The sequence below is a fragment of the Ipomoea nil genome, unplaced genomic scaffold (genome assembly GCF_001879475.1).
Source record: "Ipomoea nil cultivar Tokyo-kokei standard unplaced genomic scaffold, Asagao_1.1 scaffold0813, whole genome shotgun sequence".
NCBI lineage: Eukaryota > Viridiplantae > Streptophyta > Magnoliopsida > Solanales > Convolvulaceae > Ipomoea > Ipomoea nil.
Genome location: NW_017617241.1, coordinates 1,778,290 through 1,850,378, shown reverse-complemented (window position 1 = coordinate 1,850,378; position 72,089 = coordinate 1,778,290). Strand labels below are relative to the sequence as shown.

General features: G+C 42.6%; 3 protein-coding genes, 1 long non-coding RNA gene and 2 pseudogenes across 6 annotated transcripts in view; all 6 read right to left on the bottom strand.

The window, feature by feature from the left end:
* Window positions 1-1,353, bottom strand: part of LOC109178345 (alkane hydroxylase MAH1-like) — a 2,008-nt gene extending 655 nt beyond the window's left edge. The window contains exons 1-2 of one of the 2 annotated variants that reach the window (XM_019327988.1): window positions 370-1,353; window positions 1-333 (exon numbers count right to left, since the gene is read on the bottom strand). The exon at window positions 1-333 is cut by the window's left edge and continues 655 nt beyond it. In XM_019327988.1, the coding sequence (XP_019183533.1) occupies window positions 1-333; window positions 370-1,184 (1,148 nt within the window). In that variant the 5' untranslated portion in view covers window positions 1,185-1,353. The other variant, XM_019327987.1, reaches the window with a different exon arrangement.
* A 21,033-nt stretch (window positions 1,354-22,386) lies between these two features.
* Window positions 22,387-37,683, bottom strand: LOC109178346 (annotated as a pseudogene). Its single transcript, XR_002053698.1, has 3 exons — window positions 37,672-37,683; window positions 23,840-24,331; window positions 22,387-23,747 (listed from the first exon to the last, which is right to left on the bottom strand). The product of XR_002053698.1 is annotated as an alkane hydroxylase MAH1-like (transcript).
* An 8,430-nt stretch (window positions 37,684-46,113) lies between these two features.
* On the bottom strand, window positions 46,114-48,095 carry LOC109178304 (alkane hydroxylase MAH1-like). Its single transcript, XM_019327928.1, has 2 exons — window positions 47,572-48,095; window positions 46,114-47,479 (listed from the first exon to the last, which is right to left on the bottom strand). The coding sequence occupies exons 1-2, from the start codon at window positions 48,043-48,045 to the stop codon at window positions 46,376-46,378; spliced, it is 1,578 nt and encodes a 525-aa protein (XP_019183473.1). The 5' UTR covers window positions 48,046-48,095; the 3' UTR covers window positions 46,114-46,375.
* A 12,203-nt stretch (window positions 48,096-60,298) lies between these two features.
* LOC109178307 lies at window positions 60,299-61,226 on the bottom strand. Its single transcript, XR_002053696.1, has 2 exons — window positions 61,136-61,226; window positions 60,299-60,990 (listed from the first exon to the last, which is right to left on the bottom strand). It is a non-coding gene; the product is annotated as an uncharacterized LOC109178307 (long non-coding RNA).
* Window positions 61,227-63,067: 1,841 nt separating this feature from the next.
* LOC109178305 (alkane hydroxylase MAH1-like) lies at window positions 63,068-64,959 on the bottom strand. Its single transcript, XM_019327929.1, has one exon. The coding sequence runs from the start codon at window positions 64,835-64,837 to the stop codon at window positions 63,266-63,268; it is 1,572 nt and encodes a 523-aa protein (XP_019183474.1). The 5' UTR covers window positions 64,838-64,959; the 3' UTR covers window positions 63,068-63,265.
* LOC109178303 lies at window positions 63,068-70,824 on the bottom strand (annotated as a pseudogene).
* Between the last annotated feature and the right edge of the window lie 1,265 nt (window positions 70,825-72,089).

Below are 72,089 nucleotides of genomic sequence, written 5' to 3'. Positions count from 1 at the left end.
CACAGTGCACCGTGCAGATACACTAATTTCTGGCATTCTTCTACCTTCAAAAACAACAACTTTTTATCTTGTTTCTGCAGAAGATGAAGATTCAATTTGTTTTCAATCTCATCTCGGATGTTTGCCTGAGCCAAGGGATTTTGGGCGAGCAGGAAGAAAAGCCAAGTGAGAGTTGAGCTGGTTGTATCTCTCCCTGCAAACATTAAACTTAAGAAAGTGTCCCTCAGAAACTTCACTAGTGAAGAACCAGTACTAGTAGTGAGTTGCTCCTGCTGCTTGTATGCTTGTACGTAAGCGGTGAACAAGCTAAAGTCTTCCGAGTTGTCATTATTAATATTTGTGCTCGCCATCATCATCATCATCAGCTCCTCTTGGCGGAGGCGTTGTTTATTAATGCAGGAGTATATATATTGATCAAAAGCCCGGCACGCCTGAATAAGCTTCTTCTCTTTGCCAATCCCCAGCCATTTCTGTAACCTCCAGCAGCTCTCCGGAAGTATATGCCTGTACAGAAGGGCGTCCACCATAGGATTGAAGGCCTTCTCGCATGGAATATATGGCAAGCCAAGGGAGAGGCTTCCAGGGTCATGGTGGAGGACGAGCTTAGAGATGGTGTCAAAGGTGAAGCGCTGGAAAACGTCTTGCAAATCAAACTGGGCTTCCTGTTCCGCAAAAGAATCCAGAAGCGGCAACAACCCATTCTGAACCTTGTGCCACACATTAGTCTCTAGCAAGGTGTGGAAGTGGGCATGATTGAAGAAGGAGAGGGTGGTTTTACGGTGAAACTCCCACAACTGGGAATCCACATTGAAAATGCCGTCCCCCAAAACATCAAATATTTGTCGAAACTGAGGGCCTTTTGGATAGTTGGAGAAGTTCCGGCTGAGGATGTGGTGGATGTTAGCAGGGTCGCAGGTAATAAGCATGTCCAAGTTACCCAACACAGGTCCTTTAAACTCAAATGTCCCTCCGCTCTCTTTCAGAATATCAGTGACAAATTGGTGCAGTCGGTGAGCGTTGTATAGAAGCCCGGGCAACATTCCCACTACTGCCCACTTCCTTGGAATCGCCGACCGGCTGCTGCTTTCCATCTTCATCTTCATATAACAAAAACAACCCAAGAAGCTAAATATCATAAATAATAATAATAATAATAATAATGCGGCACTTGCCATCGTGATCATATCGGAGATTGAGTAAAACAGCTATATGGAATTATAATACTGCATATATGCAATTTGTTTAACTTGCTGGATCAGCTGGTTTATATCGGCCTGTTGATGATAAGTAGGCCAGCTAGTTAGGCTGGATAGGATGGGATCGAGTTGATTAATAATTATATTAAAGACGTACAAGGAACGGAACAGCTAGCTTGTCATCCTGACTTGACATCCCGTGACTTAATGAATTGTTTTCGCTGTGGAGCCGACCCAGGCAGTCCGTGTCAAGTGGTGAGAGGAACCAACCTTGATCCAGGCTCAACTGCACATAATAAAACTCAGTACACACACATTTATGTCATGCGCGCATTATTATTATTTCCTGTTGGATTTTATTTTGGTTTCATTCATGCATGCTGATGGATACCCGACTTAAGAATCCGGTTGGACCACCTAAACCCCTCCATAAACTCTAATGGCATGTTTGTTTCATAGAATAGGTCAGGAATTGAGTGGCATTCCTTGGTATATAAAATACTCATACATACATGGTTATATGGATCCCAACTTGTTTCTCCCATGTGGAATAGTGGCAGCAAAAGAGAGACAGCCAAAGGGTTTGAACTGACCATAATCAACCTCCTTTCCAAAGAGTCTTTGAAAAGGAGTCCATCCATCAAGAACATCAGTTGGTAACCTGTTGATCACAAAGGAAGAATGCAAAATACAATGGCCCCAAAAATCATCAGACACTCCAGATTGGAACTTTAGAGATCTGGCCATACTTAGAATGTGTTGATGCTTTCTCTCTGCCACCCCATTCTGCTGGGGTGTATAGGCACAAGTCCTTTGATGTATTATCCCTTTCTCATTAAAGAAGGAAGCCATCATAAGTTCCCCTCCATTATCTGATCTAACCATCTTAATTCTTGTAGCAAACTGAGTATAGACAAGATTGTAAAAATTCTGAAATATGCCTTTTGCTTCTAATTTGTGTCTCATTAGGTGCAGCCATGTGAACCTACTGATAAGTGCATTTATGTCAATATTTTTACCCCTTGTATAGACATATTTTGTGTGACAAACACTTTGATTTTATGCAAAGAAGTGTCTTAATTCCTTTGTTTATATCTTTTGATGCATAGTGTAGAGTGCAGGCAATTGTGTGCTTTTGAGGTATTTTGGATGAATTTGGAGTCAATGAGAGCCAACTATGAAGCTATGGAGATGGATGCAAAACTTCCAAAGGAGTCTAGGGTGGTTCTTTCAATGGTCTTGGTCATGTGGGCAAACCAAAGCAAAAGAGAAGCAAGCGACCATGCAATTGCAATTCCCGACCTGCACGTTGACGTCATGGTTTTTGGACCATATCTCAAGCTAAAAACATCCAAATTACATGATTCTTGTCACATTGCAAAGAAGACTCAAAGGACTACAACTCATATTCAGATATCAAAGCCTAAAAAGGAAGCCACAGTGGTCAAAATCATCCTTGAAGTTGAAGTTCCGAACTTACAGATTTCACCCGAAACTGACCACTGTTTGGTAATTTGATCATATCTCGGCCTAGGATTGTCCAAATTAAGTGATTCTTGCACCATTTGAAAGAAGACTCGAAGATCTACAACTTTCATGAAGACACCGAAGCCTAATTCTGAAGAAAAAAGGGTCAAAATTAGCCTGCAAGTCGAAGTTCTGTTGCAGATCAGCGCTCGACGCGTCGAGAATTACTCTCGACGCGTCGAATCCTGGCAGAATGTTTCTGTAATTTCTCCACGCGTCGAGAATTACTCTCGACGCGTCGAATCCTGGCAGAATGTTTCTGTAATTTCTCCACGCGTCGAGAATTACGCTCCACGCGTCGAGCAGCCCATCTCTGTTTCTTTTGACTGCGTTATAACTCATTTTTTGGAGAGAGGAGTGAGGTTAGAACCCTAGATAGCAAGAACTCGTTTTCCTTTCATTTCCTTAGCTTAGATTAGTCTAGTATTTCATCTCTAACTCTTCTACAAAGCTTGTAATCATGGATTGGAGTGAGATTCAACCACAAAATCTTCATCTTCAATAGAGAAGCTTCTTACTCTTCTTCTTAAGCTTTTGTGCAATGTTTATGATATTTTCTTGTACTTTGTTGTTATTTATGCTTATGAAGTGTGAGTAGTTCGTTTTTGGGCTTGGATTAGGGTGATATTGCCAACCTAGATGCTAAATAGGTGATTATTGCATAAGGGGGAAGAACCCTAACCTAGAGTTCATTTGTTTGAGTTGGTTTTATGTTGAATCTTGCTAATATTTGGTACGTAACTCTTATTAGCTTGCTTTTGGATAGTTCTTCTCCACAATGAAGGTTGGGTGAAGAACTTAAGCCTCTCCTTTCTCAAACCCCATTTTCTTTCTATGAAAATAGGGAAGAATTGGGGGCCTAAATGCTTATGTGCTTTAAGAGCTAGGAATTGATACACCATGAAAGTGGGGCAATCCTTGCTCTAATCCTTGTTCTTTAGCTTATGAAAATGGCTTTAAGCTAGGATTTTCTTGTGCATTGCCTTAATGTTCATTTGGTTGATGTTCTTCCCCTAATCCTTAAGTTGTTAAAGCATCTAGAAGGCAACATCCCCTAATTTGAGCCCATCTTTTATCATTGTGATTACTTGTGTTTAAATTGCATTGTCTTAACTAGATTTTTAGCCTTTAATTGTTGACATTACCCAACCATGAATTTGAATTTGCTTGGATTCTTGTGGGTTCCAATACTTTGGTGCCTAGAATTTTAGTTGTCACGCAAGTACGTGCCATAGTCCCAATCCCTTGCGGAACGATAATTTACACCCGTTTACTCACCATCTCTTTCCCGTACATCAACTTTTTGGCGCCGTTGCCGGGGATTGGTTTATTTGGTTGTATTGTGTGATTGCTTTGTCTTTCTAGCATTAGAGTTAGTGAACTCTAAGGAGATCAAGTTTTTATTTTCCTTTGTTCGTTTGTTTTAAATTGTGACTAAGTGCTTCCAAAGTTGTCTTTGCTTGAGTTTGGTTGTAGGTACTCCTCTTGGTGCATGCAAACTAGGTCTAAAGGAAGCCAAGACCTTCACCCTTTCAATCAAGAACTCTCTAGGGAGCTAAGGAGACAAAGAAGAGACTTGCTCGGTTGGTTGAAGGAGTTTGGATCATTGGAGATAAACATGGAAACGGGTGACACTAGCAATCCCGGTCAAATCTCTCCCAATGATACAAGCACCCAACATAGCCCGAGACAAGGGGAATTCAATGAAGCTCATGTTAATGTCTCTCAAGTGCCAATTGCTCCCGTTCAAATACCGGCACAAAACTTCATGGCAAATCCTAATGTCAATCCTTATGTTGGAGGAGGAATGGGGTTTCCACAAGCTCAATACCCATTTTATCCTAACATGAATCAAGGGGGCATTCCTCAAGGGTATGGGCAACCTCAACAACAACAAGGCCAAGGGGTTGGTATGCAAAATCTTCTTCATCAAATGAACCCCAACTTTGCCAATCCTATGTTCAACATGCCTCAAAACTTTCCACAAGGAGTTCCTCCTATTTTCTATCAAGGTGTTCCACAAAGGCAACCCATGGCGGCCCATCTAGCTCCGGAGTTTGAAGAAGAGGATTGCATTGTTTACCCGGGGGTGGATGCCAACAATTTTGAACTCAAGACTTCTCTTATCCAAATGGTTCAAGCCAATCAATTTGGAGGTTCAAGGGTTGAGGATCCTAAGGCTCATGTTGTTCACTTTGATCGGATTTGCCAAACAATCAAGATGAATGGGATTCCTAGTGATGCAATCAAGTTGAGGCTATTCCCTTTTTCATTGAGAGACCAAGCATTGAGTTGGCTCAATTCCTTTCCGGCCAACCACTTTACAACTTGGGAACAACTTTACAAGGCCTTCATGCAAGAGTATTGCCCTCCTTCCAAGGCTGCCAAATTGAAGAAGCAAATTCAAAATTTCCAACAATTTGGAAATGAGAATTTGTATGAAGCTTGGAAAAGATTTAAGGAGTTGAGAAGACAATGTCCAAAGAATTTGCTAACTCCGGGGGATTTCATCTCATCCTTTTATGAGGGATTGTTGGATAGCTCAAAAACCATTCTTGACACATCTTCATTTGGAGGCATTTTTATTGATATGGGTCCGGAGTATGGTGAACAATTGATTGAGAGGATCACTTCCAACACGGCATATTGGTATAATGAAAGAAGTGACCCACCCAAGAAAGAAAAAAATGCCGGGATGTTTGAGGTTGAAGAAAAGATGGCCATGCAAGCTCAATTGGATTCAATTCAACACATGCTCAAGAATATGATGCAAGCTCCAAAGCAAGATGTGCAAGCGGTGACTCAAACTCCTCCTCAAGCATCCTACATGTCTACTCCTTATTCCTTGCCACAAGCTACTTACATTTCTCCCGGTTCTCAAAGCATGGCAATGGTAGCTTGTTGTGCTATATGTGGTGGAGCTCATGCTTCTCAAGCTTGTCTATTGTTAGACCCTAGTGGCCAAGGATCTTTATCAAGCATGGAGCAAGTGGATATGATTGGGTATTCTAGACCCCAAAACCAAGGGCAAGGATATGGAAATTATGGCCAACAAGGAAGGAATCAATTTGGGTCTTCTTGGAATAACCAAGGTGCGCAAGGAAGAAATCCACCTCCGGGTTTTCAAGGAAATCAAGGAAATAGAGGTGGAAATCAATTGAATCAACAATGGAGAGGAAATCAAGGATATGGAAATAATCAAAATCAACAAGGATCCTCTCAACCTTCTCAAGATGTGGACATGAAGACATTAGTGAACATGATGATGTCTCAAATGTCTCAAATTAGCAAGTTGCAATCTCAAGTGGAGAATCTACAAACCCAAAATCAAGGAGGAGGCACTCAAGGATCTACACAAGCCTCATCTTCTAGTGGTAGACTTCCGGCTAACACCGAAAATCCTAGAAATCATGTCAACGCCATCACCACTAGAAGTGGAAAATCTTTGAAAGATCCACCCTTTCCTTCTAATGATCTTACAATTGAAGAAGATGTTGAGAAAGATGAAGATGAGGAAAGGCCAAATGAAGAGGGAATTGAAAAAATTCTTGAAAGTGAAAATGATGATGAAGCTCTATTTCAAAGAAACAAGTCAAAAGGGAAGGAGCCAATTCAAGAAGGAAACAACTCAAGTAAGAAGAATGTGAACAAGGGCAAGCAAATAGATGACTCGGTGATTCCTTGCAACTTGTTGCCATTTCCACAAAGGTTGTGGAAAACAAAAGAAACCGAGAGAGAAAACAAGTTTAAAACAATGCTTGATAAGTTGGAGATTTCTATGCCCTTTGTGGAAGCCATTACTCAAATACCTTCATACAAAAAATTCTTGAAGGATATTTTGAGTAACAAGAAGAGATTGGAGAAGAGTGCGGTGGTGGACCTTAGTGAGGGAGCTTTGACATGTGCCGTTCTCCAAAAGAATTTGCCTCCTAAGTTGAAAGATCCGGGAAGCTTTTCTATCCCTTGCATTGTTGGAGGGTTTGTGGTGAGCCGTGCTTTATGTGATCTTGGGGCTAGTGTAAGCCTTATGCCCTACTCTCTATGCAAGAGGCTCAATCTTGGAGAGCCCAAGCCCACTACCATGACACTCCAAATGGCGGATCGTTCCATCAAGCGCCCGGTGGGAGTACTTGAAGATATCCCGGTCATGATTGATCAATACTACATTCCGGGAGATTTCGTGATTCTTGACATAGAGGAGGATACCAAGGTTCCAATAATCCTTGGTAGGCCATTTCTAGCCACCGCCGGGGCAATCATAGATGTCAAAAGAGGGAAGCTTGTGATGGAGGTAGCCGACCATAAAATTGAGTTTGACATCTTCAAGATGGCCAAACACCAACCTTCTTACATCGATGAGTGCAACATGGTGGAAGCCATAGAAGAATGTGTTGGAGAGGTGCTTGGGATTGGGGGAGATAACCAAGGAGGCTCTCTTGTGGGAAATTTCTTTGAAAAGTTGGGAGAGTGTACCCAAATCAAGGTGGACCTTGGCATGCAAGAGTGGAGAAGCAACTTTGAAAACATGACGGGAGCTCTTGCCATTCTTGAATCCCTTGGAGAGGAGCATGCCCCAAAGGTAGAATTAAAACCTTTACCTCCAAATCTCCGGTATGCTTTTCTTGGCTCTAACTCTACTTACCCGGTGATTATTAATTCTTCTTTGCACAATGATGAAATTGATAAATTGCTTAATGTGCTTAGAAAACATAGGAGGGTAATTGGGTACACAATTGGGGATTTGATTGGCATTGATCCTAAGTATTGCATGCATAGAATCTATTTAGAGGACAATGCCAAGCCCATTGTGGAGCCCCTTAGGAGATTGAATCCTAACTTGAAAGATGTGGTAAAGAAAGAGATTTTAAAGTTGCTTGAGGCCGACATTATATACCCTATTTCGGATAGCAAGTGGGTTAGTCCCATACATGTTGTTCCGAAAAAGGGCGGTATAACGGTCATTGAAAATGAGAATAATGAGTTGATTCCTACTAGACTTGTTACCGGGCACCGAATGTGCATTGATTATAGAAAATTGAACAAGTCTACTAGGAAGGATCACTACCCCCTCCCATTTATTGACCAATTGCTTGAAAGAATGTCCAAAAACGAATATTTTTGCTTCTTAGATGGATTTTCAGGATATTTTCAGATTTCTATCCACCCCGAGGATCAAGAGATGACCACGTTCACATGCCAATATGGCACCTTTGCCTTTAAAAGGATGTCATTTGGTTTGTGTAACGCGCCGGCCACTTTCCAAAGATGCATGATGGCTATTTTCTCCGAGTTGGTGGAGGAGATCATGGAGGTGTTCATGGATGACTTCTCCGTTTATGGGAAGTCATTTGATGAATGTTTAATCAATCTTGACAAAGTTTTGTGTAGGTGCCAAGAGGTGAATCTCGTGCTAAATTGGGAGAAGTGCCATTTCATGGCAACCGAAGGAATAGTTCTTGGGCACAAGGTCTCGGCAAGAGGAATTGAGGTGGACCCGGCAAAGATAGAAGTCATATTAAAATTGCCACCGCCGGCCACCGTTAAGGGAGTGAGGAGTTTTCTTGGGCATGCCGGGTTCTATAGAAGATTCATAAAAGACTTTTCCAAGCTTGCAAAGCCCCTTACTCATTTGCTTGCCAAAGATGTGAATTTTGACTTTGATGAGTCTTGCCTTGTAGCGTTTGACAAGTTGAAGGAGGCTCTATGCCATGCTCCCATCATTCAACCCCCCGATTGGAGTTTACCGTTTGAGTTAATGTGTGATGCAAGTGACTATGCGGTTGGGGCGGTGTTGTGCCAAAAGAGGAACCGAAGCTACCATGTGATCCACTATGCAAGCCATACGCTTGATGAAGCCCAAGTGAATTATGCAACAACCGAGAAGGAGCTTCTAGCGGTGGTGTTTGCCATGGACAAATTTCGATCTTATCTCATGGGAAGCAAGGTGATAGTTCACACCGATCATGCGGCTTTGAAGTACTTGTTCCAAAAGAAAGATGCCAAGCCAAGGTTGATCCGTTGGGTTCTTCTTCTTCAAGAGTTTGATTTGGAAATAAGAGACAAAAAAGGCTCCGAGAATGTTGTGGCAGACCACCTTTCAAGACTTGAAGGGCACAAGGAAAATGAGTTGCCCATTGATGACTCATTCAAGGGAGAAACACTTTTCATTTTGAGTGAATTAGGAAGAAATTATGTGCCTTGGTTCGCGGACATTGTGAATTACCTTGTGAGCGGGTACATCCCAAAGGATTTCAATTTCAACAAGAAAAAGAGATTTTTGCATGATGTGAGAGATTACTTTTGGGATGAGCCCCTATTGTTTAAGAGATGTGCCGATGGAATTGTGAGAAGGTGCATACCGGAGGAGGAATTTCTAAGTGTTTTGAGCCATTGCCACTCTTCACCATATGGAGGACACATGAGTGCCGACCGCACGGCTCTAAAAGTGCTACAATCCGGTTTATTTTGGCCTACTTTGTTTGCTACCGCTAGAGAATTTGTGCGTAAGTGTGACAATTGCCAAAGGACCGGCAACATTGGAAGAAGACATGAGATGCCTCAAAAGGGTATACTTGAAGTGGAGTTGTTTGATGTGTGGGGGATGGACTTCATGGGTCCGTTTCCTCCTTCTTTTGGGAATGAGTATATCCTTGTAGCGGTGGATTATGTGTCCAAGTGGGTAGAAGCAATTGCAACTCCGAGGAATGACTCAAAGACCGTGCTCAAGTTTGTCAAGAAGAATATATTCTCCCGGTTTGGCATGCCAAGAGCTTTCATAACCGACAATGGCACACATTTTTGCAACAAGCTTTTGGAGAAACTTCTTCTCAAATATGGTATTCATCACCGGCTCTCTACGCCCTACCATTCACAAACTTGTGGGCAAGTAGAGTTGGCCAATAGGGAAATCAAATCTATTCTTGAAAAGGTGGTGAGTCCAACAAGAAAGGATTGGTCTTTGAAGCTAGATGATGCACTATGGGCCCTAAGGACCGCATTCAAGACTCCTATTGGTGTTTCCCCGTTTAAACTTGTGTTCGGGAAGTCATGTCATTTGCCGGTTGAGTATGAACACAAGGCATATTGGGCAGTTTCAAGGTTGAATTTGGATGAGAACTCGGCAAGAGAGAAGAGGTTGTTACACTTGAATGAGCTTGAGGAGTTCCGGATGGATGCCTATGAGAATGCAAGGATCTACAAGGAAAGGACCAAGTATTTTCATGATAAGAGAATTTTGAGGAGGAACTTTGAACCGGGTGACCAAGTGCTACTATATAATTCAAGACTCAAGTTGTTTCCCGGTAAACTCAAGTCGAGGTGGTCGGGCCCTTTCCGGGTAGTGGAACATTACCCATCGGGCGCCGTTTCAATTGTGGCTAAGTCGGGAGATCCTTTTATGGTGAATGGGCAAAGGTTGAAGCTCTTCAATGAGCCGGAATTCAAAGAAAAGGAGGCTAATGTGGTTTGGGATCTCTTCTATCCCTCATATACTTGAACACCAAAGGTCAAGTCGAGCTAGCGACGTTAAACGTAGCGCTTCATGGGAGGCACCCCATGTTATCTTTCATTTTATAACACTTTACTTTCTTCTCTATTTTTCTTTACACTTTTATTTTTGATATATCATGCTCTCACTTGTGCTTATTGTGCTACCATTTCTCCCTTGTGCTTTATTTTCTTTTACATCGAGGACGATGTAATTTCTAAGTGTGGGGGGTGGACAAAATATTGGAGGGAAAATTTTGAAATTTTGAAACTTTTTGAAACCTTGCTTGGATGAGTCATTGTGCATAATGTTGGGTAAATTTCTCATCTTTGCTTGAAGTTGTGATCACTCCCTCTTTGTTGGTTTGTGGTTTGATTTGGTGGTGCTTGTTGCGATGCAATTTGTGATTGATGATTTGAGGTATAACACATGATTGATCTATTCTCTTGCCAATTGCCTTGTTAACCACTTAATAAATGAATAAATTTTTGATCTTGTGTGTTATGCTTTGCTAGTGAAGGCTTATGTGAGATTCCGGTCATGGTTGTTTTGCTAGAACTTGCCTCATTACTCTCCAAGTGAAGTCTAAGATTTGCATGTTTAGAAATGATTTAGGCCATTTTTGTTTAGCCTGAGCCTTTCAAGCCTACCCTTTACACATGTGTTTACCACTAGTTGTCCCCGTTGAGCCTTTTGTGTTTGTTTAATAAGTGCTAAGCACTTGTCCCTTCATTGTGATTGTTTTTCCTTGTGTTAACCCTCATCATTTAACCCTTAACCCCTAGCCAAAATATTTCCCTCCACCCTTGAGAGAATAGAGCATTTATTCTTTTTCTTTGAAGAGATCTTTATTGGAGCTTGTTTTGTTAGCAATCCTCTTGATAATTTTGTCTAAGTGTGGGGGTATTGGTTCATGGAACAAGTTTGTTTATTGTTTTGCAATGAAAGGAAAGAAAAGAAAAAAAAAATAATGATGAGAATATTGAAAAAAAAAAAGTCATGAAAAAAGAGATGAAATGAGAAAAATGAAAAGAAAAGGAAGAAGAATAAAAGTTTGAAGCTTGATTCTAGTTTGTTTTGAAAGTTGTACTCAACCCCCACTACTTTAGAGTGTTGCTTTATGTTCCATTGTAAATTGCTCCTTAGTTTATAAATGTCATATCTCTTCTAGCCTCAATTGTGAATAAATGTGAAGTTCTCTCCTTTGTTTATTTCCATACCCCTTCTTTGTTAACCATTCACCCTTAGCCCCATTACAAGCCTAATAAAGACCTATTTGATCTTAGCATGCAATCTTGGAGTTGAACTAGTGGGAGTATGAAGGGCAAGCCTATGGAATCTCATTCAAAGCCAAGTTTTGCATAATCTCAACTTAGTATTGTGCACACTTGATCCTCACACACTTTAATAATTTTGGTGCTTGGTTATTGGCTTGAGAATGGAACTTGTGTGGGATGCTAAAATGATTCTTGAAAGAAGTTGTGTTGTAGCAAGTCGGTTTGTGGATTGATAAGTTGTTCAAGTTGGGAGTGTGATCAATTTCATTGCTTGGATGGTAATTTGTCTTGACTTTGCTTGAGGACAAGCAAATGTTTAAGTGTGGGGGAGTTGATAAGTGCATTTATGTCAATATTTTTACCCCTTGTATAGACATATTTTGTGTGACAAACACTTTGATTTTATGCAAAGAAGTGTCTTAATTCCTTTGTTTATATCTTTTGATGCATAGTGTAGAGTGCAGGCAATTGTGTGCTTTTGAGGTATTTTGGATGAATTTGGAGTCAATGAGAGCCAACTATGAAGCTATGGAGATGGATGCAAAACTTCCAAAGGAGTCTAGGGTGGTTCTTTCAATGGTCTTGGTCATGTGGGCAAACCAAAGCAAAAGAGAAGCAAGCGACCATGCAATTGCAATTCCCGACCTGCACGTTGACGTCATGGTTTTTGGACCATATCTCAAGCTAAAAACATCCAAATTACATGATTCTTGTCACATTGCAAAGAAGACTCAAAGGACTACAACTCATATTCAGATATCAAAGCCTAAAAAGGAAGCCACAGTGGTCAAAATCATCCTTGAAGTTGAAGTTCCAAACTTACAGATTTCACCCGAAACTGACCACTGTTTGGTAATTTGATCATATCTCGGCCTAGGATTGTCCAAATTAAGTGATTCTTGCACCATTTGAAAGAAGACTCGAAGATCTACAACTTTCATGAAGACACCGAAGCCTAATTCTGAAGAAAAAAGGGTCAAAATTAGCCTGCAAGTCGAAGTTCTGTTGCAGATCAGCGCTCGACGCGTCGAGAATTACTCTCGACGCGTCGAATCCTGGCAGAATGTTTCTGTAATTTCTCCACGCGTCGAGAATTACTCTCGACGCGTCGAATCCTGGCAGAATGTTTCTGTAATTTCTCCACGCGTCGAGAATTACGCTCCACGCGTCGAGCAGCCCATCTCTGTTTCTTTTGACTGCGTTATAACTCATTTTTTGGAGAGAGGAGTGAGGTTAGAACCCTAGATAGCAAGAACTCGTTTTCCTTTCATTTCCTTAGCTTAGATTAGTCTAGTATTTCATCTCTAACTCTTCTACAAAGCTTGTAATCATGGATTGGAGTGAGATTCAACCACAAAATCTTCATCTTCAATAGAGAAGCTTCTTACTCTTCTTCTTAAGCTTTTGTGCAATGTTTATGATATTTTCTTGTACTTTGTTGTTATTTATGCTTATGAAGTGTGAGTAGTTCGTTTTTGGGCTTGGATTAGGGTGATATTGCCAACCTAGATGCTAAATAGGTGATTATTGCATAAGGGGGAAGAACCCTAACCTAGAGTTCATTTGTTTGAGTTGGTTTTATGTTGAATCTTGCTAATATTTGGTACGTAACTCTTATTAGCTTGCTTTTGGATAGTTCTTCTCCACAATGAAGGTTGGGTGAAGAACTTAAGCCTCTCCTTTCTCAAACCCCATTTTCTTTCTATGAAAATAGGGAAGAATTGGGGGCCTAAATGCTTATGTGCTTTAAGAGCTAGGAATTGATACACCATGAAAGTGGGGCAATCCTTGCTCTAATCCTTGTTCTTTAGCTTATGAAAATGGCTTTAAGCTAGGATTTTCTTGTGCATTGCCTTAATGTTCATTTGGTTGATGTTCTTCCCCTAATCCTTAAGTTGTTAAAGCATCTAGAAGGCAACATCCCCTAATTTGAGCCCATCTTTTATCATTGTGATTACTTGTGTTTAAATTGCATTGTCTTAACTAGATTTTTAGCCTTTAATTGTTGACATTACCCAACCATGAATTTGAATTTGCTTGGATTCTTGTGGGTTCCAATACTTTGGTGCCTAGAATTTTAGTTGTCACGCAAGTACGTGCCATAGTCCCAATCCCTTGCGGAACGATAATTTACACCCGTTTACTCACCATCTCTTTCCCGTACATCACCTACTGCAATCATCCACTATGGTTAAAAAATACTGTTCTCCCTTGAAGGATGGCACAACAAATGGACCCCAAACATCCAAATGCAACAAGTCAAAACAACATTCAGCTCTATTAATGCTAACAGGGAAGACAGATCTCTTGTGTTTAGCATAGTGGCAGGTATCACAAACAAAGTCAAGGGATTTAGAGGAGGGATCAAACTTTATTCCTTTTAACAACTGCACTTTATTAATTGGAAAGTGTCCTAACCTATCATGCCACAATTGTAAAGATAGGCTATTACAAGAAGTATTAGAATACTTGTTCTCAGTACATGGCTGCTTCTTCAAAGGAGGATCAGAAACCAGGTACAATCCACCCCTTTCTTTAGCAAAACCATCCATTCTCCCATGATGTCCCTGAATGGTGCAAGAATTAGATTTCATAATGATCTCATATCCTGATTGTCTTATCAACTTACTTGCAGATATAATGTTGAAAGTGAATGAGGGAATATAAAGGACATTTTCCAGTAATATATCCTTATGCAGTCTGACTTGTCCTACATGTGAGACACTCAAGGCCTCCCCATTTGGTAACCTGACATATATTCCATGGACAGTATTGCAGACTTCAAAATATTCTAATGAGCAAGTGATGTGATCAGTGGCACCTGAATCTAAAATCCATATATTGGAAGAAGTTAAAACACTGCTAACATGGAGATTAGTAATACACTTGCCTTCATTATGCTCCATGGAATTTCTGAATTCTGGCCTTAATCCAGAATTGTTAACTGTCAAAGCAGCATTAGTTGAGGGTTGATTTGGGCTCCCTTGATTCTGATTCTGTAAGAGAGACAACAGCCTTTGAAACTGGTCATTGGTGAGACCTATATCACCTACCTGGTTCACAGAAGTATTGTGAACCTGCTGAGTGTTTTGGGACACATTCTGAAATTGTTTGTTTTTGGATTTGTATCCTGCCACCCAACCAGGAGGGAATCCATGCTTCTTATAGCATCTCTCAATAGTATGTCCACTCTTCCCACAAAAAGTGCATTTAGGAACACTTTTTCCAGATCCATTCCCACTGTTGAACTTCTTACTGTTTAGAGCAGAAACAGCTACCACAGATTGGTCTTCAACACACTGATCCAGACTATTTTGAATGGCATTAGCTTGGACCAGATCACCATTCCTTTGATTGAGAGAATTTCTGAGTTTTCTCTCCATCTTAAGAGTCATATTTAGAACCTTTTCCATGGATGGAATAGGTTCCATAACCAGGATGCCTGATTTTATGCTATCATATTCTTCACTTAGTCCTTCCAGGAACCTTATTATTTGATCTTCCTCTTTCTGCTTCTGAATTTTCTTAATTATAGTACATGAACATTTAGGTGTGCATTCACAAGCAGGGATAGGTCTCATCGCATTCATCTGAACCCATAAAGCATTGCTCTTAGTAAAATACTCATTGATTGAGAGATTACCTTGTGAGCTTTTGAAGATCTCATTCTGTAACTCTGCAATCCTGTGTGAGTCAACTTGAGAATACCTCTTCCTGAGAGTATTCCAGATGTCCGATGCTTCTTCCAAGTACAATACTCCCTCCGCAATGGTGGAACTCAGAGATTTAAAAATCCATGAACACACTATATTGTTGCATCTTCTCCAAATAGTGTATCTCGGATCATTTTCCTCTGGCTTCAGGATAGATCCATCTACGAAACCAAACTTATTCTTGACCTCAAGAGCAATCTTCATAGATCTGCTCCATGAGGCATAATTGACTTCGGATAGTGGTGGTGAGACCAAAATTAAGTTCGGATTTTCTGTGATGTGCAGGTACCAAGGATCATCAAACTCATCTGCTGCACGCTGGACAGGTAGGTTCGGATTCACATTCGTCTGCATCGGATTCTGATTAGAAGAAGCTCCGGCTGTATTTTCGTTGCTGTTTTGGTTGTCCGTCATCACTACTGCGGCGTAACTCCGGTGCTCTGATACCATGTTGGATTAACTTGGATCATGATTGAAGAAGAGAAGGAAGGAATCCATTATTGAGATGAAGAAGAAGAAGATACAGTGCAGATTACTAAGCTAGCTAGAAGACTTATATGAAGAACAAAAGAAGATGGCAGTTATAACTGCCATCATGAGGAAAAGACAAAAAAAACCCCTAAGAAGACTGTTGAGGAGCTGAGCTGGCTTTTGTGTTGATTCATACACCCCATCCACTTCATCACTGACCATATGGATTATAAACATTCCATCAATATATACATATACATATATATATATATATATATATATATATATATATATATATATATATATATATATATACACACACACACACACACACTTTTATATATTTTTTATTTTATCTCTAATTAAATTTATTTCCTATTTCACTACCACCAATATCACCGCCACTGCCACCACCACCACCGCCATCATTGCTACCGCCACTACCACCATATATTTTTATAAGGGTATTATGTCTTTTAAAACATATTTCATTTCTATTTCTTAAACCAACCAAACACGGTAATATAATTCCTAAAGTCTATTCCTTCCGCGAACCAAACAATAGAATACAATTCCAATTATATTCCTTGCCTATTTCATTCATTAGCATTCCTGTTACCTCAAAATTCATTTCGTAAACTTACAACACGTTTGGTTCACGGAATGAATTTTGAGGTAATAGGAATGCTATTCCATAAGGAATGGAATAGGCAAGGAATAAAATAAGAATTGTATTCTATTGGGGCGGCGGTGGTGGTGAGGGCGGCGGCGGCGGCGGTGATGGTGGTGGTGGCGGCGACGGTGGTGAAATATGATAAATTTATATATAGGATAAAAAAATTAGGTTAAAGAAAGGGGTAAAAAAGAAAATAGAATCTAAAAGCTATTCCTGAGCGTTCAGTAATAGGCTAATACCAAGGGGGCCCTAGTAATAGCTATTACCATATTTGAGGTAATAGGCTATTACCAGGAATATTATTCTTGGTGATTGTAGCAAAAATAAGATGTGAGCTCGGGTGTGTTATGTCGTCCTAAGAGAATTGGGGGATATGGCACGCAATACGCAATCACAAGAAACTAGGCACTAGCACTAGGCAATCAACAAGAAGCTAAGCAAACTATAAGTTTAAGGAAATGATAAGACTAACACATATACACAAAGATAAACACAAAATAAAGAAATAGGACTCAAACTAGGGAGCATTATCATCTAGATGCTTTAACAACGTAAGGGATTAGGGAGAACAAGTAACCAAGGAATCAAGCGGGAATGCACGTAGGTATCCTAGTCTACGAACCATTCTCGTGATTAATAAACAAGGATTAGAACAAGGAATTGCCCCACTTTCGTGGTGAATCAATTCCAAGTCCATCAAGCACACAAAGCATCTAAAACCTCCAATTTCCCCTATTTTCGTAGGAAGAAATCGGGTCTATGCAAGGGGTGGCTTGGATTCATCACCAAACTCTCGTTGCGGCAAGGAATCCTCCAAAAACAAGCTAATGAATGTGTACATCAAACATTAACAAGATATAAATACAAAACCTTCACAAACACATGAACCCTAGATTGGAGTTCTTCCCCTTTTTTGCAATAATCACAAATCAAGCATCAAGATAGAAAATACAACCTTAACTCAAGTCCATAAACTAACTACTCATGATTAAATAGCATAAAGAACACAAGAACACAAGCATTAAACATAAATCTTGCAAAAGAAATAGATAAAAGGGATAAGAAGCTTCTCTATTGAAAATGGATGGTGGAATCTTGATATGTTGGAACCCAAGCATCAAATCCAAGATTACAAGCTTCAAAAGTGTTAAGAAACATAAATCTAAGCCTATTCTAACATAAAAATATGAAGGAGAATGAAAGAGAGTGTCTAGGGTTCTAACAAGAGTCAAAACCAAGTAGAAATGACCAAAATTCGTGCATATATAAAACAGAGCGCAGGTGACACGGCCAGGGACATGGCCATGTCACGTCCCTGGCCGTGTCCAAAAACAGCAGTGAACACTAGAATTGCACAGAAAATACACGGCCATAGACACGTCCGTGTACTTGGCCGTATCTTTTGGCCTTCAAAACATCAGAATTTGGAATTATAATCCTTATGAAAGTTGTAGCCCTTCGAGTCTTCTTTCTATTGGTGCAAGAATCACTTCGTTTGGACATTTCTAAGCCGAGATATGGTCCAAAAACCAAACAGTGGTCAGTTTTGAATTGTAAGTTTGGAACTTCAACTTCAATGATGATTTTGACCCCTGTGGCTTCCTTTTTAGGCTTTGATGATTTTATAAGAATTGTAGCCCTTTGAGTCTTCTTTCCAATTGAACAAGAATCACTTAATTTGGATACTTCTAGAGCGAGATGTGGCCCGAAAACAGAACAGTGGACAATCCATGCGAGAATTTCAGCTTGTTGACACTTGTTCCACTTTTGCCTTGGTTTAATTTGTCCATATGATCAACACCATTGAAAACATCATGCTTTGGCTCCTTTGGAACTGTTATATCCATCTATCTCTTTAGCTTCACATTGGCTCCCCTTGACTCCAAATGCATCCAACATGATCTAAAATCCTTCATTTCTACTCAAAGATAATGAATTGTGCATAATGGATCAAATGAGCAAAATAAAGATCATTTTGAACAACAATGTGACACTTCATAAGCAAAACAATGCTAAATATGGGGTAGACATGGGGTATAAATATGAACAATTATGCATTTATCACCTTGTAATGGAAATGGTTACCAAACAAAGGAATATGCCTATTACTGGGAATGCTATGCCATTCTCGGCCTATTCCATGAACCAAACGGGCCATTAATATGTTGTAAATAAATACTGTACTCCTTTATCACCCTATTAATTACCCATAATAAATCTCATAAAAACCTATTAACCACCAAGTTATTACCTCTTTAACTATCCATCAATTGCCTATATAATTCCTTATCTTTTATTCCCATAACCTCCCACCCCATTACAACCCATAAACACCCTAGTTACTACCCATTAAAACCTATTAAAACCCCATGAACCTACACCACTCACTCTCATCATGCTATAAAATCAGATTCAAGAACAAGAAGGGGCTGCTAGTTCATCATTACGTGAAGGCTCATTTTTTACAAGAGAGTCCATTTTTTCCATTCTTACACAAGAAAGCTTCATCCATGCATGCACAATGTAACATGTACCAAATATCTTACAAAAATAGTGAAATCTTTAATGTGACACTGCCCAAAAAAGCTTGTGATTTTTCCTTTCAATTTCCAAGTTAAAATTATTATGTCCATTTTTATTTCTACTTATTTTCTTTCATATTTTTCGGTGATTCGCCAACTTTTACCGTTGTGTTGGACCCACTAAGCTTTCCAAAAGTCTAGAAATTAAACCAACACATGCATATGAGACATCATATTCCCATCTCATCGTAGTTGACTGAAACTGAAATTTTTGTCGGATTATTAATTTGGCCTAGCCTCCATGCAGGACAAGTGCCTAATGAACCATCGCCATTCGCATCTGATCTGATAAATGTCGGCATCAAAAGTGTGTATGTATGTATTTGCTCCATGACCATTACATGCCAACGATTTGTCAAAAAAAAAACCACTAAATTCTATTTCTTGTAACTTGTAAGTTAATAGTATGTATAGACTTTCAAGTCATGCTTAGCTTGAATGATGATTGAATCACTGGGAGAAACTGAATGGGAATCCACCACTTGAAACTCATAATGGTGTAAGATGATTGAAGCAATCATTTTCATCTGAACCAAACCCATTTGCCCCATATTGAATCTTCCTTTGCTTGAAATCCACCTCTCTGGCTTGAACTCCATGCAATCTTTGCCCCATATTGAATCCATCCTTCCTGATGAATAGAATGAGAGTATCATTCTGGTGTTGGCTTCACTAGATGTCCACTAGGGAGGACGTCCATCCCTGCCGACACCTTATGCTCAATGGCCACAGGTGGGAACAGTCTCAGGATTCACACAGTGCACCGTGCAGATACAATAAGCTAAGCATGTCCAAGTTACCCGACATAAGAATCCGATTAGACCACCTAAACCCTTCCATAAATTTTAAGGGTGTGTTTGGTTGATGGGTTTTACTCATAGGAATGAGTATGAAAGTGATTGTTATTCTTTGGTTGATAGGTTTTTAGAACATTAATATCGGTTTCCGAATACTCCATTAATTTAAAACCTACATCCAAATAAAATAAGAATTTCATTCTCTTATTCATTCTCAAGCTCTACTATTAGTAACCATTCTCATTCACCCTCTAACACAAACATGTTAAATACTTTCACCAAAATTCATTACCATTACCAAGTATTTGATATCCATTCCGATTCCATGTGCGAACCAAACACACCCTAAATAAATACTCCTTTATCACCTATATTAATTACACCCTAATAAAGCTCATAAAAAAACCTATTAACCACCAAATTATTACCTCTTAAATATCCATCAATTGCCTATATAATTCCTTATCTTTTATTCCCATAACCTTCCACCCCATTACAACCCATAAACACCCTATTTTCTACCCATTAAAACCTATTAAAACCTCATGAACCTACACCACTCATTCTCATCATGCTATAAAATCAGATTCAAGAACAAGCAAGAAGGGGCAGCTAGTTCATCATCACTTGAAGGCTCATTTTTAACAAGAGAGACTCCATTATTTCCATTCTTACACAAGAAAGCTTCATCCATGCACAATGTAACATACTAACATGTATCAAATATCCTACAAAAATAGTGAAATCTTTGGTCTCGTACTGTCCAAAAATGTCGGTAATTTTTTCCTTTCGATTTCCGTTAAAATTATTGTGTTCATTCTTATTTCTATTTATTTTTTTCTATATTTTTCAGTTGTGTTGGACCCTCTCAATTTTTATTTTTTTTTAAAAGTCTAGAAACCAACACATGCATATGAGACATCATATTCCCATCTCATCGTAATTGACTGAAACTGAAATATTTGTCGGATTATTAATTTGGCCTAGCCGGCCTGTATGCAGGACAAGTGCCTACTGAACCATCGCCATTCGCATCTGATCAATGTCGGCATGAAAAGTATGTATATATTATTTGCTCCATGATCATTACATGCCAACAATTTGTCAAAAAAAAAAAAACAAAAAAAAAAAACCACCAAATTCTACTTCTTGTAAAAGTAAGTATGTACCACCTAAAAACATCCCATTATACTGTTGTTTTTATTCTCTCTTAGAGCATCTATAATAGTGGAAATATTTTGTGGTTTTTGAGAAGTTTTTGTAAGTATGATTAGGAAAGAGAATAGGGAAGAGGAGAGAAAAAAAGAAAGAAAAAAAATAAAGCAAACCTGATTTTTTCAAAAAAAAGAAAATAATATTAAATGTACTGTCACGCATGCGGTCTGACGCATCACAGGTCGTGTGCACTGCACGTGCTCGTGCGGCCATAGTCTATCCGTGAAACATGACTTTTTGTTTCTGAAGCGATTATTATTTGAAAAACCGTGGCTTGTAAAGGCTTCCTAATCTTCACTCTTTCCACTTCTCTTCCCTCTACATCACCACACACTATTCTAAAAACTCCAAAAAACGCTATGATAATGATGCTCTTACATACAACAATCAATTTAGCAATAATACAATATATATGACCCTAAAGTCCTCCACCTCTATCATCACTTGTTAATCATTTAAGAATATATCAATAGGGAGTTGCTTTTTCATGGATCCGGGCCACTGCACCCCCCATGCAATGGGTCAAGAGAGGTAGTCAGGCAACATGTTGGGTGGGGCTAGACTGACAACAAAAGGATGAGGTATCCAAAGGGGCAATTTATATCGTGCACCAGGGCGCGCATTACATTGTACCCCTGATGCAAAACGATGTCGTTTCACCTATAATTGTACAAACAAACACACATGACTATATAAAAAAAATACACATAATTGTATAAACAAATACACATAATCACGTCACTCTTTACCGTGCCTCCAAAACGACGTCGTTTTGGAAAGAGCGGGACACACAGTGCTAATCAGAAAATTGTAAATATTTTTTATCGTTTCCTTTCTTTGGCCAATAATCACATATGTATAAACACTTCATAGGGTCACATTATATTGAAGGATGACAAAGTTGTTGAACGAGAGAACACACGTAAAGAAGGTGCACGGCAGAGCAGTGAATAGTAGCCTAGTCTATTAGTTAGAGTTAGCTTTAATCATTTGAACAGCTGTACATGCAGTTTGTTAGAATGTAACTAGCTAGATGCATAACATATTAGTTACTTGTATATATACATGCATTGCAGTTCTTTTCAGTTAGATGAATACTTTTCTTCTTATCTCTATTATGCCTTCATGACTGTGCATGGTTGTGGCTGAGATTATGAAACATTATAAGGGCTTCGACTTATACATTCAGGCAATAAAAATTATTCTTGCAGTGTTTTCGCATTAATTACGTTAGTGTTTTCTTGCGTACTAATTAGTAATTACCCAGTAGTCATGAAATTAAACTTACAATTTCCAAGTTTTCATCATACTCCTGAAAGCCTTTAAGTGATGACCCAAACTTTAGCTTTTCTGTTGAGCAATATAATAACCAAGACAAATTAAATTACAATTTTTATTAATAATTTTAATTATAAATTAAATTTTTAAAAAAAATTAATAGTAAGCTAAAAATGGAATTGGCAGATGTCATATATCGTTACTGGAAAGATAATGTCAAACAGATGATACATACACTATATAAATGTATCATCAAATTAAAAAATTACATATTACAAACAGACAAACACAAGTCTTATGAATTGAAGTACCATTGAATGCATTCAGTATTGTACCTTTGGTAAATTTAAGCTAGCTTACTGCATGGGATAGAAGCTTAATTAGCTCGTATAGAACAGTACAGTGCCATACAAATGCAGTATGTATGTATTACATACTACGTTTGGTAAATTTGACTTTCAAGCCATGCTTAGCTTGAATGATGATTGAATCGCTGGGAGAAACTGAATGGGAATCCACCACTTGAAACTCATAATGATGGAGGATGATCGCAGCAATCATTTTCATCTGAACAAAAGACATTTCTTTACTAAACAAGTCCTGGTCCGGCGTTGAATGCCGGAAACTTGTAAGAGGGTTCATGCTTGATTCTTCCGTTGCCTGAAATCCACCTCTCAGGCTTGAACTCCATGCAATCTTCACCCCCATATTGAATCCATTCTTCCTGATGAATAAAATAAGAGTATGATTCTGGTGTTGGGCTTGACCAGATGTCCACTAGGGAGGACGTCCCATCGCCGTCGACACCTTGTGCTGAATGGCCAGCGGCGGGAATAATCTGAGGGTCTCACACAGAGCAGCGTGTAGATACACTAACTTGTGGCATTCTTCCAGCTTGAAAAACCGCTTGATTTCTTGTTTTAGATTCCAATTTGTTTTCAATCTCGTCTCGGGCGTTTGCCTGAACCAATGGGTTTGGGCAAGCAGGTAGAAAAACCAAGTGAGAGTTGAGCTGGTTGTATCTCTCCCTGCAAACATTAACTCAAGAAAGTGTCCCTCAGAAACTTAGTAGTAGTAGTAGTAGTGAGCAACGCCGCCTGTGGTTGCTCCTGCTGCTTGTATGCTTGTACGTAAGCGGTGAACAAGCTTACGTCGTCGTCGGATCATTATTATTATTCTTAATATTTGTGGTGATCATCATGAGCTCTAGGCGTTTGATGGCGGAGTATATGAATCCATCGAAAGCGCGGCATGCCTGAATAAGCTTCTTCTCTTTGCCAATCCCCAGCCATTTTGTAACTTCCAGCAGCTTTCTGGAAATATATGCCTGTAAAGAAGGGCGTCCACCGCATGATTGAAGGCCTTCTCGCAGGGAACATAAGGCAATCCAAGGCAGAGACTTTGAGGTCATGGTGTAAGACGAGCTTAGAGATGGTGTCAAAGGTGAAGCGCTGGAAAACTTCTTGCAAATCAAACTCCGCTCCCTCTTCTGCGAACCAATCAAGAACTGGAAACAAACCTTTCTCTACCTGTTACATTACGTTGAGGATATATATATAAGATAAACATATATAATAAAACCTACATAGATAGATGGTCTTATGTATGTATATATATATACCTTGTGCCACACATTTGTCTCTAACAAGGTGTAGAATTGGGCATGATTGAAGAAGGAGAGGGTGGTTTTACGGTGAAGCTCCCACAACTGGGAATCTACGTTGAAAATCCCGTCTCCCAAAATATCAAATATTTTTCGAAAATGTGGTCCTTTGGGATAGTTGGAGAAGTTTTTGCTGAGGATATGGTGGATGTTAGCAGGGTCGCTGGTAGCCAGCATGCTCAAGTTAGCAAAGGCAGCTGGACCTTTAAACTCAAATGTCCCTCCGCTGTGTTTCAGAACATCAGTCGCGAATTCGTGGACTCGGTGAGCATTCTTAAGAAGCGCCGGCATCATTCCAACTAGTGGCCAGTTCCTAGGAACAACCTTATCATCGGAGGACCGGCACCTCAATTTCAGAATCATATAACAACCCAAGCTAAGTACGATAATAAAAATGAATGCAACCGCTGTGCTGCAGATTGCCATCATCATATCTATCTATCTTTCTATCTCAGAATAATAATATTATAATGCAGCACTCCAGGTACAAACAATTAGAGTATTTATATATATATATTTGCTGTGTATAATGTATTATGTATAGTACGTACTACGTAGTAGTAGTATGTAGAGATTGATACGGAGTAGTGGAGTACTATACAACATACAATGTTTATATCCTGACCCATCTCGATCATGATTGTCTGAAGCTACTGCTACTGGCAATTTTGTCGGATGCGTGGCTGCAAAACCATTGGCATGTGCAATCATGTTGGCATGGATCAGATCACATCGTCTTTTTTCTTTTAAAAAATAAATTACTATACCGCAAGAACTAACTTATGAATGAAAGTTTAACCCCAATTTAAGTATCACTTTACAATATCTTGTGAAGTTAAAGTGGAATCGTATCACCTACTACTATTCCAAATACATAGGACTATTGATTTGTGCACGTGAATATAACGAACGGTCATACATTTGTGTTGTTTTGCAAAATTGAATTTAGTTTTTCAACTTCAATATAGCACTAAAAGCGCTGCCTCAACTAACTCGTTCAAAAATAAAAACTAGTATGAGATCTAGAAGAATCTGGGTATCATAATAGTCCCGATTCATGACCGAATCGAAATTATGCAAACTGGAAACTGGGAGCGCATTACTGTCTAACAGTGATTGATACTGACATGAACACAGCTTGTTTGATTGCAATTGTTAACTGCCCATTTCCATTACTGGAAATTATGGAATTTCCGACCACCTGAAAATAATCTTAAATCAAGTAGAAAGTCTTGTTCCGATCACTTTTGGTATTCGAAAAAACCTCTGTTGCTATTTCCGATCGCTTTTTACTTTCGATTTGATATAAGATCACTTTCAGGTGGTCGGAAATTCCATAATTTCCAACAGTGTTCCCCTTAAACGTTTTGAATTGAATAATTCATAATGTATTGTTTTTTTTGTGACCAATTGACTTTTGATACATATATTTGTGGAGTTGCGGACTTCATGTTGAAACATTAGAAGATACAGAGTTTTGTATGTGTGTTATAAAACGTTTTGAACTATGTGGGCGAGCTTCTTAAAAATAATAATAATAATAATTACAACCACAACAGTGACATTAATAAATATCAACAACAAGTACATCGAACATGAAATTAGGAGGAACGTAACAGTCCTTCATTCCATACGATTGGCAAAGAAAATGGCTTTCGTTTCCTTTTGAAGTTATTTTCCATCTTTATTTGCTTAATACATTGATGAATTGTGTTGTTGATGAATGTTCTTGTGCTTTGTTCTTATATTAGAGTGAGTAGTAGAGTAGTTTGGGGGTTGGATAATACCGGTGTTTATTATATATGTTTGATGCCTATTTGAACCCAACCTATGATTATTGTTATTGCACTGTGAGATGTTTTGTGTGTTAGTGTTGACATGTTTGTGCACAACCTTGTTAATATTGGTCTAATATGGAATTTTGGCAACCGGATGAGCAATGAGTCAACGGGTTATCACACCCCTAGACTCAACTCGTCTCTCAACCGTCATTATTCTTTGGAGACCACATTTCACGACCTTCAGGCTCACTTAAGAAAGTAGAGAATGTTGAAGACCTAAGACTAATGGTGCTTATTGAAGGGGATTGGTTGTGTCACGATGGTGAACAACTCCAATATGCCGATTTGGCCTAACATTGGATCACGAGTGTTGCGTGTTAGTCAACTAATTTATAGATGGTAGTAATATTGATACTGCTAATTATACGTAAGCAATATGAAATAACTCGAGACCAAGTAAAGCAAGTAAATGTCTTTATTGATCACAGTAAAGGCCCTAAGTACAATCTACTTGGTTGCTCTGAGTACCGACTGACTGCGGTCGGGATTCTCTAACAACAACCTATCGATCGTCCAAAAGTCCCCTACACTGTAGCTACTGTGGGTATTTATAGCCGCTATGCCGGGGACAGGATTCCAACCGTTCGGCATGCCCTCCACGTAGCCACCACGTGTCATCCTCCCGGGTGCCCTGTCTGTCGTCGTAGAGAGTCGCCACGTGTCTTTCGTCAGCTCTCTTGCCAAAGGGCTACCGCTCGGCGGTCGACACCGTCGCTCGGGCAACTCCCGGTCGGCTCCCGACCGGGTTCTTCACAAGGAGCCCGACCTGCTACCTGCAAAGACAAAGAGAAAAAGACAAAGGCTTCTCAGTCGTGGTGAAGCTATGTCGGTCGGGATATTCCCTACCAAGAGCCCCCAGCCCGGGCCTTTTTGATCGTCCGGGAAAAAAAAAATGGGCCGGGATGAAGAAGCCCAACCGTCGGCCGCTAAACCGACCGGCCAGCTGTCATTCCCTTCTCCGCCACGTGTCGGCCACTGCCGGCCTCTGCGACTGCAACCGTCGCCTCGGAATCAGCGCTGGTCGTGTCACGCAAGTGGATGATTTTCCCGCCCAAACGCCCTCCTATAAATAGGCCCTTGAGGCCTCCATTTGGACTTTCCTCAATCCACTGAAGCAGTCGGTACCCTCAGAGAGTCCCGAGCAGAGCACCTTAACAAGGCAGTCGAGCAAGGAAACCTTCAAGCTTTCAACTGCAAAGTTCCTCCATTCGGTAAATTCTCAACTCCTCCCTTTACTTTGCGCCTTCATTTATAAGTAGAACTGATAGGCCAACTAACTGTCCCGGACGTCTCAAGTCCCTTACTAACCCCGACCGACCTTTAGGTAGATCGAAATGACAGATTCTGACAGCCAGAACGCCTCGATCGCGGACTATGACGAGGAGGTCGAGTACCTCAGCGAGGAGGTGGACATCATGTCCTACTCCCCAGAGGTCGAATGACGACCACAGCCCACTCCCGACCAAGCCCCCGAGCCAGCAGGGTCATCAAGCTCGTCAGGGACCTCGGGGTCGAGCTCCAGCGGGTCGGGGAGCGAAGAAACGTCCACGAGCGGACGGACACTCCCGGACGAAGGCGCTAGGGAAACGCCCACGAGGGTAATAGGGGATTACCCTCGAGCCGAGCATGAGGGCGGAGACCGGGCCAACGAGGCCGAAGGGGACGAAGAGGACCCGACCGGGCCGGCGCCGACGGGCGGGGACGGGTTTGCGTTCCTCAATAGCGAGAGCGTTGAAGGCCAGAAGAGCTTACTGACAAAAGGAGAAGCAAGCAAAATTGCGGCAACTCTTGCTGGTCGGGTCGAATTCGATACCAGCAGACAGCTCGGAAATATCATCGAGCGGCACCAAAGGAAATGGATCGGGCTGCATTACGATTCGCTAATGGCCCCGATCACATTCCCCTTTTCCAGCCTTCTTACAGCATTCTTGGGCTACTACCAAGTTATGCCCGGGCAGATTTGCCCGAACGCGCACCGAATAATCGCGTGCTTCCCCCAGATCTGCCGTCGACACGACGTGGCCTGCACCATGGAACTTTTCAACTTCGCCTACCAAGTGAAGGTGCTAGCGGCCGCGTACGGGGGAGGTTTTCTGATGATACAATCCCGAGCGGATAGATGCTCGATCGAAGGGCTGCCCGGGAACAACCGGGGGTGGAAGAACCGGATCTTCTCCGTAAAATACGATCCGTGGATCCTCCCGGTCGAGAGGGTTTGGAGTCAGCGTTTTCGAAAACAAGTCACGCCAGTCGAGACCCCCGACCCTCATCGATGCCGTGACCAAGATCTCGGGCGAGATCTACGAATACCGCATCTTCAAATCGCCCGAGTGCTACGAAGCGGCCCGGCTTCCCGATCCGATCTACGACCAGACCGAGAAGTACAAGCCCGAGCCGGCAGGTGTAACGATTGCACGGATGCCCGCCCGGGGCAAGAGGAAGGGTAAAAGCTTGAAGCTAACTTCTTTCCCGATCCTTAGCATTCTGAGCGTATATTCTCTATCGTCCCGAGTTGACTATCTTCTTTGTTTGCAGCCATGGCGGAGTTCGGAGACGAAGATGCCCCCCTTCCCCCGCCCGCCAAGATCTCCCTTGGCGGCAAGATGAAGGCGAAGGCGAAGCCAGCCGGGGAAAAGGAGATCCCGACGGCCCGACCTCTTCCGACCTCGACCGTCACGACGGCGGAGGGCTTCATCGTTGAGCCGACGGACGTCTTGGTCACCCGGGTGGAAGTCGCCCGGGGCAAAGAGAAAGTGCCCGAGCAGGGCGTGACGGAGGTGGGCGGTATGAAGCGCCGCCGAGAACAGCGCAGCCCGAGCCCTTCGGTCGGGCGAGAAGGGGCCGCTACGTCCATACTGGCCCGGATCGGCAACGCCGGGCCAGCTAAGGAGGATCTGGGGAAGATGACCCCGACCTAAGTGGCCGAGAAGATTGGCTACGATCTGGCCGAGGTAAGCTCTCTTCCACTAATTCTCTTTTATGTGCAAGTGTCTTCGACCGGGCTAACGCCGAACATCTTCTTGTACTGCAGATTTCCCGAGCGGCCCAACTCCTTCAAGGTCGGGCCATGCTGGCCGAAGAAGCCGACCACCACAAGAAAACGGCCGCTCGTCGCTTGAAGGAAATCAAGGACATCCAGGCCGAGCTGGAGAAGGCCCAGAAGGGCCTAAAAAAGAGCGAGGAAGACCGGGCCCTCGCAGAGAAAGTCGCCCAACGGGCGATCGGGGAGGCGAAAGAGCTGAAGGCCCGGCTCGATAACCCGAGCGAGCTGGTGCAGACTGTCTTCAAGGACAGCGAGTCGGGCTCAGCGTTTCTTACGGCGGCTCGGGGAACTAAGGTCGCAGAGGACCTGATCGTCTCCTTCGGCCGATGGGCGTTCAAGTCCGGGCAACGCAAAATGCTGGAGCGGGCCCGTACCCGGTTGGAGCAAGCTCTCGACGGAGAGGATCTTCAGCTGGTCCTGTCGGCTTTACCCCCGGACCTAGCCGACCCCGGCCCCTCCCCCTTCGCTCCCAAGGAAAAGGCGGCCGAGCCTGGGGCATCGTCGGCGGCCACTTCGAGCGGGAAGGAGGCAGCTTCCGGAGCTCGGGAATTGAAGAAGTAGAATAGGCTTCTTCTTTTTTGTAGAAACGCTGATCGGGAGCCCGGTCCCGAATTTGTACCGGGCATTCTTTTTTCGATCAATAAAACTCGTTTTGTTAAACTTATATTGTTCGTCTTTCTTTCTGCTTTTTACTTTTAGTCGTGCACATGCCGACCCTTAATGCTCGACCTCATGGTCTTTTGGCCCGGCCCTGCACTACTCGATCCGTTCGACGCCCGACCTTATGGCTTTATGGCCCGGTCGTGCATCCGAGATTTCGACATCAAACTGGCCAACCTGATCGGGTTTACCCGGTCTCTAGGCCTTGTCAAAATTCTTGAAAATAAGTAAGCCTCTACGGTCGGGATACTTCCGAATGACGGGCCTGTAAATACTTCCTTCATCCCAGCCCCCACAGTATTGTGCTCTCATGGCACGAGTGAGTGCAATAGTGGACAAGAAGTGATCAGATCGGGGAATTATGCTGTGTACTCCTGGCTTCCCCGACCGGTGGCGTGACTCGAATGTCCGCCGATGTGGAGCGCATCTGACCGGTCGATAAATTCGCCCGGTCGGTGTAGCTTGATAAATTGATCTGCGTGCACTGAAGGTAAAGAAAATAACCGACCGGGCCGCCGCATGCAAGCGGTCGAACAATCACCGATCGTATATACATTAAAACCTTCCAGCTCGCAGGCGGTTAAACAAATATTTACAACCATAAAGCTTAATTACAACCGACGACCGGGACCTACTCGCAGGTCAAGCCCCCACTTCGTCAAAAGATTACAAAAAATAGGCTTAATGCCTAAACATAACGAGGTGCTCGGAATTCCAAGTTCCCTCGATTACCCGACCAGTTGTCGTCTCCAGTCGGTATGTACCCGGCCGTATGATCGCGCTGATGATGTACGGCCCTTCCCAGTTTTGAGCTAACTTTCCGCCCTCTAAAGGTTGACTGGCCTCCCTTCGTCGTAGAACATAATCTCCAACCTGAAAATAACGAGGGTTGACCCGAACATCTTTAGAACTCTTAACTCGCTTCTGATACTCGGCCATGCGCCGAGCGGCTAGCTCTCTTTTTTCTTCGACCGCATCGAGGTCTACGACCATCGCATGCTCATTCTCCTCCGCATTGTAGGTTCTCTCTCGATCAGTCGGGATCCAAGCCTCGATCGGGAGTCGGGCTTCAGCTCCGTAAACCAGGGCGAAAGGGGTCTCCAAAGTAGCTTCCCTCGGGATCGTCCGATAAGTCCATAAGACATATGGCAACTCATCGGCCCAACTACGACCAGCCGAGTGTAGCTTCTTTTTCAGTCCTTCCAAAATCGTCCGGTTCGCGTTCTCCACTTGACCGTTTCCCTGCGGGTAAGCCACCGACGACCGAACGTGAGTTGTCCCGATCGTGGCCAAGAAATTCTGGAAATATTGGCTTACAAATTGGCGACCGTTGTCGCTGATGAGATGCACGGGCACGCCAAAGCGGGAAACCACATTGCGCCAAAGAAAACGAGCACATTGCTGAGAGGTAATCGTGGCTAAGGGCTCGGCTTCTATCCATTTGGAGAAGTAATCGATGGCGACGATCACAAATTTTCTCCGACCGGAAAGCTGAGGGAAGGGGCCCAATATGTCTACTCCCCACCTAGCGAAAGGAATTGTGGTCGTGACTGGCTGATAGAAGGTTGCCGGTCGTCCAGGCATCCGGGCGTACAGTTGACACGTCTCACATTCCCGAGCTAACTTTCACAGTCTAGCTGGAGGGACGGCCAATAGTACCCGATTAGCATGATACGACGGGCAAGCGATCGGCCTCCTTGGTGCGAAGAAAAAATTCCCGAGTGAAGCTCCTTCATGACTAAATCTGCCTCAAATGCGGTCAAGCAGCGCATGAGGGGGCCTCCATACGATCGTCGATATAGACGACCGTCCAAGACTTGGAACCTCGGGGCTCTCAACTTGGCTTTTCGAGCACGCTGGGGGTCGTCTGGGAGTCGACCGTGCTCGAGGAATTCTTTCAGATCGGTGATCCAGTTGTCTTCCACCGGTTGGATTGGATCGACCGGTAGGCGATGGATACTGTGTCTCGGGATCACCAAGATCCGAGCTATCTTCGACATGTGTTCCGGGGCGTCTTGAGCTAATTTGGATAAGATATCTGCATCGGCGTTATCCAATCGGGGTATGTGCCGGACGGTATATCCCCGGAACTGAGCGAGCTTCTCCATGGCAAGGTCTCGGTATAACTGCAAACGCTCACCATTGACTTCATAATCTCCGAGAACATGCCCGACCACGAGCGCGGAATCTGTCTGAGCTCGGATGTATTCAGCCCCCAAGTCCCGAGCGCACTGTAAGCCGTTAATGAACGCTTCGTACTCGGCTTCGTTGTTGGTCGGGTGGAACTGGTACATGAGAGCAAAATAGACCTTGAATCCTTCCGGGCTTGTGACCACCACTCCTCCTCCTGCCCCTTTCTTGCTACTTGACCCATCAGTAGCCAGCGACCACCACTCAGCCTCGGGATCCGCAACCTCAGGAGGCCGGGTATCCCGGGCGGTGCACTCGACCAAGAAGTCAGCAAGAGCTTGACCTTTGATAGCTGGTCTTGGTCGGTATTCGATCGCGTATTGTGTCAGCATTAACGCCCACTTGACTAAGCGACCGGATGATGAAGCAGTTCGGAGGACTGGCCCGATCGGCTGATCGGTCAACACGCGAATCGCTCGACCTTGGAAGTAGGGAGCCAACTTCTTCGCGGCAATGTATAAGGCGTAGACGACCTTCTCTAGCCGGGAGTACCGGAGCTCGGGACCATGTAGCGCGTGGCTTACATAGTACACCGGTCGCTGGACCCCTTCCGGATCGATTCGGCACAACACTGCGCTTACTGTGCGATCGGACACGGCGAGGTACACGTCTAGCTCTTCTCCGAGCTCAGGCTTTGAGAGCACGATCGGTGACATGAGATATTCCTTCAGCTCATCAAAAGCCGCTCGGCATTCTTCGTCCCAGACGAATCCATTAACCTTCCGCAATACTTTGAAAAAAGGTAAAGCGCGCTCGGCTAGCTTGGAGAGGAACCGGCTGAGGGCTGCCAACCGACCGGTCAATTGCTGGACTTCCCGAACGGTGGAAGGTGGTTGCATGTCCAGAATCGCTTTTACTTTGGCCGGGTTAGGCTCGATTCCTCTTTTGGTCATCATATAGCCGAGGAACTTGCCGGTCTGAACCGCGAATGTGCACTTGGTCGGGTTCAGCCGCAACTGGTACTTCCTCATGATCTGGAAGCACTCCTGGAGGTCCCGAGTGTGGTCGGACCGGTCCCGACTCTTGACCAGCATATCATCGATGTAAGCTTCCATCGTTCGGCCCAGTAGATCGGCAAAGAGCATGTTGACCATCCTCTGGTAGGTCGCTCCTGCGTTCCGGAGGCCGAACGGCATCACTCGGTAACAATACAGCCCATCCGGGGTCACGAAGGCTGTCTTGCTCTCGTCTTCATGGTGCATCATGATCTGATGGTACCCCTTGAAGGCATCCATGAAGCTCATTAATTCGGCCCCGGCGTCTCGTCGACCATCTGGTGAATGCTCGGTAGAGGATACGGGTCGAGCGGACAGGCCTTGTTGAGGTCCGTAAAATCGATGCACATCCTCCATGCTGGGGGCTTAGGAACAAGAACGATATTTGCCACCCACTCGGGATAGACCACCGGACGGATGTGCTCGATCGCCGCCATCTTTTTGACTTCTTCTCTGACAAATTCGCGGCGATCGGAGGAAAGGTGTCGTGTCTTCTGCACGACCGGCTTGGCTGAGGGATCGACGGCCAATTTGTGACAGATGACCGATCGATCTATCCCGGGCATGTCTTCAGGCCCCCACGCAAAGATATCAGCATATTCCCGGAGTACGGCCAAAACTTCCACTCGAAGCTCGGGGGTGAGGGCTCGGCCAATCTTGATCTTCCTATCCGGGCGGTCCTCGGATAGGGGAACTTCTTCTATTTCTTCAGAAGGCTCAGGCTGCTCCTTCCGTTCCTTAGCCTCCTCTTTGGCTATGGTGTTCACCCGGGAAGACGGACCGGAATCTCGTCTGTTGACCGCTCGGGTGTAACACTTCCGGGCGGATTGGACATCGCCGCGTTCAAGACTCCTATTGGTGTTTCCCCGTTTAAACTTGTGTTCGGGAAGTCATGTCATTTGCCGGTTGAGTATGAACACAAGGCATATTGGGCAGTTTCAAGGTTGAATTTGGATGAGAACTCGGCAAGAGAGAAGAGGTTGTTACACTTGAATGAGCTTGAGGAGTTCCGGATGGATGCCTATGAGAATGCAAGGATCTACAAGGAAAGGACCAAGTATTTTCATGATAAGAGAATTTTGAGGAGGAACTTTGAACCGGGTGACCAAGTGCTACTATATAATTCAAGACTCAAGTTGTTTCCCGGTAAACTCAAGTCGAGGTGGTCGGGCCCTTTCCGGGTAGTGGAACATTACCCATCGGGCGCCGTTTCAATTGTGGCTAAGTCGGGAGATCCTTTTATGGTGAATGGGCAAAGGTTGAAGCTCTTCAATGAGCCGGAATTCAAAGAAAAGGAGGCTAATGTGGTTTGGGATCTCTTCTATCCCTCATATACTTGAACACCAAAGGTCAAGTCGAGCTAGCGACGTTAAACGTAGCGCTTCATGGGAGGCACCCCATGTTATCTTTCATTTTATAACACTTTACTTTCTTCTCTATTTTTCTTTACACTTTTATTTTTGATATATCATGCTCTCACTTGTGCTTATTGTGCTACCATTTCTCCCTTGTGCTTTATTTTCTTTTACATCGAGGACGATGTAATTTCTAAGTGTGGGGGGTGGACAAAATATTGGAGGGAAAATTTTGAAATTTTGAAACTTTTTGAAACCTTGCTTGGATGAGTCATTGTGCATAATGTTGGGTAAATTTCTCATCTTTGCTTGAAGTTGTGATCACTCCCTCTTTGTTGGTTTGTGGTTTGATTTGGTGGTGCTTGTTGCGATGCAATTTGTGATTGATGATTTGAGGTATAACACATGATTGATCTATTCTCTTGCCAATTGCCTTGTTAACCACTTAATAAATGAATAAATTTTTGATCTTGTGTGTTATGCTTTGCTAGTGAAGGCTTATGTGAGATTCCGGTCATGGTTGTTTTGCTAGAACTTGCCTCATTACTCTCCAAGTGAAGTCTAAGATTTGCATGTTTAGAAATGATTTAGGCCATTTTTGTTTAGCCTGAGCCTTTCAAGCCTACCCTTTACACATGTGTTTACCACTAGTTGTCCCCGTTGAGCCTTTTGTGTTTGTTTAATAAGTGCTAAGCACTTGTCCCTTCATTGTGATTGTTTTTCCTTGTGTTAACCCTCATCATTTAACCCTTAACCCCTAGCCAAAATATTTCCCTCCACCCTTGAGAGAATAGAGCATTTATTCTTTTTCTTTGAAGAGATCTTTATTGGAGCTTGTTTTGTTAGCAATCCTCTTGATAATTTTGTCTAAGTGTGGGGGTATTGGTTCATGGAACAAGTTTGTTTATTGTTTTGCAATGAAAGGAAAGAAAAGAAAAAAAAAATAATGATGAGAATATTGAAAAAAAAAAAAGTCATGAAAAAAGAGATGAAATGAGAAAAATGAAAAGAAAAGGAAGAAGAATAAAAGTTTGAAGCTTGATTCTAGTTTGTTTTGAAAGTTGTACTCAACCCCCACTACTTTAGAGTGTTGCTTTATGTTCCATTGTAAATTGCTCCTTAGTTTATAAATGTCATATCTCTTCTAGCCTCAATTGTGAATAAATGTGAAGTTCTCTCCTTTGTTTATTTCCATACCCCTTCTTTGTTAACCATTCACCCTTAGCCCCATTACAAGCCTAATAAAGACCTATTTGATCTTAGCATGCAATCTTGGAGTTGAACTAGTGGGAGTATGAAGGGCAAGCCTATGGAATCTCATTCAAAGCCAAGTTTTGCATAATCTCAACTTAGTATTGTGCACACTTGATCCTCACACACTTTAATAATTTTGGTGCTTGGTTATTGGCTTGAGAATGGAACTTGTGTGGGATGCTAAAATGATTCTTGAAAGAAGTTGTGTTGTAGCAAGTCGGTTTGTGGATTGATAAGTTGTTCAAGTTGGGAGTGTGATCAATTTCATTGCTTGGATGGTAATTTGTCTTGACTTTGCTTGAGGACAAGCAAATGTTTAAGTGTGGGGGAGTTGATAAGTGCATTTATGTCAATATTTTTACCCCTTGTATAGACATATTTTGTGTGACAAACACTTTGATTTTATGCAAAGAAGTGTCTTAATTCCTTTGTTTATATCTTTTGATGCATAGTGTAGAGTGCAGGCAATTGTGTGCTTTTGAGGTATTTTGGATGAATTTGGAGTCAATGAGAGCCAACTATGAAGCTATGGAGATGGATGCAAAACTTCCAAAGGAGTCTAGGGTGGTTCTTTCAATGGTCTTGGTCATGTGGGCAAACCAAAGCAAAAGAGAAGCAAGCGACCATGCAATTGCAATTCCCGACCTGCACGTTGACGTCATGGTTTTTGGACCATATCTCAAGCTAAAAATATCCAAATTACATGATTCTTGTCACATTGCAAAGAAGACTCAAAGGACTACAACTCATATTCAGATATCAAAGCCTAAAAAGGAAGCCACAGTGGTCAAAATCATCCTTGAAGTTGAAGTTCCGAACTTACAGATTTCACCCGAAACTGACCACTGTTTGGTAATTTGATCATATCTCGGCCTAGGATTGTCCAAATTAAGTGATTCTTGCACCATTTGAAAGAAGACTCGAAGATCTACAACTTTCATGAAGACACCGAAGCCTAATTCTGAAGAAAAAAGGGTCAAAATTAGCCTGCAAGTCGAAGTTCTGTTGCAGATCAGCGCTCGACGCGTCGAGAATTACTCTCGACGCGTCGAATCCTGGCAGAATGTTTCTGTAATTTCTCCACGCGTCGAGAATTACTCTCGACGCGTCGAATCCTGGCAGAATGTTTCTGTAATTTCTCCACGCGTCGAGAATTACGCTCCACGCGTCGAGCAGCCCATCTCTGTTTCTTTTGACTGCGTTATAACTCATTTTTTGGAGAGAGGAGTGAGGTTAGAACCCTAGATAGCAAGAACTCGTTTTCCTTTCATTTCCTTAGCTTAGATTAGTCTAGTATTTCATCTCTAACTCTTCTACAAAGCTTGTAATCATGGATTGGAGTGAGATTCAACCACAAAATCTTCATCTTCAATAGAGAAGCTTCTTACTCTTCTTCTTAAGCTTTTGTGCAATGTTTATGATATTTTCTTGTACTTTGTTGTTATTTATGCTTATGAAGTGTGAGTAGTTCGTTTTTGGGCTTGGATTAGGGTGATATTGCCAACCTAGATGCTAAATAGGTGATTATTGCATAAGGGGGAAGAACCCTAACCTAGAGTTCATTTGTTTGAGTTGGTTTTATGTTGAATCTTGCTAATATTTGGTACGTAACTCTTATTAGCTTGCTTTTGGATAGTTCTTCTCCACAATGAAGGTTGGGTGAAGAACTTAAGCCTCTCCTTTCTCAAACCCCATTTTCTTTCTATGAAAATAGGGAAGAATTGGGGGCCTAAATGCTTATGTGCTTTAAGAGCTAGGAATTGATACACCATGAAAGTGGGGCAATCCTTGCTCTAATCCTTGTTCTTTAGCTTATGAAAATGGCTTTAAGCTAGGATTTTCTTGTGCATTGCCTTAATGTTCATTTGGTTGATGTTCTTCCCCTAATCCTTAAGTTGTTAAAGCATCTAGAAGGCAACATCCCCTAATTTGAGCCCATCTTTTATCATTGTGATTACTTGTGTTTAAATTGCATTGTCTTAACTAGATTTTTAGCCTTTAATTGTTGACATTACCCAACCATGAATTTGAATTTGCTTGGATTCTTGTGGGTTCCAATACTTTGGTGCCTAGAATTTTAGTTGTCACGCAAGTACGTGCCATAGTCCCAATCCCTTGCGGAACGATAATTTACACCCGTTTACTCACCATCTCTTTCCCGTACATCACCTACTGCAATCATCCACTATGGTTAAAAAATACTGTTCTCCCTTGAAGGATGGCACAACAAATGGACCCCAAACATCCAAATGCAACAAGTCAAAACAACATTCAGCTCTATTAATGCTAACAGGGAAGACAGATCTCTTGTGTTTAGCATAGTGGCAGGTATCACAAACAAAGTCAAGGGATTTAGAGGAGGGATCAAACTTTATTCCTTTTAACAACTGCACTTTATTAATTGGAAAGTGTCCTAACCTATCATGCCACAATTGTAAAGATAGGCTATTACAAGAAGTATTAGAATACTTGTTCTCAGTACATGGCTGCTTCTTCAAAGGAGGATCAGAAACCAGGTACAATCCACCCCTTTCTTTAGCAAAACCATCCATTCTCCCATGATGTCCCTGAATGGTGCAAGAATTAGATTTCATAATGATCTCATATCCTGATTGTCTTATCAACTTACTTGCAGATATAATGTTGAAAGTGAATGAGGGAATATAAAGGACATTTTCCAGTAATATATCCTTATGCAGTCTGACTTGTCCTACATGTGAGACACTCAAGGCCTCCCCATTTGGTAACCTGACATATATTCCATGGACAGTATTGCAGACTTCAAAATATTCTAATGAGCAAGTGATGTGATCAGTGGCACCTGAATCTAAAATCCATATATTGGAAGAAGTTAAAACACTGCTAACATGGAGATTAGTAATACACTTGCCTTCATTATGCTCCATGGAATTTCTGAATTCTGGCCTTAATCCAGAATTGTTAACTGTCAAAGCAGCATTAGTTGAGGGTTGATTTGGGCTCCCTTGATTCTGATTCTGTAAGAGAGACAACAGCCTTTGAAACTGGTCATTGGTGAGACCTATATCACCTACCTGGTTCACAGAAGTATTGTGAACCTGCTGAGTGTTTTGGGACACATTCTGAAATTGTTTGTTTTTGGATTTGTATCCTGCCACCCAACCAGGAGGGAATCCATGCTTCTTATAGCATCTCTCAATAGTATGTCCACTCTTCCCACAAAAAGTGCATTTAGGAACACTTTTTCCAGATCCATTCCCACTGTTGAACTTCTTACTGTTTAGAGCAGAAACAGCTACCACAGATTGGTCTTCAACACACTGATCCAGACTATTTTGAATGGCATTAGCTTGGACCAGATCACCATTCCTTTGATTGAGAGAATTTCTGAGTTTTCTCTCCATCTTAAGAGTCATATTTAGAACCTTTTCCATGGATGGAATAGGTTCCATAACCAGGATGCCTGATTTTATGCTATCATATTCTTCACTTAGTCCTTCCAGGAACCTTATTATTTGATCTTCCTCTTTCTGCTTCTGAATTTTCTTAATTATAGTACATGAACATTTAGGTGTGCATTCACAAGCAGGGATAGGTCTCATCGCATTCATCTGAACCCATAAAGCATTGCTCTTAGTAAAATACTCATTGATTGAGAGATTACCTTGTGAGCTTTTGAAGATCTCATTCTGTAACTCTGCAATCCTGTGTGAGTCAACTTGAGAATACCTCTTCCTGAGAGTATTCCAGATGTCCGATGCTTCTTCCAAGTACAATACTCCCTCCGCAATGGTGGAACTCAGAGATTTAAAAATCCATGAACACACTATATTGTTGCATCTTCTCCAAATAGTGTATCTCGGATCATTTTCCTCTGGCTTCAGGATAGATCCATCTACGAAACCAAACTTATTCTTGACCTCAAGAGCAATCTTCATAGATCTGCTCCATGAGGCATAATTGACTTCGGATAGTGGTGGTGAGACCAAAATTAAGTTCGGATTTTCTGTGATGTGCAGGTACCAAGGATCATCAAACTCATCTGCTGCACGCTGGACAGGTAGGTTCGGATTCACATTCGTCTGCATCGGATTCTGATTAGAAGAAGCTCCGGCTGTATTTTCGTTGCTGTTTTGGTTGTCCGTCATCACTACTGCGGCGTAACTCCGGTGCTCTGATACCATGTTGGATTAACTTGGATCATGATTGAAGAAGAGAAGGAAGGAATCCATTATTGAGATGAAGAAGAAGAAGATACAGTGCAGATTACTAAGCTAGCTAGAAGACTTATATGAAGAACAAAAGAAGATGGCAGTTATAACTGCCATCATGAGGAAAAGACAAAAAAAACCCCTAAGAAGACTGTTGAGGAGCTGAGCTGGCTTTTGTGTTGATTCATACACCCCATCCACTTCATCACTGACCATATGGATTATAAACATTCCATCAATATATACATATACATATATATATATATATATATATATATATATATATATATATATACACACACACACACACACTTTTATATATTTTTTATTTTATCTCTAATTAAATTTATTTCCTATTTCACTACCACCAATATCACCGCCACTGCCACCACCACCACCGCCATCATTGCTACCGCCACTACCACCATATATTTTTATAAGGGTATTTATGTCTTTTAAAACATATTTCATTTCTATTTCTTAAACCAACCAAACACGGTAATATAATTCCTAAAGTCTATTCCTTCCGCGAACCAAACAATAGAATACAATTCCAATTATATTCCTTGCCTATTTCATTCATTAGCATTCCTGTTACCTCAAAATTCATTTCGTAAACTTACAACACGTTTGGTTCACGGAATGAATTTTGAGGTAATAGGAATGCTATTCCATAAGGAATGGAATAGGCAAGGAATAAAATAAGAATTGTATTCTATTGGGGCGGCGGTGGTGGTGAGGGCGGCGGCGGCGGCGGTGATGGTGGTGGTGGCGGCGACGGTGGTGAAATATGATAAATTTATATATAGGATAAAAAAATTAGGTTAAAGAAAGGGGTAAAAAAGAAAATAGAATCTAAAAGCTATTCCTGAGCGTTCAGTAATAGGCTAATACCAAGGGGGCCCTAGTAATAGCTATTACCATATTTGAGGTAATAGGCTATTACCAGGAATATTATTCTTGGTGATTGTAGCAAAAATAAGATGTGAGCTCGGGTGTGTTATGTCGTCCTAAGAGAATTGGGGGATATGGCACGCAATACGCAATCACAAGAAACTAGGCACTAGCACTAGGCAATCAACAAGAAGCTAAGCAAACTATAAGTTTAAGGAAATGATAAGACTAACACATATACACAAAGATAAACACAAAATAAAGAAATAGGACTCAAACTAGGGAGCATTATCATCTAGATGCTTTAACAACGTAAGGGATTAGGGAGAACAAGTAACCAAGGAATCAAGCGGGAATGCACGTAGGTATCCTAGTCTACGAACCATTCTCGTGATTAATAAACAAGGATTAGAACAAGGAATTGCCCCACTTTCGTGGTGAATCAATTCCAAGTCCATCAAGCACACAAAGCATCTAAAACCTCCAATTTCCCCTATTTTCGTAGGAAGAAATCGGGTCTATGCAAGGGGTGGCTTGGATTCATCACCAAACTCTCGTTGCGGCAAGGAATCCTCCAAAAACAAGCTAATGAATGTGTACATCAAACATTAACAAGATATAAATACAAAACCTTCACAAACACATGAACCCTAGATTGGAGTTCTTCCCCTTTTTTGCAATAATCACAAATCAAGCATCAAGATAGAAAATACAACCTTAACTCAAGTCCATAAACTAACTACTCATGATTAAATAGCATAAAGAACACAAGAACACAAGCATTAAACATAAATCTTGCAAAAGAAAGAGATAAAAGGGATAAGAAGCTTCTCTATTGAAAATGGATGGTGGAATCTTGATATGTTGGAACCCAAGCATCAAATCCAAGATTACAAGCTTCAAAAGTGTTAAGAAACATAAATCTAAGCCTATTCTAACATAAAAATATGAAGGAGAATGAAAGAGAGTGTCTAGGGTTCTAACAAGAGTCAAAACCAAGTAGAAATGACCAAAATTCGTGCATATATAAAACAGAGCGCAGGTGACACGGCCAGGGACATGGCCATGTCACGTCCCTGGCCGTGTCCAAAAACAGCAGTGAACACTAGAATTGCACAGAAAATACACGGCCATAGACACGTCCGTGTACTTGGCCGTATCTTTTGGCCTTCAAAACATCAGAATTTGGAATTATAATCCTTATGAAAGTTGTAGCCCTTCGAGTCTTCTTTCTATTGGTGCAAGAATCACTTCGTTTGGACATTTCTAAGCCGAGATATGGTCCAAAAACCAAATAGTGGTCAGTTTTGAATTGTAAGTTTGGAACTTCAACTTCAATGATGATTTTGACCCCTGTGGCTTCCTTTTTAGGCTTTGATGATTTTATAAGAATTGTAGCCCTTTGAGTCTTCTTTCCAATTGAACAAGAATCACTTAATTTGGATACTTCTAGAGCGAGATGTGGCCCGAAAACAGAACAGTGGACAATCCATGCGAGAATTTCAGCTTGTTGACACTTGTTCCACTTTTGCCTTGGTTTAATTTGTCCATATGATCAACACCATTGAAAACATCATGCTTTGGCTCCTTTGGAACTATTATATCCATCTATCTCTTTAGCTTCACATTGGCTCCCCTTGACTCCAAATGCATCCAACATGATCTAAAATCCTTCATTTCTACTCAAAGATAATGAATTGTGCATAATGGATCAAATGAGCAAAATAAAGATCATTTTGAACAACAATGTGACACTTCATAAGCAAAACAATGCTAAATATGGGGTAGACATGGGGTATAAATATGAACAATTATGCATTTATCACCTTGTAATGGAAATGGTTACCAAACAAAGGAATATGCCTATTACTGGGAATGCTATGCCATTCTCGGCCTATTCCATGAACCAAACGGGCCATTAATATGTTGTAAATAAATACTGTACTCCTTTATCACCCTATTAATTACCCATAATAAATCTCATAAAAACCTATTAACCACCAAGTTATTACCTCTTTAACTATCCATCAATTGCCTATATAATTCCTTATCTTTTATTCCCATAACCTCCCACCCCATTACAACCCATAAACACCCTAGTTACTACCCATTAAAACCTATTAAAACCCCATGAACCTACACCACTCACTCTCATCATGCTATAAAATCAGATTCAAGAACAAGAAGGGGGCTGCTAGTTCATCATTACGTGAAGGCTCATTTTTTACAAGAGAGTCCATTTTTTCCATTCTTACACAAGAAAGCTTCATCCATGCATGCACAATGTAACATGTACCAAATATCTTACAAAAATAGTGAAATCTTTAATGTGACACTGCCCAAAAAAGCTTGTGATTTTTCCTTTCAATTTCCAAGTTAAAATTATTATGTCCATTTTTATTTCTACTTATTTTCTTTCATATTTTTCGGTGATTCGCCAACTTTTACCGTTGTGTTGGACCCACTAAGCTTTCCAAAAGTCTAGAAATTAAACCAACACATGCATATGAGACATCATATTCCCATCTCATCGTAGTTGACTGAAACTGAAATTTTTGTCGGATTATTAATTTGGCCTAGCCTCCATGCAGGACAAGTGCCTAATGAACCATCGCCATTCGCATCTGATCTGATAAATGTCGGCATCAAAAGTGTGTATGTATGTATTTGCTCCATGACCATTACATGCCAACGATTTGTCAAAAAAAAAACCACTAAATTCTATTTCTTGTAACTTGTAAGTTAATAGTATGTATAGACTTTCAAGTCATGCTTAGCTTGAATGATGATTGAATCACTGGGAGAAACTGAATGGGAATCCACCACTTGAAACTCATAATGGTGTAAGATGATTGAAGCAATCATTTTCATCTGAACCAAACCCATTTGCCCCATATTGAATCTTCCTTTGCTTGAAATCCACCTCTCTGGCTTGAACTCCATGCAATCTTTGCCCCATATTGAATCCATCCTTCCTGATGAATAGAATGAGAGTATCATTCTGGTGTTGGGCTTCACTAGATGTCCACTAGGGAGGACGTCCATCCCTGCCGACACCTTATGCTCAATGGCCACAGGTGGGAACAGTCTCAGGGATTCACACAGTGCACCGTGCAGATACAATAAGCTAAGCATGTCCAAGTTACCCGACATAAGAATCCGATTAGACCACCTAAACCCTTCCATAAATTTTAAGGGTGTGTTTGGTTGATGGGTTTTACTCATAGGAATGAGTATGAAAGTGATTGTTATTCTTTGGTTGATAGGTTTTTAGAACATTAATATCGGTTTCGAATACTCCATTAATTTAAAAACCTACATCCAAATAAAATAAGAATTTCATTCTCTTATTCATTCTCAAGCTCTACTATTAGTAACCATTCTCATTCCACCCTACTACCAAACATGTTAAATACTTTCACCAAAATTCATTACCATTACCAAGTATTTGATATCCATTCCGATTCCATGTGCGAACCAAACACACCCTAAATAAATACTCCTTTATCACCTTATTAATTACCCCTAATAAAGCTCATAAAAAAACCTATTAACCACCAAATTATTACCTCTTAAATATCCATCAATTGCCTATATAATTCCTTATCTTTTATTCCCATAACCTTCCACCCCATTACAACCCATAAACACCCTATTTTCTACCCATTAAAACCTATTAAAACCTCATGAACCTACACCACTCATTCTCATCATGCTATAAAATCAGATTCAAGAACAAGCAAGAAGGGGGCAGCTAGTTCATCATCACTTGAAGGCTCATTTTTAACAAGAGAGACTCCATTATTTCCATTCTTACACAAGAAAGCTTCATCCATGCACAATGTAACATACTAACATGTATCAAATATCCTACAAAAATAGTGAAATCTTTGGTCTCGTACTGTCCAAAAATGTCGGTAATTTTTCCTTTCGATTTCCGTTAAAATTATTGTGTTCATTCTTATTTCTATTTATTTTTTTCTATATTTTTCAGTTGTGTTGGACCCTCCTCAATTTTTATTTTTTTTTTAAAAGTCTAGAAACCAACACATGCATATGAGACATCATATTCCCATCTCATCGTAATTGACTGAAACTGAAATATTTGTCGGATTATTAATTTGGCCTAGCCGGCCTGTATGCAGGACAAGTGCCTACTGAACCATCGCCATTCGCATCTGATCAATGTCGGCATGAAAAGTATGTATATATTATTTGCTCCATGATCATTACATGCCAACAATTTGTCAAAAAAAAAAAAAACAAAAAAAAAAAAAACCACCAAATTCTACTTCTTGTAAAAGTAAGTATGTACCACCTAAAAACATCCCATTATACTGTTGTTTTTATTCTCTCTTAGAGCATCTATAATAGTGGAAATATTTTGTGGTTTTTGAGAAGTTTTTGTAAGTATGATTAGGAAAGAGAATAGGGAAGAGGAGAGAAAAAAAGAAAGAAAAAAAATAAAGCAAACCTGATTTTTTCAAAAAAAAGAAAATAATATTAAATGTACTGTCACGCATGCGGTCTGACGCATCACAGGTCGTGTGCACTGCACGTGCTCGTGCGGCCATAGTCTATCCGTGAAACATGACTTTTTGTTTCTGAAGCGATTATTATTTGAAAAACCGTGGCTTGTAAAGGCTTCCTAATCTTCACTCTTTCCACTTCTCTTCCCTCTACATCACCACACACTATTCTAAAAACTCCAAAAAACGCTATGATAATGATGCTCTTACATACAACAATCAATTTAGCAATAATACAATATATATGACCCTAAAGTCCTCCACCTCTATCATCACTTGTTAATCATTTAAGAATATATCAATAGGGAGTTGCTTTTTCATGGATCCGGGCCACTGCACCCCCCATGCAATGGGTCAAGAGAGGTAGTCAGGCAACATGTTGGGTGGGGCTAGACTGACAACAAAAGGATGAGGTATCCAAAGGGGCAATTTATATCGTGCACCAGGGCGCGCATTACATTGTACCCCTGATGCAAAACGATGTCGTTTCACCTATAATTGTACAAACAAACACACATGACTATATAAAAAAAATACACATAATTGTATAAACAAATACACATAATCACGTCAACTCTTTACCGTGCCTCCCAAAACGACGTCGTTTTGGAAAGAGCGGGACACACAGTGCTAATCAGAAAATTGTAAATATTTTTTATCGTTTCCTTTCTTTGGCCAATAATCACATATGTATAAACACTTCATAGGGTCACATTATATTGAAGGATGACAAAGTTGTTGAACGAGAGAACACACGTAAAGAAGGTGCACGGCAGAGCAGTGAATAGTAGCCTAGTCTATTAGTTAGAGTTAGCTTTAATCATTTGAACAGCTGTACATGCAGTTTGTTAGAATGTAACTAGCTAGATGCATAACATATTAGTTACTTGTATATATACATGCATTGCAGTTCTTTTCAGTTAGATGAATACTTTTCTTCTTATCTCTATTATGCCTTCATGACTGTGCATGGTTGTGGCTGAGATTATGAAACATTATAAGGGCTTCGACTTATACATTCAGGCAATAAAAATTATTCTTGCAGTGTTTTCGCATTAATTACGTTAGTGTTTTCTTGCGTACTAATTAGTAATTACCCAGTAGTCATGAAATTAAACTTACAATTTCCAAGTTTTCATCATACTCCTGAAAGCCTTTAAGTGATGACCCAAACTTTAGCTTCTTCTGTTGAGCAATATAATAACCAAGACAAATTAAATTACAATTTTTATTAATAATTTTAATTATAAATTAAATTTTTAAAAAAAATTAATAGTAAGCTAAAAATGGAATTGGCAGATGTCATATATCGTTACTGGAAAGATAATGTCAAACAGATGATACATACACTATATAAATGTATCATCAAATTAAAAAAATTACATATTACAAACAGACAAACACAAGTCTTATGAATTGAAGTACCATTGAATGCATTCAGTATTGTACCTTTGGTAAATTTAAGCTAGCTTACTGCATGGGATAGAAGCTTAATTAGCTCGTATAGAACAGTACAGTGCCATACAAATGCAGTATGTATGTATTACATACTACGTTTGGTAAATTTGACTTTCAAGCCATGCTTAGCTTGAATGATGATTGAATCGCTGGGAGAAACTGAATGGGAATCCACCACTTGAAACTCATAATGATGGAGGATGATCGCAGCAATCATTTTCATCTGAACAAAAGACATTTCTTTACCTAAACAAGTCCTGGGTCCGGCGTTGAATGCCGGAAACTTGTAAGAGGGTTCATGCTTGATTCTTCCGTTGCCTGAAATCCACCTCTCAGGCTTGAACTCCATGCAATCTTCACCCCATATTGAATCCATTCTTCCTGATGAATAAAATAAGAGTATGATTCTGGTGTTGGGCTTGACCAGATGTCCACTAGGGAGGACGTCCATCGCCGTCGACACCTTGTGCTGAATGGCCAGCGGCGGGAATAATCTGAGGGTCTCACACAGAGCAGCGTGTAGATACACTAACTTGTGGCATTCTTCCAGCTTGAAAAACCGCTTGATTTCTTGTTTTAGATTCAATTTGTTTTCAATCTCGTCTCGGGCGTTTGCCTGAACCAATGGGTTTTGGGCAAGCAGGTAGAAAAACCAAGTGAGAGTTGAGCTGGTTGTATCTCTCCCTGCAAACATTAAACTCAAGAAAGTGTCCCTCAGAAACTTAGTAGTAGTAGTAGTAGTGAGCAACGCCGCCTGTGGTTGCTCCTGCTGCTTGTATGCTTGTACGTAAGCGGTGAACAAGCTTACGTCGTCGTCGGAGTCATTATTATTATTCTTAATATTTGTGGTGATCATCATGAGCTCTAGGCGTTTGATGGCGGAGTATATGAATCCATCGAAAGCGCGGCATGCCTGAATAAGCTTCTTCTCTTTGCCAATCCCCAGCCAATTTTGTAACTTCCAGCAGCTTTCTGGAAATATATGCCTGTAAAGAAGGGCGTCCACCGCATGATTGAAGGCCTTCTCGCAGGGAACATAAGGCAATCCAAGGCAGAGACTTTGAGGGTCATGGTGTAAGACGAGCTTAGAGATGGTGTCAAAGGTGAAGCGCTGGAAAACTTCTTGCAAATCAAACTCCGCTCCCTCTTCTGCGAACCAATCAAGAACTGGAAACAAACCTTTCTCTACCTGTTACATTACGTTGAGGATATATATATAAGATAAACATATATAATAAAACCTACATAGATAGATGGTCTTATGTATGTATATATATATACCTTGTGCCACACATTTGTCTCTAACAAGGTGTAGAATTGGGCATGATTGAAGAAGGAGAGGGTGGTTTTACGGTGAAGCTCCCACAACTGGGAATCTACGTTGAAAATCCCGTCTCCCAAAATATCAAATATTTTTCGAAAATGTGGTCCTTTGGGATAGTTGGAGAAGTTTTTGCTGAGGATATGGTGGATGTTAGCAGGGTCGCTGGTAGCCAGCATGCTCAAGTTAGCAAAGGCAGCTGGACCTTTAAACTCAAATGTCCCTCCGCTGTGTTTCAGAACATCAGTCGCGAATTCGTGGACTCGGTGAGCATTCTTAAGAAGCGCCGGCATCATTCCAACTAGTGGCCAGTTCCTAGGAACAACCTTATCATCGGAGGACCGGCACCTCAATTTCAGAATCATATAACAACCCAAGCTAAGTACGATAATAAAAATGAATGCAACCGCTGTGCTGCAGATTGCCATCATCATATCTATCTATCTTTCTATCTCAGAATAATAATATTATAATGCAGCACTCCAGGTACAAACAATTAGAGTATTTATATATATATATTTGCTGTGTATAATGTATTATGTATAGTACGTACTACGTAGTAGTAGTATGTAGAGATTGATACGGAGTAGTGGAGTACTATACAACATACAATGTTTATATCCTGACCCATCTCGATCATGATTGTCTGAAGCTACTGCTACTGGCAATTTTGTCGGATGCGTGGCTGCAAAACCATTGGCATGTGCAATCATGTTGGCATGGATCAGATCACATCGTCTTTTTTCTTTTAAAAAAATAAATTACTATACCGCAAGAACTAACTTATGAATGAAAGTTTAACCCCAATTTAAGTATCACTTTACAATATCTTGTGAAGTTAAAGTGGAATCGTATCACCTACTACTATTCCAAATACATAGGACTATTGATTTGTGCACGTGAATATAACGAACGGTCATACATTTGTGTTGTTTTGCAAAATTGAATTTAGTTTTTCAACTTCAATATAGCACTAAAAGCGCTGCCTCAACTAACTCGTTCAAAAATAAAAACTAGTATGAGATCTAGAAGAATCTGGGTATCATAATAGTCCCGATTCATGACCGAATCGAAATTATGCAAACTGGAAACTGGGAGCGCATTACTGTCTAACAGTGATTGATACTGACATGAACACAGCTTGTTTGATTGCAATTGTTAACTGCCCATTTCCATTACTGGAAATTATGGAATTTCCGACCACCTGAAAATAATCTTAAATCAAGTAGAAAGTCTTGTTCCGATCACTTTTGGTATTCGAAAAAACCTCTGTTGCTATTTCCGATCGCTTTTTACTTTCGATTTGATATAAGATCACTTTCAGGTGGTCGGAAATTCCATAATTTCCAACAGTGTTCCCCTTAAACGTTTTGAATTGAATAATTCATAATGTATTGTTTTTTTTGTGACCAATTGACTTTTGATACATATATTTGTGGAGTTGCGGACTTCATGTTGAAACATTAGAAGATACAGAGTTTTGTATGTGTGTTATAAAACGTTTTGAACTATGTGGGCGAGCTTCTTAAAAATAATAATAATAATAATTACAACCACAACAGTGACATTAATAAATATCAACAACAAGTACATCGAACATGAAATTAGGAGGAACGTAACAGTCCTTCATTCCATACGATTGGCAAAGAAAATGGCTTTCGTTTCCTTTTGAAGTTATTTTCCATCTTTATTTGCTTAATACATTGATGAATTGTGTTGTTGATGAATGTTCTTGTGCTTTGTTCTTATATTAGAGTGAGTAGTAGAGTAGTTTGGGGGTTGGATAATACCGGTGTTTATTATATATGTTTGATGCCTATTTGAACCCAACCTATGATTATTGTTATTGCACTGTGAGATGTTTTGTGTGTTAGTGTTGACATGTTTGTGCACAACCTTGTTAATATTGGTCTAATATGGAATTTTGGCAACCGGATGAGCAATGAGTCAACGGGTTATCACACCCCTAGACTCAACTCGTCTCTCAACCGTCATTATTCTTTGGAGACCACATTTCACGACCTTCAGGCTCACTTAAGAAAGTAGAGAATGTTGAAGACCTAAGACTAATGGTGCTTATTGAAGGGGATTGGTTGTGTCACGATGGTGAACAACTCCAATATGCCGATTTGGCCTAACATTGGATCACGAGTGTTGCGTGTTAGTCAACTAATTTATAGATGGTAGTAATATTGATACTGCTAATTATACGTAAGCAATATGAAATAACTCGAGACCAAGTAAAGCAAGTAAATGTCTTTATTGATCACAGTAAAGGCCCTAAGTACAATCTACTTGGTTGCTCTGAGTACCGACTGACTGCGGTCGGGATTCTCTAACAACAACCTATCGATCGTCCAAAAGTCCCCTACACTGTAGCTACTGTGGGTATTTATAGCCGCTATGCCGGGGACAGGATTCCAACCGTTCGGCATGCCCTCCACGTAGCCACCACGTGTCATCCTCCCGGGTGCCCTGTCTGTCGTCGTAGAGAGTCGCCACGTGTCTTTCGTCAGCTCTCTTGCCAAAGGGCTACCGCTCGGCGGTCGACACCGTCGCTCGGGCAACTCCCGGTCGGCTCCCGACCGGGTTCTTCACAAGGAGCCCGACCTGCTACCTGCAAAGACAAAGAGAAAAAGACAAAGGCTTCTCAGTCGTGGTGAAGCTATGTCGGTCGGGATATTCCCTACCAAGAGCCCCCCAGCCCGGGCCTTTTTTATCGTCCGGGAAAAAAAAAATGGGCCGGGATGAAGAAGCCCAACCGTCGGCCGCTAAACCGACCGGCCAGCTGTCATTCCCTTCTCCGCCACGTGTCGGCCACTGCCGGCCTCTGCGACTGCAACCGTCGCCTCGGAATCAGCGCTGGTCGTGTCACGCAAGTGGATGATTTTCCCGCCCAAACGCCCTCCTATAAATAGGCCCTTGAGGCCTCCATTTGGACTTTCCTCAATCCACTGAAGCAGTCGGTACCCTCAGAGAGTCCCGAGCAGAGCACCTTAACAAGGCAGTCGAGCAAGGAAACCTTCAAGCTTTCAACTGCAAAGTTCCTCCATTCGGTAAATTCTCAACTCCTCCCTTTACTTTGCGCCTTCATTTATAAGTAGAACTGATAGGCCAACTAACTGTCCCGGACGTCTCAAGTCCCTTACTAACCCCGACCGACCTTTAGGTAGATCGAAATGACAGATTCTGACAGCCAGAACGCCTCGATCGCGGACTATGACGAGGAGGTCGAGTACCTCAGCGAGGAGGTGGACATCATGTCCTACTCCCCAGAGGTCGAATGACGACCACAGCCCACTCCCGACCAAGCCCCCGAGCCAGCAGGGTCATCAAGCTCGTCAGGGACCTCGGGGTCGAGCTCCAGCGGGTCGGGGAGCGAAGAAACGTCCACGAGCGGACGGACACTCCCGGACGAAGGCGCTAGGGAAACGCCCACGAGGGTAATAGGGGATTACCCTCGAGCCGAGCATGAGGGCGGAGACCGGGCCAACGAGGCCGAAGGGGACGAAGAGGACCCGACCGGGCCGGCGCCGACGGGCGGGGACGGGTTTGCGTTCCTCAATAGCGAGAGCGTTGAAGGCCAGAAGAGCTTACTGACAAAAGGAGAAGCAAGCAAAATTGCGGCAACTCTTGCTGGTCGGGTCGAATTCGATACCAGCAGACAGCTCGGAAATATCATCGAGCGGCACCAAAGGAAATGGATCGGGCTGCATTACGATTCGCTAATGGCCCCGATCACATTCCCCTTTTCCAGCCTTCTTACAGCATTCTTGGGCTACTACCAAGTTATGCCCGGGCAGATTTGCCCGAACGCGCACCGAATAATCGCGTGCTTCCCCCAGATCTGCCGTCGACACGACGTGGCCTGCACCATGGAACTTTTCAACTTCGCCTACCAAGTGAAGGTGCTAGCGGCCGCGTACGGGGGAGGTTTTCTGATGATACAATCCCGAGCGGATAGATGCTCGATCGAAGGGCTGCCCGGGAACAACCGGGGGTGGAAGAACCGGATCTTCTCCGTAAAATACGATCCGTGGATCCTCCCGGTCGAGAGGGTTTGGAGTCAGCGTTTTCGAAAACAAGTCACGCCAGTCGAGACCCCGACCCTCATCGATGCCGTGACCAAGATCTCGGGCGAGATCTACGAATACCGCATCTTCAAATCGCCCGAGTGCTACGAAGCGGCCCGGCTTCCCGATCCGATCTACGACCAGACCGAGAAGTACAAGCCCGAGCCGGCAGGTGTAACGATTGCACGGATGCCCGCCCGGGGCAAGAGGAAGGGTAAAAGCTTGAAGCTAACTTCTTTCCCGATCCTTAGCATTCTGAGCGTATATTCTCTATCGTCCCGAGTTGACTATCTTCTTTGTTTGCAGCCATGGCGGAGTTCGGAGACGAAGATGCCCCCCTTCCCCCGCCCGCCAAGATCTCCCTTGGCGGCAAGATGAAGGCGAAGGCGAAGCCAGCCGGGGAAAAGGAGATCCCGACGGCCCGACCTCTTCCGACCTCGACCGTCACGACGGCGGAGGGCTTCATCGTTGAGCCGACGGACGTCTTGGTCACCCGGGTGGAAGTCGCCCGGGGCAAAGAGAAAGTGCCCGAGCAGGGCGTGACGGAGGTGGGCGGTATGAAGCGCCGCCGAGAACAGCGCAGCCCGAGCCCTTCGGTCGGGCGAGAAGGGGCCGCTACGTCCATACTGGCCCGGATCGGCAACGCCGGGCCAGCTAAGGAGGATCTGGGGAAGATGACCCCGACCCAAGTGGCCGAGAAGATTGGCTACGATCTGGCCGAGGTAAGCTCTCTTCCACTAATTCTCTTTTATGTGCAAGTGTCTTCGACCGGGCTAACGCCGAACATCTTCTTGTACTGCAGATTTCCCGAGCGGCCCAACTCCTTCAAGGTCGGGCCATGCTGGCCGAAGAAGCCGACCACCACAAGAAAACGGCCGCTCGTCGCTTGAAGGAAATCAAGGACATCCAGGCCGAGCTGGAGAAGGCCCAGAAGGGCCTAAAAAAGAGCGAGGAAGACCGGGCCCTCGCAGAGAAAGTCGCCCAACGGGCGATCGGGGAGGCGAAAGAGCTGAAGGCCCGGCTCGATAACCCGAGCGAGCTGGTGCAGACTGTCTTCAAGGACAGCGAGTCGGGCTCAGCGTTTCTTACGGCGGCTCGGGGAACTAAGGTCGCAGAGGACCTGATCGTCTCCTTCGGCCGATGGGCGTTCAAGTCCGGGCAACGCAAAATGCTGGAGCGGGCCCGTACCCGGTTGGAGCAAGCTCTCGACGGAGAGGATCTTCAGCTGGTCCTGTCGGCTTTACCCCCGGACCTAGCCGACCCCGGCCCCTCCCCCTTCGCTCCCAAGGAAAAGGCGGCCGAGCCTGGGGCATCGTCGGCGGCCACTTCGAGCGGGAAGGAGGCAGCTTCCGGAGCTCGGGAATTGAAGAAGTAGAATAGGCTTCTTCTTTTTTGTAGAAACGCTGATCGGGAGCCCGGTCCCGAATTTGTACCGGGCATTCTTTTTTCGATCAATAAAACTCGTTTTGTTAAACTTATATTGTTCGTCTTTCTTTCTGCTTTTTACTTTTAGTCGTGCACATGCCGACCCTTAATGCTCGACCTCATGGTCTTTTGGCCCGGCCCTGCACTACTCGATCCGTTCGACGCCCGACCTTATGGCTTTATGGCCCGGTCGTGCATCCGAGATTTCGACATCAAACTGGCCAACCTGATCGGGTTTACCCGGTCTCTAGGCCTTCTCAAAATTCTTGAAAATAAGTAAGCCTCTACGGTCGGGATACTTCCGAATGACGGGCCTGTAAATACTTCCTTCATCCCAGCCCCCACAGTATTGTGCTCTCATGGCACGAGTGAGTGCAATAGTGGACAAGAAGTGATCAGATCGGGGAATTATGCTGTGTACTCCTGGCTTCCCCGACCGGTGGCGTGACTCGAATGTCCGCCGATGTGGAGCGCATCTGACCGGTCGATAAATTCGCCCGGTCGGTGTAGCTTGATAAATTGATCTGCGTGCACTGAAGGTAAAGAAAATAACCGACCGGGCCGCCGCATGCAAGCGGTCGAACAATCACCGATCGTATATACATTAAAACCTTCCAGCTCGCAGGCGGTTAAACAAATATTTACAACCATAAAGCTTAATTACAACCGACGACCGGGACCTACTCGCAGGTCAAGCCCCCACTTCGTCAAAAGATTACAAAAAATAGGCTTAATGCCTAAACATAACGAGGTGCTCGGAATTCCAAGTTCCCTCGATTACCCGACCAGTTGTCGTCTCCAGTCGGTATGTACCCGGCCGTATGATCGCGCTGATGATGTACGGCCCTTCCCAGTTTTGAGCTAACTTTCCGCCCTCTAAAGGTTGACTGGCCTCCCTTCGTCGTAGAACATAATCTCCAACCTGAAAATAACGAGGGTTGACCCGAACATCTTTAGAACTCTTAACTCGCTTCTGATACTCGGCCATGCGCCGAGCGGCTAGCTCTCTTTTTTCTTCGACCGCATCGAGGTCTACGACCATCGCATGCTCATTCTCCTCCGCATTGTAGGTTCTCTCTCGATCAGTCGGGATCCAAGCCTCGATCGGGAGTCGGGCTTCAGCTCCGTAAACCAGGGCGAAAGGGGTCTCCAAAGTAGCTTCCCTCGGGATCGTCCGATAAGTCCATAAGACATATGGCAACTCATCGGCCCAACTACGACCAGCCGAGTGTAGCTTCTTTTTCAGTCCTTCCAAAATCGTCCGGTTCGCGTTCTCCACTTGACCGTTTCCCTGCGGGTAAGCCACCGACGACCGAACGTGAGTTGTCCCGATCGTGGCCAAGAAATTCTGGAAATATTGGCTTACAAATTGGCGACCGTTGTCGCTGATGAGATGCACGGGCACGCCAAAGCGGGAAACCACATTGCGCCAAAGAAAACGAGCACATTGCTGAGAGGTAATCGTGGCTAAGGGCTCGGCTTCTATCCATTTGGAGAAGTAATCGATGGCGACGATCACAAATTTTCTCCGACCGGAAAGCTGAGGGAAGGGGCCCAATATGTCTACTCCCCACCTAGCGAAAGGAATTGTGGTCGTGACTGGCTGATAGAAGGTTGCCGGTCGTCCAGGCATCCGGGCGTACAGTTGACACGTCTCACATTCCCGAGCTAACTTTCACAGTCTAGCTGGAGGGACGGCCAATAGTACCCGATTAGCATGATACGACGGGCAAGCGATCGGCCTCCTTGGTGCGAAGAACAAATTCCCGAGTGAAGCTCCTTCATGACTAAATCTGCCTCAAATGCGGTCAAGCAGCGCATGAGGGGGCCTCCATACGATCGTCGATATAGACGACCGTCCAAGACTTGGAACCTCGGGGCTCTCAACTTGGCTTTTCGAGCACGCTGGGGGTCGTCTGGGAGTCGACCGTGCTCGAGGAATTCTTTCAGATCGGTGATCCAGTTGTCTTCCACCGGTTGGATTGGATCGACCGGTAGGCGATGGATACTGTGTCTCGGGATCACCAAGATCCGAGCTATCTTCGACATGTGTTCCGGGGCGTCTTGAGCTAATTTGGATAAGATATCTGCATCGGCGTTATCCAATCGGGGTATGTGCCGGACGGTATATCCCCGGAACTGAGCGAGCTTCTCCATGGCAAGGTCTCGGTATAACTGCAAACGCTCACCATTGACTTCATAATCTCCGAGAACATGCCCGACCACGAGCGCGGAATCTGTCTGAGCTCGGATGTATTCAGCCCCCAAGTCCCGAGCGCACTGTAAGCCGTTAATGAACGCTTCGTACTCGGCTTCGTTGTTGGTCGGGTGGAACTGGTACATGAGAGCAAAATAGACCTTGAATCCTTCCGGGCTTGTGACCACCACTCCTCCTCCTGCCCCTTTCTTGCTACTTGACCCATCAGTAGCCAGCGACCACCACTCAGCCTCGGGATCCGCAACCTCAGGAGGCCGGGTATCCCGGGCGGTGCACTCGACCAAGAAGTCAGCAAGAGCTTGACCTTTGATAGCTGGTCTTGGTCGGTATTCGATCGCGTATTGTGTCAGCATTAACGCCCACTTGACTAAGCGACCGGATGATGAAGCAGTTCGGAGGACTGGCCCGATCGGCTGATCGGTCAACACGCGAATCGCTCGACCTTGGAAGTAGGGAGCCAACTTCTTCGCGGCAATGTATAAGGCGTAGACGACCTTCTCTAGCCGGGAGTACCGGAGCTCGGGACCATGTAGCGCGTGGCTTACATAGTACACCGGTCGCTGGACCCCTTCCGGATCGATTCGGCACAACACTGCGCTTACTGTGCGATCGGACACGGCGAGGTACACGTCTAGCTCTTCTCCGAGCTCAGGCTTTGAGAGCACGATCGGTGACATGAGATATTCCTTCAGCTCATCAAAAGCCGCTCGGCATTCTTCGTCCCAGACGAATCCATTAACCTTCCGCAATACTTTGAAAAAAGGTAAAGCGCGCTCGGCTAGCTTGGAGAGGAACCGGCTGAGGGCTGCCAACCGACCGGTCAATTGCTGGACTTCCCGAACGGTGGAAGGTGGTTGCATGTCCAGAATCGCTTTTACTTTGGCCGGGTTAGGCTCGATTCCTCTTTTGGTCATCATATAGCCGAGGAACTTGCCGGTCTGAACCGCGAATGTGCACTTGGTCGGGTTCAGCCGCAACTGGTACTTCCTCATGATCTGGAAGCACTCCCGGAGGTCCCGAGTGTGGTCGGACCGGTCCCGACTCTTGACCAGCATATCATCGATGTAAGCTTCCATCGTTCGGCCCAGTAGATCGGCAAAGAGCATGTTGACCATCCTCTGGTAGGTCGCTCCTGCGTTCCGGAGGCCGAACGGCATCACTCGGTAACAATACAGCCCATCCGGGGTCACGAAGGCTGTCTTGCTCTCGTCTTCATGGTGCATCATGATCTGATGGTACCCCTTGAAGGCATCCATGAAGCTCATTAATTCGGCCCCGGCCGTCTCGTCGACCATCTGGTGAATGCTCGGTAGAGGATACGGGTCGAGCGGACAGGCCTTGTTGAGGTCCGTAAAATCGATGCACATCCTCCATGCTGGGGGCTTAGGAACAAGAACGATATTTGCCACCCACTCGGGATAGACCACCGGACGGATGTGCTCGATCGCCGCCATCTTTTTGACTTCTTCTCTGACAAATTCGCGGCGATCGGAGGAAAGGTGTCGTGTCTTCTGCACGACCGGCTTGGCTGAGGGATCGACGGCCAATTTGTGACAGATGACCGATCGATCTATCCCGGGCATGTCTTCAGGCCCCCACGCAAAGATATCAGCATATTCCCGGAGTACGGCCAAAACTTCCACTCGAAGCTCGGGGGTGAGGGCTCGGCCAATCTTGATCTTCCTATCCGGGCGGTCCTCGGATAGGGGAACTTCTTCTATTTCTTCAGAAGGCTCAGGCTGCTCCTTCCGTTCCTTAGCCTCCTCTTTGGCTATGGTGTTCACCCGGGAAGACGGACCGGAATCTCGTCTGTTGACCGCTCGGGTGTAACACTTCCGGGCGGATTGGACATCGCCGCGGACCACGCCGACCCCATTAGGGTTGGGGAATTTCATGCACAGGTGGGGCATAGAAATTATCCCACCGATCTTCATGATGGCGGGTCGGCCCAAGATAATGTTGTGGACGCAATGGAGGTTGACCACAACAAATTCTAGCTCCGTTTGGATCGACTTTGGAGGTGTGCCGATCTCGACCGGGAGCGCTATTTTTCCCTCGGGGTAAATAAGAGCCCCGGTAAATCCTGACAGTGGTACACCGACCGGAGTCAGCTCCTTCCTGTCGAGGCCAAGCTTCTCAAACACGTCCAAGTATAGGACGTTCACACTGCTGCCCGTGTCAACCATAACCCTCTGGACGTCTGTCCCCTTAACGTCAATCGTGACCACGAGCGCCTCCATGCCGTGGTCACTGCTGCTAGGTTGGTCTTCAAGGGTGAAGGTTATGGGCTCCATCTTCTGCCTCTTCCCGGTCTCCCGGGAATCCACTATCGCGACCGGGCAATTAGTTCGCGGTCGGGAAGCATCTTCCAGTCCACCAAAAATGACATGGATGGTGGGCTTTCCGGACGGGCGGCTACCAGACGAAGGGTCGGGGTCCCGTCGGTCATCATGACGATCGTCCCTTCTGTCTTGCCCTGATCGATCAGAGCGGTGATGGGAACGTCTATGATCCCTCCGATCGGTGTTCCTCTTGTTGTCCTCTCTCTTCCCCACACACTTGTCCAATTTTCCCCTGTTAAGCAGATCTTCCAACAATTGGCGTAAGTGGGTACACTCCTCGGTGTCATGCCCGGCACATCGATGGTAAGCACAGTGCTTACTCTTGTCAGGGCCGTCTCGATCGGGATGGGGGAGTTTGATGAGATTGCAGGACTGGGCGTACTGCATGGCCTCCGCTGCGGATCGGTTCAAGGCCGTAAACTCGCCAGGCCTGGTGCGGGATCGGGGATTGTCATCTCCCGACCTATGTTCCGCCCGGCCGGCCGGTTTACGGGACGAAGAGCCGACCTCCTGCAAGCGCTTGACGGCGTTCGCCTCGCCGGCGTTGGCATAGTCCGTGACCCTCCGAAGGGCCTCCTCGTAACTGGTCGGGGGGTGTAAGATGAAGTCTTGGTACAAATGTCCCGCCCGGAGAGATATGTGAAGCATATGGGTGGCGGTCGCATCGTCCATAGGCTCGACCTCCCCGACCGCTGCTTTCCATTTGATGAGGAAATCGGTCAAGCTTTCCCCTTCTAGCTGCTTGGCCTTCTCGAGATACATGTAGGACTTCCTCACCACTTTGGAAGTGATGAACTTCCTCACAAATTTGATCGCCAGGGTCTCAAATTTATCGATCGACCCCGGTTGCAGGGTACGGAACCACTCTGCCGCCCGACCGGTGAGGGTCGAGTAGAAGGCCCTGCACATCACGGCGTCCGAAACGCCCTTCAGCATCATGTTGCTGAAAAAATCATTCACGTGGGCCTCAGGATCTGCCCGTCCGTCATAACTCTTCTCTCCAGAGACCTTTAAATCAAGCGGGTAAGGCTGGGCCATTACCGCTGCTGTGAAAGGCGTCTGGTGCAGGGTCGATTGGTTGACCGGGGGTGTTGCGGGGTACGCATTCCTGAGCTGCGCAACTTCCGCCTGGAGGTTATATAGTAATCCTCGGGTTTCGTTGAGCTCGGTGGCTTGAACGGCTTGGGCTGTATCCCGAGCGCGTCGCCGTCGGTGAGATCTCGACCCGCTATACCCAGATGAAGCCTCCTGACTAGCCTCCTGCATCTGTATGTCTTCTTGCCCGCGGTTCGGGTCTTGGGGTCCCAAACGCTGGCGCATCTCCGGTCGAAGACGATCAAAAGCTACCGCTCGGGCAACTTCTTCGGGGTCCTCCGCTCGGACGGCCTGAGCTGGTGCCTCCATCGCATCAGCACCCCCCGACCCCAACCGCGAATGAGCCGAGCGTCGAGCCCGGGATGCGGACTGACGCTGCGGCTCTACCTGTGCGGTCGGTTGTACTGGAGGGGCGGCGGCTGGAGCTGTATAAGCAGGCGTATATGGTGGATAACCAACCGGGGGAGTGTAGCACATCGGTTGGCCTGGCCAATACCCATACGGCGGAGGTGGGACCGGGTACGGATACTGGGCGGGATACATCACCGGCTGCTGCTGATATGGCAAACCGGGTGTTGGGTATCCCGGTTGTATGTAATTCACCGGCTGCTGGGCGGCCGGGTATGCATTTGATGGATGCGGTGGTGAGAGGTTGAGGTTGAGGTCCATCGTCTGACCCTGCTGTTAGGTAGCATAGTGGTCGGAGGAGCTCGCCACATCCGCCTGGTCGTCGGCAAAGTTGTTGTGTGCCCACGGATACATGTTGATATAGAGACCGGGTGCTCGTCAAGACGTTGGTTTCTTGCACGGTTCCCCACAGACGGCGCCAAAATGATACTGCTAATTATACGTAAGCAATATGAAATAACTCGAGACCAAGTAAAGCAAGTAAATGTCTTTATTGATCACGGTAAAGGCCCTAAGTACAATCTACTTGGTTGCTCTGAGTACCGACTGACTGCGGTCGGGATTCTCTAACAGCAACCTATCGATCGTCCAAAAGTCCCCTACACTGTAGCTACTGTGGGTATTTATAGCCGCTATGCCGGGGACAGGATTCCAGCCGTTCGGCATGCCCTCCACGTAGCCACCACGTGTCATCCTCCCGGGTGCCCTGTCTGTCGTCGTAGAGAGTCGCCACGTGTCTTTCGTCAGCTCTCTTGCCAAAGGGCTACCGCTCGGCGGTCGACACCGTCGCTCGGGCAACTCCCGGTCGGCTCCCGACCGGGTTCTTCACAAGGAGCCCGACCTGCTACCTGCAAAGACAAAGAGAAAAAGACAAAGGCTTCTCGGTCGTGGTGAAGCTATGTCGGTCGGGATATTCCCTATCAAATATATAACTTTAAGCGTAAGCGAATAAGTTATTTATATAAGTAAATGCGTGTATAAATGATATATAGAAGTTGATGATAAGTAAAATAATATGATAATGATTGTAATTATAGTAATGATGATTGAATCACTAGGAGAAATTGAATGGGAATCCACCACTTGAAACTCATAATGGTGTAGGATGATTGCAGGAATCATTTTCATCTGAACCAAACCCATTTCTTTACCTAAACAAGTCCTAGGTCCGGCGTTGAATGCGGGAAACTTGTTGGAAGATAAAGAGAGACACTAGAGGGACTCCTATGTAATTTCCATAGCTTCTGTTGCAACCGTTCTTAGTCTCACCATTTATATTGTATGCTTCCATATCTTGTATTCAACACAGAACTTACCAGAATGAAACAGAGCTTTCTTTCTCTCAACTGACTTTCCCTCCTTCTGACCTGCCCTCATCTTCCGTCAAGGCTCGTGCTTGATTCTTCCTTTGCTTGAGATCCACCTCTCTGGCTTGATCGAACTCCATGCAATCTTCCCCCATATTGACTCCATCCTTCCTGATGAATAGAATGAGAGTATGGTTCTGGTGTTGGGCTTCACCAGATGTCCACTAGGGAGGACGTCCTTTCCTGCCGACAGGTTATGCTCAATGGCCACAGGTGGGAACAGTCTCAGGGGTTCACACGTACAGTGCACCGTGCAGATACAATAAGCATGTCCAAGTTACCCGACACGTACAGGTCCTTTAAACTCAAATGTCCCTCCGCTCTCTTTCAGAATATCAGTCACAAATTGGTGCAGTCGGTGAGCATTGTATAGAAGCCCCGGCAACATTCCTACTACTGCCCACTTCCTCGGAATCGCCGACCCGCTGCTGTTTTCCATCATCATCTTCATCTTCATCTTCATCTTCATCTTCATATAACAAAAACAACCCAAGAAGCTAAATATCATAAATAATAATAATAATAATAATAATGCGGCACTTGCCATCGTGATCATATCGGAGATTGAGTAAAACAGCTATATGGAATTATAATACTGCATATATGCAATTTGTTTAACTTGCTGGATCAGCTGGTTTATATCGGCCTGTTGATGATAAGTAGGCCAGCTAGTTAGGCTGGCTAGGATGGGATCGAGATGATTAATAATTACATTAAAGACGTACAAGGAACGGAACAGCTATCTTGTCATCCTCACTTGACATCCCGTGACTTCATAAAAGAAAATACTTGGTGTACTACCATTTTAAACTCTCAAATTGTACTCCCTTCTCACATACTCTTATGCTTTTGATGTAAATATTTTTTCGTGGATCCAGAAAATAGCCAATTTTGATTTGTCACTTCAAAGAGTATAAATAAGAGAGTAAAAATTTGGGAGTCTATGTAGTAGAACTCCTTAATGAATTGTTTTCTCTGTGGAGCCGACCCAGGCAGTCTGTGTCTAAGTGGTGATCGAGAGGAAACTAACGTTGATCCAGAGTCCAGACTCAACTGCACATAATACATTTATGTCATGCGCGCATTATTATTATTTCCTGTTGGATTTTATTTTGGTTTCATTCATGCATGCTGATGGATACTCGGCATGAAAATCTGATTGGATCACTTAAACCCCTCCATAAACTCCAAATAAATATCCATTTATCATCCTATTAATTACCCATAATAAATCTCATAAAAACCCCATTAACCACCAAATTATTACCTCTTAACTACCCATCAATTGCCTATATAATTCCTTATCTTTTATTCCCATAACTAGGGATGGGAATTGAATGGGTCGGGGGTGTGTTGGATAGGGCTACATCCATCACCCATCCCACTTTATATTTTCTCCACCCACCTCCACCTCTAACCTGCATCGTGTGGATTTTTTCAAAACCCACCCAACCTCCACTAAGTACGGGCCGGGTGCCCACTACGAGTACCCATCACTTATCATTTTATTATTATTTTTTAAAATATAAAATTTAAATTATTTATACATAATAAATAATAAAAATCATTAGTTATACTAAGACATAAAATAATAGAAATATTTAAATATAATAACTAAAATTTTAATTTTTAAAAGTAAACTTACTTGTTTAGATATAAAAATAGCAAATAGTTACACGAATTTGTAGAAATTTTTATAAATAACTATGCACTAGTACTTATTTTAATATTATTTATATATAGACACACACATGGTGGGTTAGGTGGGGGTTTTAGACAATCATTACTGTGTGGACCATGGTCCACACAAGTTATGTGAACCATATTTTGTCTATTATAAAATAATATACATTCAGTATAAAAATAATGTACATTTAGTACAAAAACAATGTATATTGTATACAGGGATATACATTATTTTTGTTCTGAGTGTACATTATATTGTATAATGTACATTCAGTATAAAACTAATGTACATTTTTGGTATATTAAAAATGTACTTTTTGTTATAGTCCACATAACATTGTGTGGACCATGGTCCATACAATAATTTGTCGGTTTTAGACGGGTTTTGTACATAGAACTCAAATTCAACCCGACTCACCACGAGTTTACTATTTTAAGACCCACCCCGGCCCAACTCATTACCGACTACCACCCAAAAAAAAACTTGATCTATGTGGATAGATTCGGGTGAATATTCACGGGACGAATTGAAATTTCCATCCTTGCCTATAACCTCCTACCGCATTACAACCCATAAACAGCCTATTTACTACCCATTAAACCTATTAAAACCCCATGAACCTACACCACTTACTCTCATGCTATAAAATTAGATTCTAGAACAAGAAGGGGGCAGCTAGTTCATCATCACCTGAAGGCTCATTTTTTACAAGAGAGTCTCCATTTTTCCATTCTTACGCATTTAAAAAGTAATAGTAAGCGAAAAATAGAATTGGAAGATGTCATATATGTTACTGGAAAGATGATGTCAAACAGATGATACATACACTATATATATGGCATATTTATCAAATTCAAGAGATTACATATTATTACAAATAAACAAACAAACACGAGTATATTATGAATTGAAGTGCCATTGCATGCAAGCAGTATTATTACGTTTGGTAAATTTAAGCTAGCTTAGCTTACTGCATGGGATAAAAGCCTAGTATAGAACAGTACAGTAGAACGAACATACATGAAGTAGTATGTATGTATTACATGCTACGTTTGGTAAATTTGACTTTCAAGCCATGCTTAGCTTGAATGATGATTGAATCGCTGGGAGAAACTGAATGGGAATCCACCACTTGAAACTCATAATGATGGAGGATGATCGCAGCAATCATTTTCATCTGAACAAAAGACATTTCTTTACCTAAACAAGTCCTGGGTCCGGCGTTGAATGCCGGAAACTTGTAAGACGGCTCATGCTTGATTCTTCCTTGGCCTGAAATCCACCTCTCGGGCTTGAACTCCATGCAATCTTCGCCCCATATTGAATCCATCCTTCCAGATGAATAAAATAAGAGTATGATTCTGGTGTTGGGCTTGACCAGATGTCCACTAGGGAGGACGTCCATCCCCGCCGACACCTTGTGCTCAATGGCCACCGGCGGGAATAGTCTGAGGGACTCACACAGAGCAGCGTGTAGATACACTAACTTGTGGCATTCCTCCACCTTGAAAAACCGCTTGTCCTCTTGTTTTAGATTTAATTTGTTTTCAATCTCGTCTCGGACTTTTGCCTGAACCAGTGGGTTTTGGGCAAGCAGGTAGAAAAGCCAAGTGAGAGTTGTGCTGGTTGTATCTCTCCCTGCAAACATTAAACTCAAGAAAGTGTCCCTCAGAAACTTCACTAGTGAAGAACCAGTACTCGTAGTGAGTTGCTCCTGCTGCTTGTATGCTTGTACGTAAGCAGTGAACAAGCTTACGTCGTCGTCGTCGGAGTTATTATCAATATTTGTGGTGATCATCATCATCCGCTCTTCTAGGCGTTTGATGGCGGAGTATATGAATTCATCGAAAGCGCGGTACGCCTGAATAAGCTTCTTCTCTTTGCCAATCCCCAGCCAATTTTGTAACTTCCAGAAGCTTTCTGGAAATATATGCCTATAAAGAAGAGCGTCCACCGCATGATTGAAGGCCTTCTCGCAGGGAACATAAGGCAAGCCAAGGCAGAGACTTTCAGGGTCATGGTGTAAGACGAGCTTCGAAATGGCGTCAAAGGTGAAGCGCTGGAAAACATCTTGCAAATCAAACTCCGCTCCCTCTTCTGCAAACCAATCAAGAACCGGCAACAAACCTTTCTCTACCTTGTGCCACACATTTGTCTGTAACAAGGTGTAGAATTGGGCATGATTGAGGAAGGAGAGGGTGGTTTTACGGTGAAGCTCCCACAACTGGGAATCTACGTTGAAAATCCCGTCTCCTAAAATATCAAATATTTTTCGAAACTCTGGTCCTTTGGGATAGTTGGAGAAGTTTTTGCTGAGGACATGGTGGATGTTAGCTGGGTCGCTGGTAGCCAGCATGCTCAAGCTATCAAAGCCAGCTGGACCCTTAAACTCAAATGTCCCTCCGCTGTGTCTCAGAACATCAGTCGCGAATTCGTGGACTCGGTGAGCATTCTTAAGAAGCGCCGGCATCATTCCCACTACTGCCCAGTTCGTAGGAACAACCTTATCATCGGAGGACCGGCACCTCAATTTCAGAATCATATAATAACCCAAGCTAAGTACGATAATAAAAATGAATGCAAGCGCTGTGCTGCAGATTGCCATCATCATATCTATCTTTCTCAGAATAATAATATAAAAATGCAGCACTCCACGTACAAACAATTAGAGTATATATATATATATATATATATATTTGCAGCGTATAGTACGTATAGTAGTAGAAGTATGTAGAGATTAATTATCATATCGCGTAGAGGATACTGTACAACATACCATGTATGTTTATATCCGGACCCATCTCGATCATATATAATTGACTGAAGCTACTGCTACTGGCTATTTTGTCGGATGCGTGGCTGCTAAACCATTGCCATGTGCATTCATGTTGGTATGGATCAGATCATATCGTCTTTTTCTTTAAAAAAAAAAAAAACCAAATTAAATTATTATTATTATTAATTGCCTGCCTATCTAGCTACATACTATTCCAAATACATAGGACTATTGATTCGTGCACGTGAATATAACGAACGTACATACACTTGTGTTGTTTTGCAAAATTGAATTTAGGATGTGTTTGGTTCGCACATGAGAATCGGAATCAGAATGGGTATTAAATACTTGGTATGATGGAATGAGAATGGTTACTAATAATAGTGCCTGAGAATGAATAAGGGAATGAATCCCTTATTTTATTTGGATATGAATTTTTTTATGGGGTACTCAAAACACATATTAATGTTCTAAAAAAATATCAACCAAATCATAACAATCAGTTTCATACACATTCCTATGGGCTAAACCCATCAACCAAACACACACCCTTAATTTTTCAAAATCAATATATAATTAAAAGCGCTGCCTCAACCAACTCGTTAAAAAATCAAAACTATTATGAAATCCAGAAGAATCTGGGTATCATATCATAATAGTCCCGATTCATGACCAATTACCAATGAATTGCTCTACTAGTCAAACCTAACATTATTGGGGTTGAAATTATGCAAACCCGAAACTAGGAGCGCATGCATTAATGTCTAACAGTGATTGATATTGACATGGACACAGCTTGAATTGTCTGATTACAATTGTTAACTGACAATTGTCCTCGTAGACGTTTTGAATTCAATAATTCATTATGTGTTGTTTTTTTGTGACCAATATAATTGACCTTTGATACATATATTTGTGGAATCGCGGACTGCATGCTGAAACATTAGAAGATAGAGTTTTGTATGTGTGCGTGATATAAAACGCTCTGAATACAACAATAACTTAACAATGACATTAATGAATATCAGCAACAAATACATCATACAGGAAATTAGGAGGAACGTAACAGTCCTCCATTCCCTACGATTGGCAATGAAAACGCTTTCTTAATTAACATAAAAGAAACCATTAGCTAATTTTCTAATATACTCAATAATAAGATCAACATAAGAAATATAAGTGAGGTCTCTGATATGTGGAAGGAATTAGATTGAGACTGCTTTGCGATCTATTTAAGCACGAATTGAACGTTATTTTTATGGTTCCGTCCCATATTGCATCCTAGTCATTTTTTATTCAGTTCTTTTATATTTTAAGATTAGATTAAACTTAGATTTATGTTCCTTACTTTTGAAGTTTGTAAAAATTCAATTATTTCACTTCCATTTTAATAGAAAAGTTTTCTCTTTTTTTTTTCTCCATATATTTCCTTTATGATATTTATGATTTATTATTTTGTTTTTTTTATGACGTTTATGCTTAATATGTTTAGATAATTATCATACTTGATTTAGGGTTGTATTTGATGACTCTTATTTTAATTTGTACCATATTTTACCCCTTTTTACACTTATTTCAAGATGTTTATTTGAGTTTTCATCAAACTATATAAATAGTTTGTGCTCAAAATGACCCAAATTAAATGTACTTTGGAGGAAGGAAAATGAAAAAGGGAGCAAAAGCGCAAGGAAAAGGAGCACATAAACAAAATCGGAAGAAAACGGACAAATGAATGGATATGGGATAATGGGAAGGACGTAGCGTGAAAGCAAAATGATGTCCGTGCATAAAGCTCAAGCGCGGCTTGCCTTCCACACGTGACACGTGCGCCGAAATTCTGAAAAGTTACTAAAATTATTTATATTTTTCTTCTTTTGAATAGGGAGAGCCGCCAAGCCCATAGGAGTACTATAGCAGTAGCGAATTTGCAGTTTATAATAATGAATAAATAAGAGTTATGCGGGATTTTTTGGGCATTTGATTACGTTTCGGCATTTTTTATTTCTTCAATGTCTAGCCCAAGAGACGTTATGTTGTGGAATCGTGCCCATCTTGCATCATGGGCACGGTAACAGTATCGTCAGGCACTGTTATTTTCTTTTTAAAAAAAAAAAAAAAATTATTTCAGACCGCTTTGTTATATGAGTATATATTCACAGCTTTCTGTTCATAATTTCATAAATGTACATTCATAATTTCATAACTGTACATTCATAATTCCATAACTGTACATTCATAATTCCGTAATTGTACATTCATAATTCAATAACTGTAAATTCATAATTTTCGAAGCTCTATGTTCATAATTGTAAGTTCATAATGTCAGAGTTCTATGTTCATAATTTCATAACTGTACATTCATAATTTCATAACTGTACATTCATAATTCCATAACTGTACATTCATAATTCCATACTATATATTCATAATTCCATACCGAACATTCATAATTTTCGAAGCTCTATGTTCATAATTGTAAGTTCATAATTCCATAAATGAACATTCATAATTCTATAACTGTATGCCGTTAACGGCGTTTCGAACAATTTTTTGTTTTTTAGTTAAAACGGCGTCATTTTCAGTGAAAACGACACCATTTTAGCGCCGTGCACATCTTGCACCTTGCAAGGTGCGCACGTGCGCATAGCATAATTTGCCCTAGCCCAAAGGTAGCCACAAATATGGGCCTAAATTTGCATTGCATTGTTGGGTCCAACATCAAAAGCTACTATTGGGCATTTCTGATATCTGGGCCCAGAGCTGTCCCATCACCGCTGTGCTTTGGAGGGAAAACCCGAAATATATTTTCAAATCCGCACTACACTAATTTAATTTTCAATTTTTGTCCACCAAACCCTCCGACATTAAAATTTTCAATTTTTAGCCAAACGCTTTTTCTGTAATTCTCGTCGGATTCTCCGGCGTCGTTGAATTCTTCTCCTCTCCGATTATCCTCTACGCTTCTTGTTGTTGGAAAGTAGCTTAAAATTACATAAAATGACATGTTAAATGATTATTTCGTGGTACAATTATAAGTAGAATTTACTTTCGATTTAAGTCGGGTTAAAGATATTAAGAATGCGATACTTATAAGTTCGGGTCTACCTCAAGGTATGTGGGGTGATGCGATTTTGACAAGTAATTACCTTTTAAATAAGGTACTCCGCAAGAAGCTCGATAAGACTCCTTATGAGCTGTGGAACGATAAGAAACCTTCCCACCAGTACCTGAAAGTGTGGGGTGTTTTGTCAAAGTTTTGGTGCCAACACCTAAGAAAGTAAAGATAGGTCCTAAGACGGTGGACTGTATTTTTATTGGCTATGCACATAAAAGTAGTGCTTATCGGTTCTTAGTACATGAGTCTCATAATCAAGACGTATACGAGAACACGATAATAGAGTCAAGGAATGCATATTTCTTTGAAAATGTATTTCTTTATAGGTCTAACGAATAACCAAGTACGTCAGAACGGATATTTGACGAAACTATGGATAATGATAGTGGGGAATCTGACAAAGAACCCGAGCTCGAGCCGAGACGCATTAAGCGGGCAAGAGTTGAAAAATCATTTGGTCATGATTTTATAACTTACTTGTTAGAGTATGATTCGAATACTCTAACTTCTTTATTATAAAATGAACCCAATTTTATATCTTGTTTGATAGAAAATGAGTCTCGAACGTATGTAAAAGTCGTGACTTCTACGGAAGGACCAATGTGGAAAGAGGTTATTGATTGTGGTAAAAATGAGTGATAGTGAGTGTACGTGTGTGTAATGTCGTCCTCAGGGGATTGGGGGATATGGTACGCAATATGCAATCACAAGAAAATTAACAAGAAGCTAAGCAAATTATAACGAGATTGAGGCTACGATAACTAAACAAAGTAACACAAACACATATTAACAAGATGTAAACACGAAATAAAGAAATAAGACTCAAGCTAGAGAGCATTATCATCGAGATGCTTTAACAACCTAAGAGATTAGGGAGAACAAGTAACCAAGGAATCAAGCGAGAATGCACGTAGGTATCCTAATCTACGAATCATTCTCGTGATTAATAAATAAGGATTAAAACAATGAATTGTCCCACTTTCGTGGTGAATCAATTTCATATATATGCAGTATGTTCGTATGTATTACATACTATGTTTGGTAAATTTGACTTTCAAGCCTTGTTTAGCTTGAATGATGATTGAATCACTGGGAGAAACTGAATCGGAATCCACCACTTGAAAGTCATAATGATGCAGGATGATTGCAGCAATATAATCATTTTCATCTGAACGAAAGACATTTGTTTACCTATACAAGTCCTGGGTCCGGCGTTGAATGCCGGAAACTTGTAAGACGGCTCATGCTTGATTCTTCCGTTGCCTGAAATCCACCTCTCAGGCTTGAACTCCATACAACCTTCACCCCATATTGAATCCATTCTTCCTGAAGAATAAAATAAGAGAAGGATTCTGGTGTTGGGCTTGACCAGATGTCCACTAGGGAGGACGTCCATCCCCGCCGACACTTTATGCTCAATGGCCACCGGCGGGAATAGTCTGAGGGACTCACACAGAGCAGCGTGTAGATACACTAACTTGTGGCATTCTTCCACCTTGAAAAATCGCTTGTCTTCTTGTTTTAGATTCAATTTGTTTTCAATCTCGTGTCGGACTTTTGCCAGAACCAATGGGTTTTGGGCAAGCAGGTAGAAAAGCCAAGTGAGAGCTGTGCTGGTTGTATCTCTCCCTGCTAACATTAAAGTCAAGAAACTGTCCCTCAGAAACTTATTCATCAGTACTGCAGCTGTAGTAGTAGTAGTAGTGAGCACTGCCGCCATTAGTTGCTCCTGCTGCTTGTATGCTTGTACGTAAGCAGTGAATAAGCTCAAGTCATCGTCGGAGTCATTATTATTATTATTTTTAGTGGTGATCATCATCATCCGCTCTTCTAGGCGTTTGATGGCGGAGTATATGAATCCATCGAAAGCGCGGCATGCCTGAATAAGCTTCTTTTCTTTGCCAATCCCCAGCCAATTTTGCAACTTCCAGCAGCTTTCTGGAAATATATGCCTGTAAAGAAGGGCGTCCGCCGCATGATTGAAGGCCTTCTCGCAGGGAACATAAGGCAAACCAAGGCAGAGACTTTGAGGGTCATGGTGTAGGATGAGCATAGAGATGGTGTCAAAGGTGAAGCGCTGGAAAACTTCTTGCAAATCAAACTCCACTCCCTCTTCTGCGAACCAATCAAGAACAGGCAACAAACCTTTCTCTACCTGTTGTTACATTACGTTATATATAAGATAGATAGATTCGATGGTCTCTTATATATGTATATATACGTTACGTACCTTGTGCCACACATTTGTCTCTAACAAGGTGTAGAATTGGGCATGATTGAGGAAGGAGAGGGTGGTTTTACGGTGAAACTCCCACAAGTGGGAATCTACGTTGACAACCCCGTCTCCCAAAATATCAAATATTTTTCGAAAGTGTGGTCCTTTGGGATAGTTGGAGAAGTTTTTGCTGAGGATATGGTGGATGTTAGCTGGGTCGCTGGTAACCAGCATGCTCAAGCTATCAAAGGCAGCTGGACCTTTAAACTCAAATGTCCCTCCGCTGTGTCTCAGAACATCAGTCGCGAACTCGTGGACTCGGTGAACATTCTTAAGAAGCGCCGGCATCATTCCCACTACTGCCCAGTTCCTAGGAACACCCTTATTATCGGAGGACCTGCACCTCAATTTCACCATCGATATCGTATACCAACCCACCGCCACGATAATAAAAATCAATGCAACCGCTGTGCTGCAGATTATCATCATCATATCTATCTATCTTTCTATCTCAGATCGAATAATACTATTATAATTATAATAATGCACCACTCCACGTACAAACAATTATAGTATTTATATATATATTTGCAGTACTTGTATAATGTATATATAGAAGTAGTATGTAGAGATTGATATATAATATACATCATTCCCTACAATGTTTATATCCTGACCCATCTCGATCATAATTGACTGAAGCTACTGCTACTGGCTATTTTGTCGCATGCGTGGCTGCAAAACCATTGGTATGTGCATTCATATCGGCATGGATCAGATCAGATCGTCTTTTTTCTTTAAAGAAAAAACAAATAAAATTCTACTGTATGTATTTTTAAATTTTAATCATCTAAATTTAATTCTTAATGTGACAGACACCCTGCTATTTTTTCAAACTTCAATATATCATTAAAATCGCTGCCTCAACCAGCTCGTTCAAAAATCAAAATTAATATGAAATCCAGAAAGAATCTTTGTATCATAATAGTCCCGATTCATGACCAATTACCAATGAATTACTCTACTAGTCAAACCTAACATTATTGCCTTATTGGGAATTGAAATTATGAAAACTCGAAACGAAACTAGGGCCGCGCGCATGCATTAATTTCTTACATTGATTGATACTGACATTAACACAGCTTGTTTAAGGGTGTTGCTATTTGCACCACCCTTTGGTCAAAAGTAGGTATAAAGTATTTTGAAATTGTAAAAACGTGAAAACTTTCAATAATTACATAGGTGGTGTAAATAGTCAAATGGAGGTTCATTTTGCTATTTGCACCACCTTAATCAAACCTCATTTATGAGGTGTAATTAATAATTTTTTAATTCAAAATTTAATTAAGAGAAAATGGTACTTTTTCCCCCTAAGTTATATACTTATAGTACTTTTTACCCCTGAATTATTCATGTTAGCATATTAGCCCTCAATTATTTTAAAAGTGACGATTCCCCCTCCCCCCCCCCCCCCCCCCCCCCCCCCCCCCCCCCCCCCCCCCCCCCCCCCCCCTCCCCCCGATATATTAAATTGACATTACTACCCTTAAAGTAAATTTTTATTTATTTTTCTTCTCTAACAAATTATTGCGTATACGTAGGGATGACCACGGTTCAATTCTAACTGAACCGAACACTATAGCAATCGAATTAAAAGTTTCCGGTTAAGGAAAAATTGTACACTTTTTCACTCTGAGTTATATGATTATAGCTTTTTTTTTTCCTCTCAGTTATTTGTTTATCCACATTTGCTCCCT

Coding starts and splice junctions, on each gene's coding strand:
- LOC109178304 (XM_019327928.1), bottom strand. CDS start 48,045: ATGATGATGGCAATCTGCAGCACAGCGGTTGCATTCATTTTTATTATC. Junction 47,480..47,571: donor AGACAAATGTGTGGCACAAG/GTATATATATAT, acceptor GTAATGTAACAG/GTAGAGAAAGGTTTGTTTCC.
- LOC109178305 (XM_019327929.1), bottom strand. CDS start 64,837: ATGATGATGGCAATCTGCAGCACAGCGCTTGCATTCATTTTTATTATC.